The sequence below is a fragment of the Ipomoea nil genome, unplaced genomic scaffold (genome assembly GCF_001879475.1).
Source record: "Ipomoea nil cultivar Tokyo-kokei standard unplaced genomic scaffold, Asagao_1.1 scaffold2845, whole genome shotgun sequence".
Taxonomy (NCBI): Eukaryota; Viridiplantae; Streptophyta; class Magnoliopsida; order Solanales; family Convolvulaceae; genus Ipomoea; species Ipomoea nil.
Genome location: NW_017619273.1, coordinates 4,476,329 through 4,547,054, shown reverse-complemented (window position 1 = coordinate 4,547,054; position 70,726 = coordinate 4,476,329). Strand labels below are relative to the sequence as shown.

General features: G+C 36.2%; 6 protein-coding genes and 1 long non-coding RNA gene across 10 annotated transcripts; 3 read left to right on the top strand and 4 right to left on the bottom strand.

Annotated features, from left to right (window-relative positions):
- The first annotated feature begins 6,614 nt into the window (after positions 1-6,614).
- LOC109159675 (elongation factor P) lies at positions 6,615-10,426 on the top strand. Of its 2 annotated transcripts, XM_019307753.1 has the most exons (11): positions 6,615-6,955; positions 7,346-7,376; positions 7,482-7,495; positions 7,613-7,663; positions 7,759-7,828; positions 8,189-8,261; positions 8,396-8,463; positions 9,336-9,459; positions 9,561-9,600; positions 9,979-10,046; positions 10,160-10,426. In XM_019307753.1, the coding sequence occupies exons 1-11, from the start codon at positions 6,710-6,712 to the stop codon at positions 10,164-10,166; spliced, it is 792 nt and encodes a 263-aa protein (XP_019163298.1). In that variant the 5' UTR covers positions 6,615-6,709; the 3' UTR covers positions 10,167-10,426. The 2 variants fall into 2 exon arrangements, with proteins under 2 accessions (XP_019163298.1, XP_019163300.1); XM_019307755.1 differs by lacking the exon at positions 10,160-10,426 and having other exon boundaries at positions 9,979-10,050.
- A 1,116-nt stretch (positions 10,427-11,542) lies between these two features.
- On the bottom strand, positions 11,543-15,229 carry LOC109159684 (mitochondrial dicarboxylate/tricarboxylate transporter DTC-like). The gene is made up of 6 exons (XM_019307769.1): positions 14,964-15,229; positions 13,991-14,074; positions 12,894-12,955; positions 12,291-12,652; positions 11,849-12,063; positions 11,543-11,750 (listed from the first exon to the last, which is right to left on the bottom strand). Exons 1-6 carry the CDS (start codon positions 15,081-15,083, stop codon positions 11,694-11,696), a joined length of 900 nt encoding a protein of 299 aa, XP_019163314.1. The 5' UTR covers positions 15,084-15,229; the 3' UTR covers positions 11,543-11,693.
- Positions 15,230-25,134: 9,905 nt separating this feature from the next.
- On the top strand, positions 25,135-41,561 carry LOC109160154. The gene is made up of 3 exons (XR_002050694.1): positions 25,135-25,145; positions 32,882-32,885; positions 41,417-41,561. It is a non-coding gene; the product is annotated as an uncharacterized LOC109160154 (long non-coding RNA).
- Positions 25,441-38,156, top strand: LOC109160152 (tubulin alpha-3 chain). Of its 2 annotated transcripts, XM_019308351.1 has the most exons (6): positions 25,441-25,448; positions 34,702-34,831; positions 35,414-35,628; positions 35,732-35,931; positions 36,399-36,907; positions 37,590-38,120. In XM_019308351.1, exons 2-6 carry the CDS (start codon positions 34,719-34,721, stop codon positions 37,900-37,902), a joined length of 1,350 nt encoding a protein of 449 aa, XP_019163896.1. In that variant the 5' UTR covers positions 25,441-25,448; positions 34,702-34,718; the 3' UTR covers positions 37,903-38,120. The 2 variants fall into 2 exon arrangements, with proteins under 2 accessions (XP_019163896.1, XP_019163895.1); XM_019308350.1 differs by lacking the exon at positions 25,441-25,448 and having other exon boundaries at positions 34,592-34,831; positions 37,590-38,156.
- On the bottom strand, positions 40,652-47,579 carry LOC109160153. 2 transcript variants are annotated; one of them, XM_019308353.1, is made up of 8 exons: positions 47,300-47,579; positions 46,094-46,266; positions 43,963-44,068; positions 42,968-43,150; positions 42,102-42,569; positions 41,747-41,815; positions 41,592-41,667; positions 40,652-41,037 (listed from the first exon to the last, which is right to left on the bottom strand). In XM_019308353.1, exons 2-7 carry the CDS (start codon positions 46,139-46,141, stop codon positions 41,603-41,605), a joined length of 939 nt encoding a protein of 312 aa, XP_019163898.1. In that variant the 5' UTR covers positions 46,142-46,266; positions 47,300-47,579; the 3' UTR covers positions 40,652-41,037; positions 41,592-41,602. The 2 variants fall into 2 exon arrangements, with proteins under 2 accessions (XP_019163898.1, XP_019163899.1); XM_019308354.1 differs by having other exon boundaries at positions 47,497-47,544.
- A 4,225-nt stretch (positions 47,580-51,804) lies between these two features.
- Positions 51,805-52,857, bottom strand: LOC109160009 (ethylene-responsive transcription factor RAP2-11-like). The gene has a single exon (XM_019308125.1). It carries the CDS (start codon positions 52,790-52,792, stop codon positions 52,082-52,084), a length of 711 nt encoding a protein of 236 aa, XP_019163670.1. The 5' UTR covers positions 52,793-52,857; the 3' UTR covers positions 51,805-52,081.
- Positions 52,858-55,142: 2,285 nt separating this feature from the next.
- On the bottom strand, positions 55,143-64,962 carry LOC109160183 (importin-5-like). The gene is made up of 20 exons (XM_019308397.1): positions 63,589-64,962; positions 63,156-63,359; positions 61,830-61,934; positions 61,678-61,743; positions 61,436-61,600; positions 61,139-61,213; positions 60,841-60,995; positions 60,147-60,282; positions 59,993-60,062; positions 59,772-59,899; positions 59,622-59,678; positions 58,832-59,017; positions 58,610-58,702; positions 58,361-58,446; positions 58,217-58,283; positions 58,060-58,126; positions 57,807-57,943; positions 57,041-57,132; positions 56,281-56,347; positions 55,143-55,739 (listed from the first exon to the last, which is right to left on the bottom strand). Exons 1-20 carry the CDS (start codon positions 64,816-64,818, stop codon positions 55,575-55,577), a joined length of 3,351 nt encoding a protein of 1,116 aa, XP_019163942.1. The 5' UTR covers positions 64,819-64,962; the 3' UTR covers positions 55,143-55,574.
- Between the last annotated feature and the right edge of the window lie 5,764 nt (positions 64,963-70,726).

Genomic DNA, 70,726 nt, shown 5'->3' with positions numbered 1-70,726 from the left:
TAAAAAGAACGAGGTGCTCGGAATTCCAAGTCCCCTCGATTAGCCGACCAGCTGTTGTCTCTAATCGGTATGTACCCGGCCGTATGACAGCGTTGATGATGTACGGCCCTTCCCAGTTCTGAGCTAGCTTTCCACCCTCTAAAGGCTGACTGGCCTCCCTTCGTCGTAGAACGTAATCTCCGACTTGAAAATAACGAGGGTTGACCCGAACGTCTTTCGAACTCTTGACACGTTTTTGGTACTCGGCCATACGCCGAGCGGCTAGCTCTCGTTTTTCCTCGACCCCATCAAGGTCCACGGCCATCGCGTGTTCGTTCTCTTCCGCATTATAGGTTCTCTCTCGATCGGTCGGAATCCAGGCCTCGATCGGAAGTCGGGCCTCAGCTCCGTAAACCAGGGCGAAAGGGGTCTCCAAAGTAGCTTCCCTCGGGGTCGTCCGATAAGTCCATAAGACATATGGCAACTCATCGGCCCAACTACGACCGGCCGAGTGTAACTTCTTTTTCAGACCTTCCAATATCGTCCGGTTAGCATTCTCCACTAGTCCATTTCCCTGTGGGTAAGCGACCGACGACCAGACGTGAGTCGTCCCGATCGTGGCCAAGAAATTCTGGAAGTATTGGCTCACAAACTGGCGGCCGTTGTCGCTAATGAGATGCACGGGTGCGCCAAAACGGGAAATGACATTGCGCCAAAGGAAGCGAGCACACTGCTGAGATGTGATCGTGGCTAAGGGCTCGGCTTCTATCCACTTGGAGAAGTAATCTATGGCGACGATCACGAACTTTCTCCGACCGGAGAGCTGAGGGAAGGGGCCCAAGATGTCTACCCCCCACCTAGCGAAAGGAATTGCGGTCGTGACTGGCTGGTAGAACGTTGCCGGTCGTCCAGGCATCCGGGCGTACAGTTGGCACGTCTCACATTCCCGAGCTAACTTTTCACAGTCTAGCTGGAGGGACGGCCAATAGTACCCGATCAACATGATACGACGGGCCAGGGATCGACCTCCCTGATGTGAGGAGCAGATTCCCGAGTGCAGCTCCTTCATGACTAACTCGGCCTCGAACGCGGTCAAGCAACGCATAAGAGGGCCTCCATACGATCGCCGATAAAGACGACCATCCAAGACTTGGAACCTCGGGGCTCTCAGCTTGGCTTTTCAAGCACGCTGTGGGTCGTCTGGGAGTCGACCGTGCTCGAGGTATTCCTTCAGATCGGTGATCCAGCTGTCCTCCACCGGTTGGATTGGATTGACCGGCAGGCGATGGATACTGTGTTTGGGGATCACCAAGATCCGAGCTATCTTCGACATGTGTTCCGGGGCGTCTGGGGCCAGTTTGGATAAGATATCCGCATCGGCGTTATCCAACCGGGGTATGTGTCGGACGGTATACCCCCGGAACTGAGCGAGCTTTTCCATGGCAAGGTCTCGGTACAACTGCAAACGCTCACCATTGACTTCATAGTCCCCGAGAACTTGCCCGACCACGAGCGCAGAATCTGTTTGGGCTCGGATGTATTCAGCCCCCAAGTCCCGAGCGCATTGCAAGCCATTTACAAATGCTTCATACTCGGCTTCGTTGTTGGTCGGGTGGAACTGATACATGAGAACAAAATAGACTTTGAATCCTTCTGGGCTCGTGACTACTACTCCTCCCCCTGCTCCTTTTTTGCTACTTGACCCGTCAGTAGCCAACGACCACCACTCAGCCTCGGGATCCGCAACCTCAGGAGGCCGAGTATCCCGGGCGGTGCACTCAACCAAGAAGTCCGCAAGAGCTTGACCTTTAATAGCCGGTCTTGGTCGGTATTCGATCGCGTACTGGGTCAACATTAACGCCCATTTGACTAGGCGACCTGATGATGAAGCAGTTCGGAGGACTGGACCGATCGGCTGATCGGTCAACACGCGAATTGCTCGACCCTGGAAGTAGGGAGCCAACTTCTTCGCGGCAATGTACAAGGCGTAGACGACCTTCTCTAGCCGGGAGTACCGGAGCTCGGGACCATGTAGCGCGTGGCTTACATAGTACACCGGTCGCTGGACCCCTTCCGGATCGGTTCGGCACAATACTGCGCTTACTGCGCGATCGGACACGGCGAGGTACACGTCTAGCTCTTCCCCGAGCTCAGGCTTTGAGAGCACGATCGGTGACATGAGGTATTGCTTCAGCTCATCAAAAGCCGCTCGACATTCTTCGTCCCAGACGAATCCATTAACCTTCCGCAATACCTTGAAGAAAGGTAAAGCGCGCTCGGCTAGCTTGGAGAGGAACCGGCTGAGGGCTGCCAACTGACCGGTCAATTGCTGGACTTCCCGAACGGTGGAAGGTGGCTGCATGTCCAGAATCACTTTTACTTTGGCCGGGTTGGGCTCGATTCCTCTCTTGGTCATCATATAGCCGAGGAACTTGCCGGTCTGAACCGCGAATGTGCACTTGGTCGGGTTCAGCCGCAACTGGTACTTCCTCATGATCTGGAAGCACTCCCGAAGGTCCCGAGTGTGGTCGGATCGGTCCCGACTCTTGACCAGCATATCATCGATGTAAGCTTCCATCGTTCGGCCCAGCAGATCAGCAAAGAGCATGTTGACCATCCTCTGGTAGGTGGCTCCTGCGTTCCGCAGACCGAACGGCATCACTCGGTAACAATACAGCCCATCCGGGGTCACGAAGGCTGTCTTGCTCTCGTCTTCATGGTGCATCATGATCTGATGGTACCCCTTGAAGGCATCCATGAAGCTCATTAACTCGGCCCCGGCCGTCTCGTCGACCATCTGGTGAATGCTTGGTAGAGGATACGGGTCGAGCGGACAGGCTTTGTTGAGGTCCGTGAAGTCGATACACATCCTCCAGGCTGGGGGCTTCGGGACAAGAACGATATTTGCCACCCACTCGGGATAAATCACCGGACGGATGTGCTCGATTGCCGCCATCTTTTTGACTTCCTCCCTGACAAACTCACGGCGATCGGATGAAAGGTGTCGTGTTTTCTGCACGACCGGCTTTGCTGCGGGATCGACGGCTAACTTGTGACAGATGACCGACCGATCGATCCCGGGCATGTCTTCAGGGCCCCACGCAAAGATATCAGCGTATTCCCGAAGTACGGCCAAAACTTCCGCTCGGAGCTCGGGAGTGAGGGCTCGGCCAATCTTAATCTTCCTGTCAGGGCGGTCCTCGGACAGGGGAACTTCTTCTATCTCTTCGGAAGGCTCGGGCTGCTCCTTCCGTTCCTTAGCCTGCTCTTTGGCTATGGTGTTCACCCGGGAAGATGGACCGGAATCACGTCGATTAACCGCTCGGGTGTAACACTTCCGGGCGGATTGGACATCGCCACGGACCACGCCGACCCCGTTAGGGGTGGGGAATTTCATGCACAGGTGGGGCATAGAAATTATCCCACCGATCTTCATAATGGCGGGTCGGCCCAAGATAATGTTGTGGACGCAATGGAGGTTGACCACAACAAATTCCAGCTCCGTTTGGATCGACTTTGGAGGCGTGCCGATCTCGACCGGGAGCGTTATTTTTCCCTCGGGGTAGATAAGAGCCCTGGTAAATCCTGACAGTGGTACACCGACCGGAGTCAGCTCCTTCCTGTCGAGGCCAAGCTTCTCAAACACGTCCAAGTATAGGACGTTCACACTGCTGCCCGTGTCAACCATAACCCTTTGGACGTCCGTCCCCTTAACGTCGATCGTGACCACGAGCGCCTCCATGCCGTGGTCGCTGCTGCTAGGTTGGTCCTCAAGGGTGAAGGTTATGGGTTCCATCTTCTGTCTCTTCCCAGTTTCCCGAGAATCTACGATCGCGACTGGACAATTCGTCCTCGATCGAGATGCATCTTCCAGCCCGCCGAATATGACATGGATGGTGGGCTTGCCGGATGGGCGGCTACCGGATGGAGGGTCTAGGTCCCGTCGGTCATTGTGACGATCGTCCCTTCGATCGTCTCTTCGGTCCTGACCCGACCGATCAGAGCGGTGATGAGATCGCCTGTGATCCCTCCGATCGGTATTTCTCTTGCTGTCTTCTCTCTTTCCCACACACTTGTCCAATTTTCCCAAATTGAGCAAATCTTCCAATAATTGGCGCAAGTGGGTACACTCCTCAGTGTCATGCCCGGCGCATCGATGGTAAGCACAGTGCTTACTCTTGTCAGGGCCATCTCGATCGGGATGGGGGAGTTTGATGAGGTTGCAGGACTGGGCGTATTGCATGGCCTCCGCTGCGGATCGGTTCAAAGCCGTAAATTCTCCAGGCCTGGTGCGGGATCGGGGGTTGTCATCTCCCGACCTATGTTCCGCCCGGCTGGCCGGTTTACGGGACGAAGAGCCGACCTCCTGCGAACGCTTGACAGCATTCGCCTCACCTGCGTTGGCATAATCAGTGACCCTTCGGAGGGCCTCCTCATAGGTGGTCGGGGGGTGAAGGATAAAATCCTGGTACAGATGCCCCGCCCGGAGGGAGATGTGAAGCATGTGAGTGGCGGTCGCATCATCCATGGGCTCGACCTCCCCGACCGCTGCCTTCCACTTGATGAGGAAGTCGGTCAAGCTTTCCCCTTCGAGCTGCTTGGCCTTTTCGAGGTACATATAAGACTTCCTCACCACTTTAGAAGTAATGAACTTCCGTACAAACTTGATCGCCAGGGTCTCGAATTTGTCGATTGACCCCGGCTGCAGAGTTCGGAACCATTCTGCCGCCCGACCGGTGAGGGTTGAGTAGAAGGCCCTGCACATCACGGCGTCTGAAACGCCCTTCAGCATCATATTGCTGAAAAAATCATTCACGTGAGCCTCAGGATCTGTCTGACCGTCGTAACTCTTCTCTCCCGAGACCTTTAAGTCGAGCGGGTAAGGCTGAGCCATTACCGCTGCTGTGAAAGGCGTCTGGTGTAGGGTCGATCGGTCGGCCGGGGGTGCTGTAGGATACGCACTCCTGAGCTGCGCAACTTCAGCCTGGAGGTTGTAGAGCAATCCTCGGGTTTCGTTGAGCTCGGCGGCTTGAGCGGCTTGGGCTGTATCCCGAGCGCGTCGCCGTCGGTGAGATCTCGACCCGCTATACCCGGATGAAGCCTCGTGGCTAGCTTCCTGCATTTGTACGTCCTCTTGCCCGCGATTCGGGTCTTGGGGTCCCAAACGCTGGCGCATCTCTGGTCGGAGACGATCAAAAGCTACCGCTCGGGCAACTTCTTCAGGGTCCTCCGCTTGAACGGCCTGAGCTGGTGCCTCCATCGCATCAGCACCCCCGACCCCAACCGCGAATGAGCCGAGCGTCGAGCCCGGGATGTGGACTGACGCTGCGGCTCTACTTGTGCGGTCGGTTGTACTGGAGGGGCGGCGGCTGGAGCTGTATAGGCAGGCGTATATGGTGGATAACCAACCGGGGAAGTGTAGCACATCGGTTGTCCTGGCCAATACCCATATGGTGGAGGTGGGACCGGGTACGGATACTGGGCGGGATACATCATGGGCTGCTGCTGGTATGGCAGACCGGGTGTTGGGTATCCTGGTTGTATGTAATTCACCGGCTGCTGGGCGGCCGGGTATGTATTTGACGGATGCGGTGGTGAGAGGTTGAGGTTGAGGTCCATCGTCTGACCCTGCTGTTGGGTAGCATAGTGGTCGGAGGAGCTTGCCGCATCCGCCTGGTCGTCGGCAAAGTTGTTGTGTGCCCACGGATACATGTCGATATAGAGACCGGGTGCTCGTCAAGACGTTGGTTTCTCGTACGATTCCCCACGGACGGCGCCAAAATGATACTGCTAATTATATGTAAGCAATATAAAATAACACGAGACCAATTCAAGCAAGTAAAATCTTTATTGATCACGGTAAAGGCCCTAAGTACAATCTACTTGGTTGCTCTGAGTACCGACTGAGTGCGGTCGGGATTCTCTAACAACAACCTATCGATCGTCCAAAAGTCCTCTACACTGTAGCTACTGTGGGCATTTATAGCCGCTGTGCCGGGGACAAGATTCCGGCTGCTCGGCATGTCTTCCACGTAGCCACCACGTGTCATCTTCCCGGGTGCCCTGTCTGTCGCCATGAAGAGCCGCCACGCGTCCTTTCGCGTCCTTGTGCCAGCTCTTTCGTCGAAGGGCTACCGCTTCGGTGGTCGACACCAGCGTTCGGGCAACTTCCGGCCGTTCCCGACCGGGATCTCTATGAAAAAAGCCCGACCTGCTACCTGCAAGGATCAAAAAAAGAAAGACAAAGGCAAGTCGGTCGTGGCGGAGCTTATGTCGGTCGGGATATTCCCTACCAAGCTATCAGCTAACAGCCATTTTACCAAACAGGGCCTAAGTATTTGATTAATTAGCTTTTTGTACTAAAAAATGCTAAAATTAAAAAAACTACTTAAAATAACTTTTTCAATTAACTTTTTGAGAAAAGAAATTACACCAAACAATTATCAGCTAATAGCTAATTTACCAAACACCGTTCTATAATCAGCTAATGTTATCAACTAGTTATACCCTAATTAACCAAATCAACTAACAATCATTTCCCAAACATGGTTAGTCACTATTTAATTTACTTTGGGGGTCAATTTGATTTTTTTTTTTTTTTTTTTTTTTTTTAAATATGTATGCAAATGTACAAAAACTATACACCAGCCGACGCCGCCGAGATCTCTAGAAAGTTGAAACCCCGTTTCGCCGCTGCCTCTGTATGGTTTCATAGCCGTGTCGAGAAAAAATGCGACTTCTTACCACCCGACTCCGCCAAGCTCTCTACTCCTCCGCCGCCGCCGCCGCCGCTTCTTACCTTCCAACTTCATTCGCTCCTCGTGGTGGTATCTCCAGAGCTCTAACCACTTGTATTCATTCCTCGCCATCTGTTCACTCCCTTAATAATTCCGAATCTCTTCTTAAACCCTACCGCTTCCTCGCATTTCCGTGGTCCGCCACACAACTCCGCGGCGTTAAATTGCGCGGTGCTGATGTAAGTTCCACTTCCGGTGTTTAATAGATGTAGCTGTTTAGTGGTGGCTTTGGAAAGCACTGATTGTCATTTGATGATATTGCGATCAATTTATTGGTTTACAGTGCTTCGATGGTAAAGTTAAAGTTTCGACCTCTTTAAGTGGAGGTTCGGTATGTTAATCACTTAATCTAAATGAGTAATGAAGATATATCTTTGAATCCATGGAATTACTCCTATAAGATTCTGGAATTTAGATAGATATATCTTTTGGTGTTGTGATGTTTGGTGCAAAAGAGCAACAGAATGATGTTGAAACTCTATTGTATGCTTTTATGTTCTTTCATATTTGCTTAATTGAATGGGAAAAGATATTTCCAAGTTTAATGATTTTATGTTGCTTTGGTGTAGGTGAAGCCGGGGAATGTGATCGAGAGAAAAGGTTAGGTATTTTTTGAGAGACTAATATATTTTGGACACCAATTATGCACAAGACTAACATGTTGCTTAAATGTGGTTGCAAAATCAAACTTTTTTTGTACTTAAGGAAAGATTTATCAGGTACAAAGTTGCTTCAAAAGTGTTTTTTTTCCCTAATATAAAACTTTGTTGTTGTTTTATAAGCTTGAATCACAAACTTAAATTGCAAATTGCTTATGAAAATGGAAAATTCCATAGGTGGTGAAGACACAACATACTACGCAAGGAAGAGGAGGAGCTATTATACAGGTAATTTTGTGATCTTTATTTGCTTCAAAAAGCTCAGTTTCATTCTATAATTACTATAATATTAACCAACATTTTGTCTCCATGAGATATCCTAGGTAGAGCTCCGGGATGTTGATAGTGGAAACAAAGTGAATGAAAGATTTCGTACAGATGAGGCAGTTGAGAGTACGGCTTCTGGCATCTTGATCTTTGTCCTATTTTCCTACACTGGATAATTATTTTTAATACTCAACTACATTCAACTAAGTTCATTACCAATCTAATTGAGATCAACTACAGGAGTTCCATTTCTTCATGCCTTATTGATTTATGAAGTGACTATGCATATTTCAGAGGATATTCACATGCTTTTTTGATATACTTTTAAGATATTTGGCATCTTAAAATTTGGCTCATTCTATAAGGAGCTCGTAAGTGCTCTTGAGCATGTTAATAAAGGCAAACCCTAACTCACTTGCAGTGGCCTATTTCCCAAACATTTTTCTGACCATTCCATCTTGATATTAACAGTCTTTACATGTACAGGGGTATTTGCTGAAGAAAAACCTTTTACATACCTTTATACTGATGATGAAACTGGAAATATTGTTCTAATGGAGTGAGTATTCTTGGTTATTTAATGATTTTTACATGATTTTCTTTTTTGCTCATCTACTGTGATTAGGTCAGTCTGTCAGTGTACAATTGAATCGGTTTCTATATATCTAATTTTCATTTTATCATCTTGACTAGGCCTAATACATATGCACAGCTGGATGTACCAAAGCACATGTTCGGTGATTCTTATGTTTTCCTTCAAGGTATTGAAATTAGGTTAAAGATTGTTTATTTGGGGCACTATTCATTTTAAAATTCTTCCATATAACATTTTCTTACTTAAATCTGATGAGCAAAGATTCATCAAGAACATCTCATTATGTGATTTTGAGAAAGAAAGCAGCTTAGCAGAGAAAAGAGTCATATAAATATAAATTGCATATCTGTTATATAATAGAGTATTTTGTTTAGAATATACACTGCAAATCTCAGAGAACAAGTGGTCCTCAAGAAGTCTACCAACAGGTGAGAAACTGAGATCTAACTACCCAAAGCCTGCCAATTTCTATTAATGTAAAAAATCAGATACCCTCAAAAGATGTCTACTACTAGATTGCCCAGAGATGCCAAAAGAGAACTTTCTCATGGAGGAGGTCAATTGCTACAGTTTTTCACAATGATTCTATCATTATCTTTCAACCAAATTGAAGAAGTCACAGCAAAACTTGCCCACTAGCTGTCCGTGAAATCGAGTCTTAGTTTGTTTTTTTGTCTTTCCTTAAGTGAGTTTTGTTTAGGCAGGATAAATGGATTGTTGAATTTGAGATAGGACAAATTCTGCCCTCATTTTTTCATAGTTGGGGGACAGGTGACCAAAATGGAATTCCTTCTATAGTTGAGTGGCCAAGAGAGAAATTAATTATATGTTCCACAGTACTATGGAATTTCATTGTCTTGGAGATTGGTTGTGATTAATGTTTTTCTTGGTTTTCAGTAGCATCTATGATATTGTAGGTTGAGTTTCATGTACTGTAGTTATAATATAATCCCATCATTACATGATACAACCTGAGTTATTGTATATTGGTTATGGATGAAATTAATCCTCACATTTCCATAAACCTGTGGTAAACAGATGATATGAGAGTCTGTGTGCAGTTGTATGATGAAAAGCCGATGTCAGCATCAATTCCTACACGAGTAACATGTACTGTTGCCGAAACTCCAATTCAAGTGAAGGGTGCTTCAGTTACTCCACAGTATGTTACTACCTTGTTTCCCAAATGTAGGACTGCGTGCTCCATAACTGAAACTGATAAGAAAACTAACCCTTTCAAATTATTTCACTTTCTTCTCCCAGATACAAGAAGGCTGTTTTGGACAACGGTGTCACTGTCCAGGTGAGTTTAAGTAAAGAATATTTTCTTTCTGATTGACCTTAGTTTTAACGTTAGGCATGTGGAAACCACTCCAGACAACAATTTCTTTCATTGCTACTTGGCAGCTATTGAATATTTTCTTTTGGTCAAGCCATGAGGTGCCCTGAGCAGGCCCCAACTGTAGGAGGCACATTTAAGCCTGTATCACACTCAGACTAATCCCCATTCGCACCGGGCCGGCCCAATTAAGGGGCAAAGTGCTGGCCAGATTGGTTTTTCCATACGATAGGGGGTTTGAACTCCCGACCTCTCTTAAGGGATGAGAACAGCTATTGAATATTTACACATCAAGTTTTAAACTGTAGCCTTATTTCTACTTTGGCATATGTTCATTTCTAGGTACCTGGGCACATCTTACCCGGGGACAAGATAATTATCAATACTACTGACAACTCTTACATGAGCAAGTAAGTGCACATGTGCTCTCTATATTCTGCTTGCAAACTGTGATAAGATATGCTAAGAGTCAAACCACTTGCTTACTGAAACATAATAACACCTGTTGCTATTCATTATTCAGGGCTTAGAGATCAGAGTGGTTTAACATGATTCATTATCAATCAACTGCACTCTCATTGTTGGCAAACATTCTTTGTTGACATTGCAGCTCGATAGATGTAACAAGCATTCTAATAATTCAACTGCATTTTTAATAATGTTATCTTTAGTTTTACATGGTGAATTTTTGTTGGATGTTAAATAGTAAGATTAGAACAGTGGCTTGGAGAGTGTTTTAATTTTGTTTTTTTTTAATGGCAGATTTTTAGACATTGAGTTCTCTAGTGTTGATCTTGGACCTTAGAGAAAATAAGAAGTGTAGTATTGTAATCTTGAATTATATTGATTATGAGAATTAGTAGTGATTATATGCCAGTAATGTAGCATCAACACATCAACGTGGTTAAATTTTTAATGATTATACATGTTCACATTAAATAATGGAGACAGAGTGAAAATGGTCAAATAGATCTTCAAACTATGACCTTTTTGGTAACATAGTTAGCTTATCTAATTTTGGCTTATTTGACAACTATTAGCTGTTTGATTTGATTAAACAATCAATTTTAAGTGGTTGATTAATTATTTTTTGTAACAATTTATTATTCCAAAATTTTAAAATTCAAAAAGATGTTCAAAGTAGATTTTTTGACCTGCTCTTTGAGAAAGTTATTTTGCTGTAATCAGCTAACGATTAATTTATTAAACACTTTTCTACAATCAGTTAATTCTATTAATTACTCAAACTCACTAACCCACTCAGCTAACAATTAATTTATCAAACACTTTTTTACAATCAGTTAATTCTATTAATTAGTCAAACTCACTAACTCACTCAGCTAACAACTACGGAGTATTTACTAAACACCCCAATGACTTGTCCGCTGCCATGGTAACCAAAGATTTTTTTTTAAAATTTTTTTAAGACACTTTGATATGTTATTTTATTCTATTTTTATTGTTTTTACAGATTAGGTTACTGGTAAAGAAAAGTTTAATTACACAATTTTTGAGTGTGTAAATGATTTTTTTTTTTTTTAAATTCAAGAGCCCAATTGTTGTTTCACCAATAAATAAAGGGCTTATTTTTCCAATAAACTCATGCATAATATTCAATTTAATTTAGAAATTGATTAATTATTCAATTTCTATTTTTTTTTTTTAAACTTACCACACACTAAAATACAACTCTTAAAATTATTCCTTGAATGAACGAAATAGAAATTCTATTTTATAAGTGCCAAGGATTTATTAAGTAACCAGACTACTATACATCCGGAGGGAAAGTACAAGAATTACTTTGGTTAATGATTTTCTTTGGAATTTTTAAAGAAATAAATCACCAAAAAAAAAATAAAATCGAAATCCCTGCCCTAAAATATCTAGAATCAGTCAAGATAATAACCCAAAAGTTAATGAATGAAAATGTGTAACCAGTGATTTTGGTGTAATGGTACGAAATTACAAAAGCATTGCAAGAAGTGCATTATTATTACGTTAGATAAATACAAAAGCTTTAACTCAATCTTCATCTTTAATTTGTTTCTCTCCCCCTCTTACCATCCTGCATTCTTCTCAATCTTCTGGATTTGGTTGAGGAATATCCATGTCAACTGCACAAGAACGATCCGGCAGGCAGGCGTTTAGATAAGGAGAAAGGAGATGATTTTGGCGTCAAACATACATATGAGAGGATGATGGAGTGACTTACCATGACATGAGGCGCAATTCTAACGCAATATACTGGAAATCCGGTGTAGAATTTGAGAGGCCCTCCCGCCTTGAGTGTCTTCATGGCGCAATCCAAAGAACCCGTGTAGGGATATTTCCCTTCAGCATCCGGTTGCATCTTCTGTATTTGCGTTTTCACGTAATCAAACGGTAAACTGCAAGCAGAAGCAAAGAATCCCGAGACGCTGCTAGCCCCTAGACGAACATAAACACTTTATTTAACTAAAACGAGACGAGTATTTGACACTAAGGGGAGCAAAAGTTCATTAGAAGTCATACAGAATCCATCTGGTGGAGCTTATAATGATTCTTTACAATGCAGTATCTGTTCTATAGGTTCGATCCTCTGACCAGTGACCACCCATTTGGAATGGTAACAGATGCAGAAGACAATTAACGAGACTAAAGGAAAATAGTCTTACCTAACACAGTGGCGGCTTCTCCCATACCGAGATTATCCTTGAAGAACTCCACGCTTTGATCATAAGAAGCGAGCATCCCCATGTTTAGCGCCATTGCCCTCACCACAGTCGGCCCAGCCCCCTTCCAGAGGGCTAGAACCCCTTCATCAGCAGCAATGCGGTAAAGCGCATGAAAGGCATTCGTGTAGTTACGCCGTTGGGCAGCAGGCAACGTCGCATCCGCCTGCATACGGATGAGTGCTAAATCGGCTGGATTGCCAACGCACGCTCCAATTGCTCCCGCTGTCAGTCCACACAACGCCTTCTGATACAAAGGCAAGGGCTTCCCATCGTTGGCTTCAACGGCCTTGTTCGTTAGAATTCTATGACGACAAAGTTAGCAAATAAGCATAGAGATCAATATCACTTATTCACCAGCCTTCCTTGTTAAAAGCTCGGTTTGGCAAAGGCAGCAAGTAGGCATAAAGATGAATATCGTTCAATTAAAAAAATCTAGACGGTCTTATGTTGTTTAAACACATGCCATAAACCGAAAAATAGTACAGATCGAGTAACATATACTCAAGACTACAATGCAAAGGTGAAAATCACATAAGAATTCACCTGAATGATCCAAGTCGTGCAGTAGTATAAGTAGCTTGTCTAAGCAACCCTGCAGACAACCCCTGCTCAAGATGATAATATAATCAACATTAAAAAGAGGCAATAAATAAATATGATCACACAAGATTTCCAGTTCGTGCATTATTATGTTATTAAATAAGTTACTTTAATTGCAGAAATTAAAAATTGCAGCTAATAAGAATAAAACTAGTCTAAAAGTTAGATGGCCGGAGGGAGTATCATGGAACCCTCCTTGGCAATTCAACTCCAAAAGATTGTGCAACAACATATACGACACGCCATGCAAGCATATGACGAATATTACTGTTTGACACTGCCCGAGATGGTATTGGAATAACCAATTCAGTACTATTGGAATAACCAATTCAGTATTATTAGGATCAAACGCTTACCACTATGTCAAAAACTATTGCTCATAGTGAATTCAGTACTATTGGAATAACCAGATGGTATTGGAAAAACCAATTCAGTATGGTTAGGATCAAGCGCTTACCACTACGCCAAAAACTATAACTCTATGACTCGAACTACCTGGCTCTGATACCACTTGTTAGGATCAAGCGCTTACCACTACCGCCAAAAGCTATAGCTCGTAATGAAGACTCAATCTTATTTTCTTATACCGCCACACATTTTCGAGAGCTAGGGTGCTGGACTGGCCCTTTATTGGCCTTTGCCCAACAATTCCTTAAACTACATGGTGCTAGACTTGGCCCTTTGTAGGCCTTTGCCCAACAATCCCCCTAGCCACATGGTACTGGACTTGGCCCTTACCGGCCTCCGCCAAACAAGTATTTCAGTTCCTTGGTCTTGCTAAGTAAATACAAAACCGGAATGTAGTATGGAGTTGCCAAACTCCAAGCTTCTTGTTCAAGCAGGGGAATTCATGGTCCTCTATCTAAACCTAATATTCAAAATGATGGACTAACCTAACCTGGGACAATTAAAGCAGAAGGATAGAATGCCTATCATCATCACACTTGTGTGACTTAGAATTAGATTACCTAATGGAGTATTATTGATGTTCAAATGCTAAACTAATTCAAAGAATCAAATGCTGTAGAGTGTAGACAAACCTTGTATAAGGCACCAAACCCCTCATTTTTAATCATGTTCTTGGTCACCTCTCCAGCTGATCCCTGACCCAATTGTATTCTTACCTGCCATCAATGTAAGAAAAAAGTCAAAAACTTCAGACCCATCAAAGTTATGTCTTTCACAATTACTACCACCACATCAAATGCAGATTCCCTAAAAGATGAAAATGGTTCCATGATAAGCCTTATTATTATTATTATTATTATTATTATGGGTTGTTTGGTTGGATGTAGTTACAATTCATTTACAACATAATTCTTTGACATCCTAAATTACGGTGTTTGGTTGGAGGGAATTGCAATTCCATTCCATTTGAGGAATTGAAATTCATAGACTCCTCCGGGGAATTCCAATTCGGTGGTAGCTTGGAAAGGGAAAAACAAGAAAATGACAAAATTGCCCTTGATTATTATTATTACTAAACAAGGGCATTTTAGTCTTTATAGCACTTCTTCGTTTCTCACTCTTTATAATTCTATTCATCCCTACCAAACAATATAATTTGAATTCCTATTTTATTCATACCTCATTCTTTTCACACCGAATTACAATTCATTTCCTTCCTAAATCCTCTTCCCAACCAAATGCTTTGTTATTTTCTTCTTTTATATATTAGATTTCGCAACTTAAGCCAGACTAATTCTAAGACCTAAGGACCCTTGTCCAAGGGTCATTGGGAGATAAGTTGTGAAACGTTCAAACAACCTCCCAGTCAGTCTTATCTTTGACTCTGCACACAAGAAATCTATCATTACACTTCCGCCAACTCGGAGAGCCCAAGTAGTAGCTTCCAATGTAGTAAAAGGCAGGCTAAGCTAATAGCCTGATACTGGCCACATAATCTCAAAACCATTCAAATTTTAGACACTAGTGATAAACATTTTGGGAAAACACCTAAAAGACACACACACACCAAGAAAATGGAAGTGTAGAAAGACAGAAGCAGGTTACCTTGACCATATCAATGGGCTGGACGGCGCAGGTGGCTAGCATACCAGAGCAACCGCCATTAACGAAAGGCTTGACGGCGGACCAAACGCCGGCGGTGGGCTTGGGCTTCTCCTGTGCCATTTTCTTGATTTCCCGGTGAAGATGGAAGTGAAAAATGAGCAGGGGATGGGGGGTTAGCGAATGTATAGAGAGATAGAGAGAGCCACAAAGCTGAAAGCAGTAATGTTTGAGAGGAGCCACAAAAGCAGCATGGAATCAGTGCTTGCTGCCACAAAACGAAGCACCAACTTGGCCCTTTGCTTTTCAAATATTTACGCTCACTACCACAAATTTTATTTGGCCTAATGATCAATTTAGCCCTCTTATTTTGCAAAACCTGTCAATTCGATTCCTATGTTTTAATTTGCTCTTTTTTTTTTTTTTTTTTTTTTTGAAAATTTTAACAAATAGAACTAATTTAAACGGAACCATAGAAAGTCTATTGTGTTCGTTTAGAAAACTCTTAGGAGCGTTTGGTTCAGGTTATATAACATAACCAAGGGAATGCGACATTTCAAAGCTCACATCCCGGTGTTTGGTTCATATTATCTTAGGAAATCTAACATTCCCAAGGAATGTCACATTCACTCCACATAGGATTTTGAAGGGAATGTGATTCCCTTCAAAATCTTAGGTAATGTAAGATAACCTTGGTTATCTATTTATCTTAAGGATATTATAGTGTGTATAAAAGGTAACCCTAAACCAAACATGATTATATTACATACCCCAATTTTAACCAAACACATGAATCTAACATTCCCAGTAATCTAGCATTCCCAGCAATCTAACATTCCCTAAGGTAATCTGACATTCCGTAATCCAAACGACCCCTTAGGGAATGTTTGGTTCATGGAAAATGTTTTTCAAAAGAAAGTTTTTTCCTTAAAGTGGAGGAAAATATTGTTTTATGGTGTTTGGTTTATGAAATTCTTCCTCAAATTTGAGGAAAACAAAATTCTTGGTTGGACCAAGGATTTTGTTTTCCATAAGAGATGGGAAGAAAAAGTGGGATGGACTACCAATTTTACCCTTGTTTTTTTAAAAAAAAAAAATTATATTACTCTTATTAATTTGTAGGGGCATATAGGTCTTTATACTCATTATTCCTTACAATTCCAAATCTAACCAAACAATAGAATTAGTATTCTTAGTAATTGTTTTTCCACCAACCAAACAATGAAATTCATCTTCCTAGTAATTATTTTTCCATGGAATTTCAATTGCAGTTTTTTGCCTCCTTAATGCCAATTGCCTCCGCCATCTTGGAGTGATAGAATCCCTCCCAGTTCCTCTCCATGGTAGCAACGAATTGGCCATTTAGTCTCGCAATATGAAACCAAAACCACCCCTAACATAATAATATAATACATAATACACATAAAAAAAAAAAAAAAAAAACTATAACAAGTATGGACGAACAGAACGGTGTCCGTTGCGTCAACTCCCCCAACTTATAGAAACAGCATCGTTTTGGATCAAGACACACAATGCATTGTGGGCCTTGGTGCACGATATAATTTCACTGTTTTCCAGACCTGCTGGTTCCTTGCAGCCCAAATTCTACAACACGTAGTTAAGAGCAGCTCAATATATAGATAATACATTTTAAAATTTACGAAGTACCAATTAGTCCAACAAGATGGATGAAAAGTTCTAACAATAAATTAAGTGACAACTCTTTTAACTCAAATGGGTTATGGGTTTACAATAAATTTTAATCTCACGTTTAAAAAATTTAAACACATTAGAGCATCCACATCAGTGGATATTATGGAGATAATGTCAGATGAATTATTTCGAATGGGGATAATAACAAGTGTGGGGTGGAGTTATTGGTGGAGATATTTCTCCTGCAAATTCAAGGAGAATGCAGAAAAAGAAGAAAAAGAAAGAGAAGAAAAAGGAGGTCTTTTTTTTTTTTTAATTTTTTTTTTGTTTTTTAATTTTTAATTTTGATTTTTTTGTTTTTTTTTTCCTTCCCTTCCCACATTCTCTCTCTTAATCACTCTTACATTATCCCCCAATTCTCCCCAACCATTGTGGATGCTCTTATATGTCATTAGAATTTAGAAATGCTCAATCCACGGAATGACATTTTTTTTTTATATAAGAGAAACTTGGTGTCACTATTATGTATGACAAGTGTCGAACTTAATTTGTACTCCCTCTGTCCCATTTTATGTGTCTTACTTTCCTTTTTAGTCTGTCCCAAAATGTTGTCCACTTTCTAAAATTGAACATCACCATCATTCTACTTTTTTCAAATTACCCTTCTAGCTTTTGCTTTCTTTATTGTTTTTATTTTCAAAAGTGAAAAAGTGAGGGGCATAATTGGAAAGTGCATAACATTTACTTTAATTCATTAAAAAGCGTGCAAAAAGTAAATGAGACATCCAATTCGGGACGGAGGGAGTAATTTTTAAGTGAAATAATGATGATCTATCTAATCGATCACTCTTTTTGAAATACGCAACACCATTTTTTAAATAGTGAGTTGGTGACTAGGTGAATGTAAATTATTCTGTGGACTCGGGTCCATCTTGCAAGGTGAATCCGAGTTCAAATGTTCACAATTTACCTATTAAATCACAATTTATCCTTTTAAAAATTTACAATTTGTACACTACGAACACATAATGTTAACATATATGTAATTGATTACCTTGTGTTGTATTCACAAGTTCCTTTCAAATACTGCAGTCACACAATATTAATAAATTAGGAGTTGATGACCCTGTATTGTATTCACAAATTCCCTTCTACAACTGTTATGTATTTTTTATTTAAAAACACAATTTATATTTTAAAAACTCACAATTCTAATACTAAAAATATATAATTTATACGTCTTTTAAGACCAGAATCCACTGCAAGGTGAACCTGGTCCATGCCTCCATGGTATAACAACTCCTAGGTGAAGGGTTCACTCGAGAGTCGAGACGGACTGGAGGCCCATCTCGTCTGCATGGCTGTCTATTTTCCTCCTTAATGTTGTCATTGTCGTCCACCCCTTTCTTCCTATCAAAATCATTTGCACTGCGTTATCCACAATCGCTTGTGATCTTCGCCATATATTTTCATATATAAATGGTGTATGTTGGACTCACATTTGTGGGACCCCGTCTCACAGATTTTAATTCGTGAAATGCGTCGAATCTGAGATAGTTGTTTATTATTTAAGATAGAAATCATACTACTTATTACAAAAAATTTAATATTAATTTGAAATAAATAAACAGTTACAGATATTATAATATTTATATGTAAAATTGTGATATTATTTAGGATATATAAAATGACATTCACTAATGATAAATATTATAATACTTGTAATTGAAATTGTGATACTTACAAAATATAATTCTAATGTAAATATCGTAATATTTATATATGAAATGTTACTTATGAAAGAAATTGTAATACGTATATATTGTAAAAAATTTAATACTAATTTTAATTTAAAATAAATTGTTACTTATGCTAGATATTAGTTGTAATACTTATATGTGATTTGTAATGCTATTTAGGATAAAATTGATTGTTAGTAATGATAAATTTTGTAATACTTATAATTGAAATTGTGACACTTGCAAAGTATATATACATCCATTAGCATTTCACATAGTTGTCTACAACTCCACCTGTCTCACATAGTCAACAACAAAATATGAGTTTCTATTTATTAAATCTATTCATTTAAATAAGGGAAAATTGTAAAAAATGCCTCTCTATAATATGTCAATTATCAATGTCACCCCTGAATTATGAGTGGTGTAAATGTTACCCCTCAATTATCAAAACGGTGTACATATAACCCATCCCGTAACGGACCTGTGGTTCCCCACCACTGTCCATCACTGGTAATTCGAATCAAGGGAGGGAAAATACAACTAAATTACATATTTACTTCGACTTAACGATGTCGTACACTAAGGGGGAACCACATGTCCGTTACGGGAGGGGCTATATGTGCACCGTTATGATAATTGATGGGCAACATTTACACCACTAATAATTCAGGGGTGACATTGATAATTGGCATATTATAGAGGGACATTTTTTACAATTTTCCCTTTAAATAATAAATTGTTATTATTATTAAATATAAGAAAATTTGATTGTTTTGTTAATACTTGGTAATTTAATTTAGTGCGACAAAAACATTGAGTAAATCAGAGGACAGCAAAACGGAGTGTTGTGTTGTACTCTGGGCGACTATGTGCACTCATGCACAACATAGTTTGCACTGTAGACTATCGTCAAAATTGTGAGCACACTTTTATATTGCCTTATGCACACAGCACACTTATACATTGCACTAGACACACTCTTAATATTACACTGTGCACACGTTCGCATTAACATGCACACATACACATCATGCACCACTATCAGTAGCAATGGAAACAAGGATAAAAACCCAATTGATTCACATATCTGACTAGTGCATAAACACATCATTAGATGCGTACAACACTAGAAACAAATGCACACACACCACACTTAATACATTACGTACACTATACACACTCGATCTAAATTTGCATTGTACACACGTTGATGTTGAAATGCACACATCCACATCATACACCACTACAACTATCAAGAAAACAAGGATAAAAAATCCCATATGATTCACATACCTGACTAATGCATAAACATATCATTAGATGCAAACCATAATGCACACGCATATGTATTATATAGTGCACACATGCCAAGTTTGCACACACTTCACGCGGACACAAAGTGCACACTAGGCCATGACGAGGTGCATACATACGACAAAAACCCAACAACGAGGATGTCAGTGCAAATGCACACCAGTACCTTGCTCATGAAAATTACACTTAAATTAATCACAAATATAGACAATATTATACTCAAATGATAAACAATTAAACTTTAGTCCATGCTTGAATAAAAGAAAGGTAAAAGAAGAAAAATTATATTCAAAGAAAGATGGCGTAAATACACCATATTACCCCTCCAAAAAAATACCGAAATTAAAGAACAAAAGAAAAACCAAAAGCATTACAGTCACATACATCTACTAATATATACAGGGGGACGCTCTAATGAGAATAAGTGCCCATAAAAGAAATAAGAATCATTTATCGCTGTTTATGTCTCCAGATTAACGAATCAGAAGTAATTTTAAAAACAATGACGTTGCGACATCACTACTGGAAATTATGGAATTTCTGACCACCTAAAAGTGATCTTAAATCAAGTTGATACCAAAAAGTGGTCGGAAATAGCAACAAATATTTTTTCAGATACCAAAAGTGGTCAGAACAAGGCTTTCGACTTGATTTAAGATCACTTTCAGGTGGTCGGAAATTTCATAATTTTCAGTAGTGCATTTTCGTAAATAATTCGAACTTTGGTAAGGGATAATGGGGCCAAAGGGGGCAGGGGGGCAGCTGCCCCCCTCACCCCACCCCATATGTAATCTTTGTATGTATATATATGTATATATAGTACAAGTTTTAGTATTAGTATAAAAAAACTATTAAATGTTAACAAGAAATGAGTTAGATTAGTTGGCAGATTATATGTTTGGCAATAGTAAAGGTCAAGGGTTTGAATCTTTTTGCATCAACGTAGTTTGTAATTGATAATGTATTTTCTATTCAAATATTTTTATAAAATTTCGATGTGTTTTATTTTTCGCCCATATCCAACAATATTTACAACTATATTTTTTAGGTAATTTTTTTTAAAAATGATCTCTTTTGTTTTAATGTTTCGCCTTTACTGATAAATTTTTCTGAATCCGTCCCTACTTCTTCGCCCCCCTCAACCGAATTTCTGGCTCCGTCCCTGACTTTGGTGCAAGTAAATGTGTTATAAGTGTAAGTAACTAGTACATCTTTGCAAGTAAAAAAGTGCAAGTACAATCACTTACAAATACAAGTATTTTCACTTACAAGTGCAAGTAATTTACATTGTTAACATTCGTGCACCTAGGTGCAACTAATTATAACGTTAATTAGGTGTACCTAGTTATAATAATAGGTTCACTTAGTATTTATATCAGTGTAAATTTTACTTGCACCTGTAATACATTTTACATGCACTTGTAATAGATTTTACATGCACTTATGTACACTATATGAAACTGCTATTTGCACTTGTAATATATTTTACTTGCACTTTGATATTCAATTATTTATGAAAATGTCATCGCGTTTTTAAAAAAAAAAATCAGTGTTTCTCATCTGTTAGATCTGGACACGTGGACAGATGTCATGTGTTCTGAGTTCTCTTCTGGGCGCATCGTTCTCATTTGAACGCGATCATATATATATATGGGATGATTCACGTGCGATGCTTCTCCAGGTGATAAATGGAGTGAGATTTGAGTCATTGATCTAATGTAGACCAACGGCTCAAACTGAAGGAAAATTTAAAAAAGAAACGCGCTTCATGATAACATTGATGCAAATGATCAAGTGTTTCAAACTGACGCACCTTAAGCTTCGAACTTATGTACCTTAAGCTGGAAAATAATGCACCTTAAGCTTTAAACATATGCATCTTATGAGTTAAACTGATGCACCTTGAACTTGAAAGTGACGCACCTTAAGATTTAAACGTACACACCTTAAGCTATAAACTTATGCACCTTAAGCTATAAACTTACACACCTTAAGCTTTAAATTTAAGCACATTAAGCTTTAAACTTAAGCACCTTAAGCTTTAAACGTAGGCACCTAAAGCTATAAACTTACGCACCTTAAGCTTTAAACATAGACACCTAAAGCTATAAACTTATGCACCTTAAGCTTCGAACTTATGCACCTTAAGCTGGAAAATAATGCATATTAAACTTTAAGCATACCCACCTTAAGAGTTAAACTGATGCACCTTAAGCTTTAAACATACACACATTAAGCTGTAAACTTACGCATCTTAAGCTATAAACTTACGCACCTTAAGTTTTAGATTAAGCACCTTAACTTTTAGATTTGAGCACATTAAGTTTTAGATTTAAGAACCTTAATCTTTAAACTTAGGCACCAAACGATATAAACTTACGCACCTTAACCTATAAACTTAATTACACACCTTAAACTTTAAACTTACGTACCTTAAGCTGTGACCTTACGCAAAATAACCATAATGCTACCGTATTTTTCTATTGTTCTTCATTCTAGGTTTTTGATTTTGATGACAAGATTAAAGACTGTGATTAATTTGCACGTTTAACTTGTGAAAAGCTCCACTGTCAATATATGTAATGTCTCTTCATCAATGACAGGTTCACCATTAATATAAAATTATATATATAACATTCAAAGGCTATTTTTAGGCTAGCACAAAGCATTTACACATTTGTACCACTGAAATCTATGTGTGTACTGTTTCCCCTCTACTTTCGCAGCAACAACCAAAGCTTTAAATGCAACTATTAATTTAATTTGAGCAAATCTGATCATGGAAAAACACCAGATAAAGATCTATATAAATACAAGTTGGACCTAACATTACTGCACGTACATACCTACTTAATTATATAGATACATACAGAGAGAAACAAACAATAATTATTAAAGACAGATATCATCTGCGAATTGAAATAATTAAATTAAACAAAATAGTTTTCAAGATCAGACGGCCATATATCACCTTTGACAATAATGGCGAACGTAAGAGGCGATTGTTTGCTGGCCTGTTTGTGACGCCGGCGGAGAGAAAATAGATACCGGCCTTGAGATGGCGTTAGTGTTTCCTTGCGACCGTGTCAACGACAAAAACTGCCGGCCGCCGAAACCCAAAACGGAGTCTATAACCGAGGTTGCAGCTCCATTACTCGATGCCGTGGAGCTGTCACATGACCTCAAATTTTAGAACGCCCAATATTTAATTTTTACTTAATTAGTTAAGTCATTAAAAAAATAAAATTGCAATTAATTTTAAAAGATTATAGAAAAATAGTAGAAATGTATTTTTATAAGATTTTATTTGGAGGTCTAGGTTCAAACCCTATCTGCTCCAACTTTGCACACATCTTTTATTTTTTTATCATTTTTTTTAGCACAGAAACATTTACCACCTCCTCCTTCTTCTTCTTCTTCTTATTGTTACTATTGTTATGATTGTTACTATTATTATTATTATTATTATTATTATTATTATTATTATTATTATTATTATTATTATTATTATTATTAAAATTACGGTATTAATTTTAAAGATTGCGCATTTAGTAGGGTCTCATTTAGAACGGGATCATAAAAATTTAAAAACCAATCATGGCGACCGCATGCTTCTATAGCGGATAACCCGGAGAAGAAGGCAACCAACCTAGCTAGTTTCTCCTATTTGGGAACCATGCATAAAAGTTGTCTTTATTATATTAAAAATGGGGAACCATGCATAAAAGTTGTCTTTATTATATTATTTTTTAAAATTTTTTGTACATTGATATATGATCAATGTAAGTACGTGCAAGTATTAATTTCAATATAAGTTTTATTAACCTAAGACCAATCTCATTAGTCTAGATTTTATTGCTGCCAAATAGAAAAGAGAATGAGGGGAAGAGGAAAAATAGAATAAAAAAAAAAACTGACACTACAAAGTAGAAATAAAAAAAATTGTAAGTTGTTTACGGCGCGTGGAGTGCACGCGTTCGGTTGGACGCTTTTATGTGCCTGACACGCACTAGAACGACTGCTTTTTAATTTTTTTTTTTATATTTTAATGGGTCAACAAAAAAATCAATATAATGCCTCTGGTCTCTTTCACATCATGCTTGGCTCCACAAAAAATCACTTAAAAACTACTTATAGGGATGCTCTAAGTAAATTAGGATAGTTGGCAAATGGATTAGCAAGGTCTAAGTAAATTAGGATAGTTGGCAAATGGATTAGCAAGGTCAGTGAATCTAATCATCTAGATAAATAGATAATTTTGATCCATTGTTTTTTATGCATAGGTTTTTTTTTTTTTTTTTTTTTTTTTTTTTTTTTTTTTTGGTATATTCAGGGTTTTCACTGTCGGACACAGTTTGACACTTCGGGTGGGACAATTGGCTGCTTCATTACCAAAGCCAAAAATCAAACCTTTGACCTTTGATTAAGGATGGATGAGTTCTTCCACTCAATTACACTCTTCAGGTTCTTTTTCATGCATAGGTGGACAACGACAAGTCTATTTTTACCAAAAATAAAATTTCTGTCTACTAGGCATGTACTCACATTATAATAAATATAAACTCCAAACTCGAACTCCAAATATAAATATAAACTCCAAACTAAAAATAAGAAGAAGACAAAAGAGAGCCACAAGCTCCACTTTGTAAATAATGTTGGATCTTTTTTATCCCACATTGAAAATGTTTGGACCGCATCCGTACATCTATCTAGACATTAGCTATTAATTTGAGCAATTATTTGCACGAATTCAAGCAATGATAACATCAAAATATATAAACGATTCAAATAATATCTTTAAGTCCACTATATAATATTTGATGTTCTAATATAAATAATTATATATCGATTCAAATATTCTTAATATATTACAACAAATTCATTCCGTGCATCGCACGGGTGCAAATACTAGTTATAATAAATATAAACTCCAAACTTGAGCTGACTAAATCACACTATAATAAGATTATGATATGAAATCCTATCAAAATACTAGTTATAATAAATATAAACTCCAAACTTGAGCTGACTAAATCACACTATAATAAGATTATGATATGAAATCCTATCAAAATATCCATTCGTACTTTGTAGCGCACTACATAGGACAATTTAATTTCCTCCACGCATTACTCATCATGAGCCAATCTTCCCGGGCCACTTAATTGATCCATTTCCTTTCACTAAGCTCAAAGTTCACTAAAGCCTCAGCTCCTTGGATTAGGTTCACAGTCAGCCTAGCTAGTAGCTAATACCTTACTCACTCATCTTTTATCCTTATAGCAATCCTATGAGAGGTTTTTTGCAAAGTTTTTATCAAATTTTTACAATATATAGAGAAAGTAGGAGAGAGGAGAGAATGGTTCTTGCAAAAAAGAGATTTTTTTTAGACCGCTCACAATATTAAAAAAAAAAATCAGAAATAAATCAACAGCGATCTCATTTTTTCCCTTCGCCCTCCTTCATCTCTTTCCTTGTTGGATATGAAAAAACCTAAGCAAAAACTTAAGCTATTGAACTTGCTTAGAAGTTAGTACTCCGTATATATTAAGGCAACCCATTAGTAGAGTTTTCTTAAAAGATTTTTCTTTTTTTGGATCCTTTGCCAAGTTGGAAAGCATACACCTCCCGCTAGGTGCTGTGCGTGCCTCGAATGCATATATATATATATATATATATATATATATATATATTTTGAATACTACTGATTCTATTATAATGTAGTATATGTTCATACATATTTTCTCAATCTGTGATTTTCCATTTGAGAGAGATAGAGGTATCATTGATGAGCTACAAGTTACTTGGCGCCTCAAATGCATCTTTAGTTCAATTTTTTGGGGGTGTGTATTTTGCATTATAGGGTGACCATAATTATTAATTTTAAGATTATTGTTGTTAGTTAGCTAGCATGGGTGATTTTGGGTAGTATCATTTCATATATTTAAAGATTTTCACCCGCTTTCTTGGTTTATTTAATTGTTTATTTGATAATTTGACTACTTTGTGGTGCTAAACTACTAATAGATTTATTGATAACTTTTTTGTGATGAGTTATGTCTTATTTGCATTTTGTGTAATTAGTATGATAATAGTATGTGTATATATATATATATATATATATATATATATATATATATATATATAGACGAGGGTTCCTATAAGAACACCTATTTAGATGAGATTGTCAGACTAAATCTTGTGCATCAATCTAATAAATTTTAATGGTCTAGATCAATCGCGTTCGCACACACTTAATCACGTTCGCACACATTTAATCTCATTCGCACACACTTAATCTAGATCAATCTAGACCATTAAATTTATTAAATTGACGCACAAGATTTGATCTCACAATCTCACCTAGATCAATCGCATTTGCACACACTTAATTGCGTTCGCACACACTTAATCTAGACCATTAAAATTAATTAGATTGATGCACAAAGTTTGATATCACAATCTTACCTAAACAAGTGTTCTAGTATGATCCTCTCTCTCTCTCTATATATATATATATATATATATATATATATATATATATATATATATATATATATATATATATATATATATATATATATATATATATAGATAAAGTAGGGTTCCAATGAGAACACTTGCTTAATTAGATGAGAACATGAGAACAAATCGTGTGCATTCATCTAATATTTTTTAATGGTCTAGATTAGATTAAGTGTGTGCGAACGCGAATTAAATGCGTGCAGACACACTTAATTGCGTTTGCACATATTTAATTCGCGTTCGCACACACTTAATCTAATCTAGACCATTAAAAAATATTAGATGGATACACACGATTTGTTCTCACGCATATGTGTGTGTGTGTGTGTGAGGTTGTTCAGGTGAGAACGGGTTGCCCAAGAAAGAACTAAGAACCACTCACAGACGTCTACGTGTCCAGATCTAACGGATTAGAAATACTGATTTTTTTTTAAAAAAAATACAGTGACATTTTTGTAAATAATTGGACATTGAAGTGTAAGTAAATTGTGTTAAAAGTGCAAGTAACAGTTTCATATAGTGCACATAAATGCAAGTACAATGTATTAAAAGTGCAACAAATAATGTACACTGGGCATCAATATTAAGTGCACCTAACGTTATCATTAGTTGCACCAAACGTTATCATTAAGTGCACCAATGTGAAAGACATTATCATTAGGTGCACTAATGTTAACAAGGTAAATTACTTGCACTATTTAGTGAAGATGGTTGTATTTGTAAGTGATTTTACTTGCAAACTTGCATCAGTTACTTGCACTTTTAACACATTTTACTTGCACCAAAGTTTGAGTTATTTACGAAAATGCCACCGAATCGTTTTTTTAAATTACATCTGATTTGTTAAATCTGGACACATGGACGGCTACAATTGATTTTTAACTCTTTCCTGGACAGCCGTTCTCACTTGAGCGTGCCTCTATATATATAGAAACATGACCTCATATGATCCTTTGTCTCTCTATATATAATTGCATTCAAATTAATTTAGAAGAACTTACCTTGAAAATATTTAATTAAATAAAAAAGCATCTGTGAATAACATGTAGCAACAGAGGCTCGACCTCATGACCTCCTACATGGCCGGGAGAGGTCACTGCTACATGCCATCTGAGCAAAAAGTGTTTAACTAGCAACAGTGATATTGTGTGACAATATATACAATCAAGTCATTGTCGAACTCAAAATTATATTTACTCGCTCCGAAAGTGGTAGTCGAGTGAATAGAGTATGATTCCCACACCTTAAAAGATCACGAGTCCCTCTTAATTGAGCTAGCTAGTAACATAAAGTCTTTCTAATGTGATTTTTTTTATTTTTAATTTACCAACTATCATACTTGATTGAGCGAATAACATATTCTTAGTTGTCAATAACATAATCACTCGAGTTATTTAATTGATAGAATCCTTCACTGCTGCAGAGTATATATGTTAATAGTCAACATCAAAACAAACTCCAAATGACATGCAAATTAATGAGTTCAACTAGAAGCCGTTGGTGAAGTATATGTGTGTGTGTGTACACATACATCCATGTGATGGATGCATGCAATAATGCATTAACAAATTTAATTTAATGGAACATATTATTGCCTAACATATAGTAGAGCAATTAATTTGATGCCAACTATAAAGGTATATGTACACGTGAAATTGAAGTCTAGAGGACCCACTTTGCGTTGCGCTGTGTAACCAGACATCTCATTATATTTTAATGAAAATTATTAGTTATACATACATTATAGTTGTTCTCAGATTATATACAACAACTTTAGATGTCAAGTAGCTTGTAACTCAAAAACACCTTTATGACTCTCCTAAATGATAAGTCATAGGTTCAAATTTCAGTGAAAATATTGAATCTTTGTGCTTCAATAAGTCTCAATACGTAGTATGTATTTAAAAAAAAAAAAAAAAAAGAGAAGAACAACTCTAGATTATTATATAATTTATTTAATCCTTATATTAAACTTTTGCCAATTTCACCCATGAATCTTAAAAATCAATCCGTGTGTGTTCAAATGCGAACATAGGGTGAGATGAGAGCCATTGATCTTGCCAAGATCAACATCGAGGATTAATAAGGATTTAAAAAAGTGCGGTGACAATTTAGATTAGCTTTTTGCATCTATTTAGGTCAAATTTAAGGTGCGTGATTTTTGGACTGTGTGCTTAAGGTGCGTCAATTGTTGAAACTTAAGTGCGTCGGTCTAAAGCTTTAGGTGCGAGATTTTTCTTTTTAAGGTGCGTGATTTTCCTTCTTAAGGTGCGTCAGTTGTTGAAACTTAAGGTACGTCGGTCCAAAGTTTTAGGTACGTAATTTTTCTCTTTAAGGTGCGCCATTTTTTACAATTTGTTTCTTTAATTGAGGGCGCATTTTTTTTTTGCAGTCCCAAAACACAACCACTATCATTTTTCAATCATGTTCTCATATAATTTATCATATATATATATATATATATATATATATATATATATATATATATAAACTTTGGTTAACTGTTCAATTAATCGACAATTTTGAACTGAATTAACTGATAACTGAAATTATGTAAAATCCATAACAATTAACCGAACCGAATTATATGGGTTAAAAAATGGTTAACTGAAGTTTTTACGTTTCTATCGGTTAATCGATCTTCTATCAAAATTTGCTCACCCTACACATTTGGTTGAAAGGAATCAAAATTCACTTGACTTAAAAGTATTGTATTTTTTTCACTTTATTACTAGACTTTTCTTAACTTCCCTTAATCATTTTGAAAACATTTAGCTTTAGATTTTTTTTTTTGTTTGTTAAGGAGTACTTAAATGAATTTACAGAGAAAACAAAGTTACTGCATGATAGCTTTGACTTAAAATTAATTTTTTTTTTTTACTTATTTGGTGCATGCTTTGGGAGGAACCTGATGAATTCACATATTTACTCTTTCATTATCGTTAATCTGAACAACTATTTAAGCTGGGAGACTAAAATAATCTCCAAATAAACAATTTAGAGACTAAATATGATTATATATATATATGTGTGTGTGTGTGTGTGTGTGTGTGTGTGTGTGTGTGTGTGTGTGTGTGCGTGTGTGTGTGCGTAGAATTAAGTTCCAGTGCATTTAAGTGTTTCCCGTGCAGTTGTGCGGTTTTAACGTGCGTCAGTTTTGTACTTCAAGTGCGTGCGTTTGTGCTTAATGTAAGTTGTTAAAAACTTAAGTGAGTGAGTTTTGTGTTTAAGTGCGTGAGTTTTGTGCTTAACATGCGTGAGTTTTGAGCTTAATGTGTGTGAGTTTGTGCTTAATGTGAGTAATTGTTGAAACTTAAAAGGTGCATGAGTTCTGTGTTTAAGGTGCGTGCGGCTTGTGCTTAACATGCGTGGTTTTGTGCTTAATGTGCGTGAGTTAGTGTTCTGAAGGTGTTTTGTTTGTGTGTTTAATGTGCATGTGTTGTGTACTTAAAGTGCGTCAGTTAATGTTTAATGTGTGTGTGTGTGTGTAAAATTAAGGGACTGAATTAGCTATTTTAGTATAAATAATGGATTAAAATTTCTCCCTATTAAAAAAAGTTGAGATATCAATAATCATACTCACACTCACATGACAAACTAGATTGAGTTGAAATTAACTAGTTTGGAAAAAATGGCAGCTGGGTAATGACATCTCAATGATCCACAAAGCATGTCGTGTAACAAAGAGTTGACAAAAAGAAATAATACCATGCCTATACTTTTATTCTTTTAGAAAGTATTTGATTTTGGCAAGTCTAGTTACACACGAATTAAACTTTGTTTTTTCTTTTCACTTAACATCAATAAATAGTAAATTAAAATATGATTACTAAATTACTAAAATGAGATAAAGAGGGTATAAAAGAAACCGCAAATAAATGTAGTTTTTACTTTTTAAAAGGGTTAATTCCACCAAAGGTTCCTTGTCTTTGGTGGCAATTTCAAATTTAGTCACAGACTATCGTTTTTGCCATTTAAGATCCCAGACTATTACTTTTTGGACACTTTTAGTCCTTCTCATGATTTTTTCTATTTTTAGTAAGGGCATTTTAGTCTCTTCATACTTTTCTTTTGTTATTTTTTCGGTTTCAACCGGTTTAATTGGTTTAGAACTTTAGGTAATCTCTGATTTTTAGTAATCATATTTTTAACCGGTTTTTAGTAAAGTCCTAAACCAATTAAACCGGTTGAAATCGAAAAAATAACAAAAGAAAAATATGAAGAGACTAAAATGCCCTTACTAAAAATAGAAAAAATCATAAGGACTAAAAGTGTCCAAAAAGTAATAGTTGGGATGTTAAATGGCAAAAACGATAGTCTGAGACTAAATTTAAAATTGCCACTAAAGACAATGGACCTCTAGTGGAATTAACTCTTTTGAAAATATTTATAAGGAAAAATTATAATTTTACTCAAACAACTATTGTGACTGACATATTATTTATTTATTTATTTATTTATTTTTTGGTAATGGTGAAACTTGTAGCCACTATTCAATAGTGTGCACAGAATAAACCACATTTATATTTAATAGTTCGAAACTACAAAAAAAAAAAATTGTACTAAGAAGACTGGGTGTGACATGCTCAACCGATAAAATGTTGGTAATAATCAAAATCGTGATCTTTTAATACAATAATAATGTCCCCACTTAGGCACCCATTTCAGTGCCAGTGACACATTTATTTTTGACTTTTAATTTGACCATGTTTAGTTCAACAACTTCATTAACATTATCACATTTGATAATTTATTACAATTTTTATTAAATTAATTCTCATTTTAAAGAAAATTCAATAATTTTATAATATTAGTTTTAGTTCTTATTGAAAAATGTTTATAAATGATATACTAAATAGTAATTTAATAGACATTTTTATGAAAACTAGTAATTTACCTGCGCGATGCACGGGAAAAAATTATGTCATTATAAATATAAATAAAAAATAGAAAAAATAAAAATATTTCAAATTGTTTAATATAATAATATTTTTGAGCTTCCATTGGTCAAGTATTTATTATTTTTATAGAATATAAAATTATAGTTAAAATTTTGTATGGTTAATATAATCTCTATTCTCTAATTATGTACATATTCAAATAAACTTATAGAGAGAATTTACATAATATAATTACATTGATTTATTCTTAATTGTATTTCATCTATATTATAATTTTCACAATACGAATAATAACTAAGATAATTACATTTAGAAAGCAAATTTCAAATTTTGTATGAGTAAATTTAAACTCTAATTGAACACATTTTTTTTATATGGTTATATGATATATTCTTTATGCACATGGCATTCCATAAACTCAAATGTAATTTTATAAGTCCAATACCACTTTTTGTGGAGATAATTCAAATATTTTTTTTTCTTTTAAAAGTACTAAGTTTAGACATCCTGAAAAACATTAAAGACCCCTACGATATATACATTTATATATATTTAAATTTTTATTTATGGCTTAAATGATTTTTTTTATTCTGAAGTCCAATAATTGACCCACGGTCCGCAACATTTGCTTTCTCCATCCCTTCTCGCTTCTGCCATTTCTTTGAAGCATTTAAGATGGAGAAAAATTATATGTAGAGGCTTGCATAATTGCACTGTTTCAGATATCGAATAGGCTTTCATCAAAAATTTAATTAATATTGTAATCTCAAGAACCGCCATAAATAACAAAAGCATATCAAATAGACTTTCATTGTAAAGTCAGAGATTTAATTAATATTGCATCGTTTCATATTTTCTATTAATCGGGAATCGAAATCCTAAATCCTAATATCATAAGGCTATCCTTATACCAAAAATTTCTCTCACTTTCTAAAATGGGTCCCACTTCTACATTATCAATTTTGTATATAATAAAATAATATTAAAAGAAATAATAAAAATAAAAAAGACATAAAAAGTTATGCAGTTGTCCTTTTGCAGCTTTTTCTTTCATTAGCAAATTCTCTCTCCTATTTCTATTTTAGCAATTCTCTCTCCAATTTCAATACACATCAGCATCAAAAAAGAATAAAAAATGTATTCTCTCTCTTCCATGTCATTTAGAAAGGGGTAAAATTTCTGGGATGGGGTTAGCCTAACATTTAATAACTCCATTAATTCAATAAATGTAATCCTTTGTTATGGGCGAGAAAAAAAATAGCTATTTTATTTTTCAAATGTTGTGTTTTTTTTTTTTTTAATAGTAAAAGATGTTGTGGCTAATTTAATTTATAGCTAGTAATAATAATAATGTTGGTAATTAATTGTAAAATTAATTACTTCCCAACCATATAGCTTTATTATATGTAAGATTAGTTTTTTTTTTAAAATGATATATCATTTATTAGAGCATCTCCAACAAATAAGTTTTTGAAGTGATTTTTGCCCCACCACATAAGAGGGAGAGGGGGAGAAAAAAGTGGGAAAAAAAAAAGGGAAAAGGACTCTCATAAAAAAATATTATTAATGCACACCTAGGCTCGCTTGGTGTGACGCACACGCACCAGACGAGATTAATCTTCATTTTTTTTAAAAAATTGTGGACCCCACAAAAAATCAACGTGTTATTGAGCATCGACATCTGTGGATTATTCATGGTTTTTAACAAGGAGAGTTCCAACATGGAGGAGAGAGAGGTAAGAGAGAGAAGCTTGGATATCATTATGCAAGGTTGTGGTTTTTTCAGAGATGTGGGACCCACAGCAAAACTACTCCAACGGTGACAGTCACGTGTAGCTGTCACACATGCACCCACTGGACGCGTTACATGCGCTGACACTTACCTTTAAAAAAAATCAGCTTTGTTTTATTTATTTATTTTCTCTTTCTTTTTTCTTCCCTTTCATATTCTCTTTCCTACCACCCAAAAAAAAAAAACTACACTATTATGAATGCTCTTACAATTCTTTTTCTCTTTTATCTCTTATACCCCTTCAAATCATCTTCTCTCTCCTCCAATTGTGAAAAAAAAAATAATAATAAAAAACTTTGGTGAGGATGCTCTTAGGTCATTTAGACAATAAAAGAACATTAAAATTTTGAAATTGCCATATTGTCTAAAACATTCAAGTCAATTTGATAAAAATTCTAACATAGAATCAGATATGGCAAATTAAGCAAAATTGTAGAACTACATGTGACAATACCATGATAGTTGTATGAACTAAAAGTGAAATTTATGTTTTTGCCAACACTATCTTGGTCAAATCTATTATATAGGTATTTTCTAGTATGGTTTATCGCTTTTGTGTGGTTAGCGGGCCATTATACGAAAACAAAATTTATCCAGTATATTGTATACGCTCTTAAACAGTGGTCGAAAGTTTCTCTTACCACTCAAAAAAATGAAATTTGTTCTATTTAAAAATTACTCCCTCTATTCTATTTATCTTATTTGATTAAAGAGACTTGACTAAAGTTATTTACAATTTAATTTTTCATAATACTAAATTTCAAATTAATATATAAAATTTATATATCTAGAAACTACAATAAAAGTAATATTAAATACAAAAATAAAAATAAAATTTAAAACCCATAAGAAAATAATAATGAAATTAAGCAATAAAGAAATAGTTTGTTTGATCAATAAATAGCAAACATGATAGGCAAAATGTAATAGAGAGAGTCCATAAAAAGCAATGTTGATAAAATTCTAATAAGAATAACAAAAATTGTTAACGTAATAAATTGCATTGGTACTTCTTAGTGTGTTTTACCTCTTTTGTATGATTTGTGAACTATTATACAGGAACATGATTTATCTAGGGTGCGCTCTCGAGTAATAATTACGAGTCTCCCTTATCACTCATAAAAATTGAGATTTATTCTATCCAAAAATTACCGAGTATATAAAAAGCAATGTTAGTAATAAGATCCTAATAAGAAATAAAAATAATGTTAACGTAATCAATTACAAAATGTATTTATTTTTACACTTCTCTTTCCAATTCTACCTTTATTCTTCTTTTTTCTCCTATTTAAATTATTAACACCATTAACTTATATACTACACTTCTTGCTTTCTTATATATTTAAAAATTATTTTAAATTTATATTTTTTATTCATGTAATAATAATAATTTCTTTTATTCTTATATCCATTTTATAATTTTACTACTCCGTAATTTATTTATTTATTTTTTGGATTCACTAAACATCTTTTAATGGGGTAAAGTCAAAAGTGTGATATTTTTTTTTGAAATTACAAAAGTGTGATATTTAAGTAATTTATTTAAAAGAAAAAAAGGGAAAACAAAGGGCAAAAAGGTCCCATCGACATCGAGTAGGGCGAAACGACAAGGGAAAGGGGCCCAGCGAAAGGCTGGCGCCAAATGGCGGGCCTGTTTTCGGACTCCACACAATTATCAACTCCATTTTTTAACTTCCTCATTCCTCATCAAATTATAAGCACGCCAATCTGATTTTCCTAAAAATACATTCAACAAATTCCTCAATTTCTTCTATTCTCAGAGAGGAAAACCAATAAAGATTCAACCTTGAAAGAGAGAGAGAGAGAGAGGATGAGGGAGGTTATCAGCATACACATAGGGCAAGCTGGGATTCAGGTGGGCAATTCCTGTTGGGAGCTTTATTGCCTTGAGCATGGCATCCAGCCCGATGGCATGATGCCCAGGTATCAATCTTTATCAAGAATATATGGATATATATGATCTTTTCAAATTTCAATTATTTGTTTTTGGGATGTGGGTCGTTTCGGTGTAGATTCACCTTTTGTGTGATTTTATTTGCGGGTTTCTCGTTTTGTTGGATTCTTGGTATGTCGGATTCACGCGATCCATTCTGTATGTTCACATTTTTGCTTTTGAGATTTGAGATTTGTTTAGATTTCCTTTTTCCTGCCTTGTGGAATTTTTGGATTTTTTTTTCTTGTTAATGTTGGAGATGGGAATGTTTTGGCTAATAATAGAGTCTTAATGAATTCCAATTTTCTTTCGAAAATTTCTATTTTCTGTAAATTGGCACTTGGGAATGACGAAAACTAAAAAGGAAAAAAATGTGTCGGTTAATGGTTCTCTTGTTGCTCTATGTTATTAGCATTTAGGTCAATTATGATAATAAGGGATCGGTGGGGGTGTTGGAAGAATTGGTTAACAATGTTATGCCTTTAGCTTTGAGTTTGATGAATGGAAAGAAATTGTTATATTGGAGAGAGATTTGATGGGATTCTAATTTAGTATTTTGTGATGTATTGCAGTGATTCCTCTGTTGGTGTTGCACATGATGCTTTCAACACCTTCTTTAGCGAGACCGGTGCTGGGAAACATGTCCCAAGGGCTGTATTTGTTGATCTTGAGCCTACTGTCATTGATGAAGTCAGAACAGGGACATATCGCCAGCTTTTCCACCCGGAGCAGCTTATCTCGGGGAAAGAAGATGCTGCCAATAATTTTGCCAGAGGGCATTATACAGGTCGGAATTAAATTGTCCAAATTTACAGAGTTAAAGCTACGGATCTCGTTTAGTTTCTGTTGCTATTCTGTTTATTTAAAGTGACACTGGTTTCTGCTTGCAGTGGGGAAAGAAATTGTTGATCTATGTCTTGATCGTGTCCGGAAGTTGGCTGATAACTGCACGGGTTTGCAGGGGTTCTTGGTCTTCAGTGCCGTTGGTGGTGGTACTGGTTCTGGGTTGGGATCCCTGCTATTAGAGCGCCTGTCTGTAGAATATGGAAAAAAGTCAAAGCTTGGATTCACCATCTATCCTTCTCCCCAGGTGAGTAGCATGATCTTGTGTATTGAGATTGTCTGCAGTGTGTCATAATTTACTTTTTATAACTATGTAAATGGAGAATTCTTAAAAAAAAAAACTACAGTGCTTTCATTTTAACTTGTTCATTGTTAATAAGGTTCTAAGAAACCAACTAGGTTGGCGTGTGTGGCCATGCACTCTTGTCCCTTAGGAGAGGCCAGGAGTTCAAATCCCCTCTCGTATGGAAAAACCAATATGGCCAGCACTTTGCCCTTAATTGGGTCGGCCCGGTGCGAACGGGGATAAGTTTGAGTATGGTACGGGCTTAAAGGTGCCTCCTACAGTTAGGGTCTGCTCAGGACACCTCGTGGTCTGACCCAAAAAAATAAGGTTCTAAGTTGCTCAATGAGCAGGTAAATAACACTATGAAACATGCCCAGTGATTATTGCTTTATTATTAACTTACCTTTGTTGTTTTATGTTAATTGTAGGTATCAACTGCTGTTGTGGAGCCTTATAATAGTGTTCTTTCAACGCATTCCCTTCTTGAGCACACTGATGTTGCTGTGTTATTGGATAATGAAGCCATCTATGACATCTGTAGGAGGTCCCTAGATGTTGAGAGGCCAACCTATACTAATTTGAACAGGCTAATTTCTCAAATCATATCATCCCTGACCACCTCATTAAGGTTTGATGGAGCCATAAATGTGGACATGACAGAGTTCCAAACCAACCTTGTACCCTATCCCCGTATACATTTCATGCTTTCTTCATATGCTCCTGTGATCTCAGCTGCCAAGGCATACCATGAGCAGCTTTCTGTCCCGGAGATTACAAGTGCTGTCTTTGAGCCCTCAAGCATGATGGCAAAATGTGACCCCAGGCACGGGAAATACATGGCTTGCTGCTTGATGTACCGAGGGGATGTTGTTCCTAAGGATGTCAATGCTGCTGTTGCCACTATCAAAACGAAACGCACAGTTCAGTTTGTTGACTGGTAAGGGCACTGTACTGACTAACAAGCTTTAAATAATTGCTAGAGAATGCTTCAAAATATGTTAAATGCAGAGGCATACTATTCTAAAAGATGACCATTATATGATTTTGCATCTTATACACTTCAAAACATGCTTGCCAGAACTCTCTTGTGAATACTTTTCATTATTTCTGTTGATGAACATTATAATTCTGCTTTGGATTATATCATACTCTATTTTTCAGATGGACTTGATATATTATCCTGTTCGTTCTGTGCACTGAATTATTTGGAACACTAATTAGTTCAGACATGATGGCTTGATGAATGATTATATTGTAGAAGGTTTGATACCTCAATTATTTGGTTTGAGTCTGCCTCATTTTGTTTTCTTTATATAGCTCCCACCTGTAACTGGGCCCCACTCATGCATGTGGAGCTGTTGTGAACATGCTTTGATATGGTTTTGGTTGAGCTGGAGGCATATCTTTTTGTTTCACTTGCCCTTTAAGTATAAAGGATATTTCCATTCCCCTTTTTGATTTATTCTGTGAATTGCGTTTTTGACCTGCCCTTTTGTACCTGCAGTGGACAGGTGCTTTTATTCTATTATCTGCATTTTTGGGGTTTTATATTCAGTCTTGTGTTCTCTCTTGAATACAATTCTATTTAATCTAAAAGTGTTCATTTTGGGCATAAACAGGTGCCCAACCGGCTTCAAATGTGGGATTAACTACCAACCCCCAACAGTTGTGCCCGGGGGTGATCTTGCCAAGGTGCAGAGAGCTGTTTGTATGATCAGCAACAACACTGCTGTGGCCGAGGTGTTCTCACGCATCGACCACAAGTTTGATCTCATGTATTCCAAGAGGGCGTTCGTTCACTGGTATGTAGGTGAAGGCATGGAAGAAGGAGAATTTTCTGAAGCCCGTGAGGATCTAGCTGCCCTCGAGAAAGATTACGAAGAAGTTGGTGCTGAAGGTGTCGAAGAAGATGATGAAGGAGAAGACTATTGAAGTGTGGCATCTCGTCTAGGCAGGCTGCTGCCCTGAGCTTCAGCCATTAGCCTGCTGCTATATATTCCGTATCTATTTCTTTCTTGGTATATTGTTAAAGTGTTGTTGTGTGTAAAGCTTTTGGTTGATGTTGAAATCTGTTGTTTTATCAGTGTTGCTTCTAATTCAAGTCTTTAAGAAGTGCCTGCATACAGTGGTTACCAATTTTCATGTAAACTCATTTGATTAAGCATATTTTAGTTTAATTGGTTTAATTTCCCCCAGAGCATATATATGTTAGATAATCATGTTTGACAAATGATACATTATATATGCATGATGAAGATGACCCAAAAGCAGGTGAAATCTGTATATATTGTTTAATTTATGAGTGGTTATTGTAAAACCTGTTTGAGTGAAACTTGAATTGTCATATATGGAAGTAGTTGAAATATCTTCTAATGATCACTCTGTATGATGTGTACAAGTGGTTGTTGCATGTAGGGTTGCTGTCTTAATCTTTGTTTAATGCTGAAGGGCATCTAACATCTTGGATAATATGACATTAGTGGTGGCTAATGTTTTTGAGACATCTCATTAAAAGTGGTTGAGACTGGCTTGGGGTGGGTGGGTGGGCTACAATTATTTTCTTTTAACATATTTCATACTACAACACAATTATTATTATACTCCGTAATTATTATTATTTGAAATGTGTCAAGTTTGTAACAATTGTGTCACTTAATAGGGTAAAAATGGAATTGACCAATGGCCAACTGGCTCTTAGATGACAAATTATATTGTGGACCGTGGTCCACATTGCAATGTGAACCATATTTTTAATATACTGAAGTAACATTACTTGTGTATTAAATGTACCTTCAAGCTTTAGTAGGAATTCTAGACAGTTATACCATATTCTACACGATTGCTTCAAACCATCCTTTGTAGTTTCATGCTATATACATGTTCCGATCATTCCTCAACCTCATCTTGGGGTTTTGAATACATTCGGATATTTTCATGTATATAACAGTGTCTAGTGACCCATATAAATAGACGATCACGACATCCATCAATTACATATCCAAATTTAATTTGACTGTCAATGATATCAAATAACAGAACTAAGTACCATCAATAATAGGAGAATATGTTTGCTCAAAATCAACTCTAGGTCTCTGCGTAAACCCTTGAGCTACTAATCTCCCTTTATATCTAACCACCTCATTATTTTCGTTCCTCTTCCGTAGGAACACCCACTTGGATCCGACTAGGATCACACCTCTCACCCTCTCGGGGTAAGCATGGTGGGACCAAACACTTTCCTTTTATTAAGCGAGTTAAGCTTTGCCTCAATTGCCTCTTTCCATTTTATCCAGTCAGAGCGCTTCTGATACTCTGGTATTGATTTTGGTTATGGATCTAGATTATCACATGATACTTTAGAGGCAATCACGCAGGCAAATGTGTCGTCGTCGTCGACTGTTAAATCTCTGTTATAAGTTTCTCTTGCATCAACAAAGTTTATGATAGTTTCTATATTTACATCAACCAGATCATTGTCATTTCTCACAATATTTCCGCATTCCTAGTGTTAATATAATATAGAGCACGTGCAAGTTCACTGCGTTCTCCGTCTTCAAGACGATTGAAAACTTTCTGGAGTGACTGAGAACTTTTATTAATCCTAGTACTTTTCCACGGATTTATATCTTTTGCACCTACTGGTCTCCCACGCTTCTGGTGATGGGGGATGGGGGTGTCAGTATGTATACTCGGTTCCTTGGGGATTTCTACTCTTGCTGGAGTATTCTCAGCAGGAGTATGAAACGTAGTCACTCTTCTTAAATCAGTAAAATCATCTGACGATTATTTGTGAACCCGCCCCGTCATATGACAAGCTTTGACGGGCCCGCCCTACCGGCCCGTTTCCGACAGCTCTAGGAGAGTAGGTTTACCAAACCACTAGAAATACCATTATACTTATTTATTGTCTTTACATTCATGGCAAATTTTATTATCAAATGCTTACACTTAGAATTAAATGAAGAAGTCATCTAGTAAAAAGAGGTTTCTAACTTCGATGTTGCCTTGTAATATTGGACATAGACGGTATATATATATATATACTACTGACTCAACTTCGATGTTGTCTTGTAATATTTATTTATTTTTAGTACTACTGACTCTATTATACATGTATATGTCTATATATACTTTCTCAACCTATTGAAGCACAAAGAGTTAATGCTCTATAGGGATTCAAACATGTGACCATGTGACCTCCCATTTAAAAAAAGCACAGGAGTTTTATTGAACTACATGGTACTTGACATTGATAGTATATATAAATAGGTGTTCACCTGGTACATTCTTCATTCATAAATACATTTCAACATTCTATAAATCCTATTAAACCATGCTCAAATGAGTAAGTCACAAAATTTTTATTGCCTAATTCACCCACACCCACCCCTTCCCCCCCTTCTCTCTTAGGCTAAAACGAGACTTTCAAAATAATATTTTGAGATATCACTTGTTAAAAGTCTCACATTCAAAACATAAGAGAACATATGAGTTTATAATTAAGGTCATGAGTTAGACTAATTAATTGATTGGATTCAGTCTTTTAATGTGATTTGACCCATATGCATTATAACCAGTTGAGTGACATTCACTCAATCTTAGATTATAAGACTAAAACCAATTACGTATAGGATAACTCATAATATCACTTCTTTACCATATCATGTAACAAATAGTGTAATTTTATTTGATTAAACATCAATCAATTCATAAACCAATGATGTGACATTTATGACAAGCCCACCACAATAATATTTTTGGGCAAGAACTCATACAAAAGATTTTTAGAGCAATAGCAGCATTTAGAAAACCACATGCAGTCATGCCCAATCTATAATTTATGGTAAAAATTTCTACAATATATACATAACAATTTAGCATTAAAAACATACAAAAAGAAAGCAACATTGCTTCTCCATCACAAATATTAAGTGCACTCTCTCATGTCAAGTTGTTCACTGTAAGAACTAACCCAAACCCGAAACCAAGTTACCTTTAATGCAAAACAGGTTATTTATCACAAGAGTTTGCCAGTGAATCTGCAGCATGGAATCAGGAGTCGACCATCTACACAAAACAAATGTATGCGAAATATTAGGAAATATTCCGTTTCACATCAACATAACCTAAAAGGTGTCGATTCTCACTTGCAGTTCGAGTGTTAATGTGAAGCTTTATCTAGTTCAATGGTGCAGTTGAATGTTCCTAAATAGTTCCAAGGCTTATTTGGCCCTTTTCCCGTCATAAATTTTTGTCACATCTAACTTAATTGGGATTAAAGCTTTAGTTATCACATTAACAAGAATGGATCCTTGGCCCCAAGGAGATAAAAACATCAAAGGGTTATGTCTGTCTATAGGTTGTGTCTGTTTATAAATAGGTGTCTGTTTATGAATAAGTGTTTAAATTTTAAATTAACAGTCTTTTAGACATTTTAAATTAACAGTCTTCATCTCTGCTTCCGCCTAACTGGCGGGTGGTTGTTATTCTCCACCCATCAGGCCTTTAAATCTTTCAAATTCAACAAAGACCTTTATAGTATATATGCTATCACAAAAGTTCTACATGGGACCGATGTTTCAAACATTACATTTACTTAAAGACAGACATAGAGAGTTTACCATATGAGAAATCAGTCACTACTAAAACCTTTATATCGCAAGCCGTCTGATGAATTAGCTAACCTCTCAATGTCCCCTGAAGCTCAATAATAAAAGAAGTTAAAAATATGAACGTAATAAATAAATAAAAAGCTAACCACGTTTCCCTCACATACCACTGGGATCAAGCAAGTTCCCTGTATCTGTAGCGAGAAAGGGAGACCTAGAGTAGCTCTCCAGGATATCTGAACATCACGTAAAGGACTGGGATTAGAACAAAATTTTGAAGCACGTAAGTTCTAACTACAGAAACATGAAATTATAAGTGAGAATTATGTGTTTCAAAAGTTTTAGAAAGAAAAAATAAATAAATGCCAAGGACCTTGTGGTCTAGTGGCTCCAAGCTACACTCTCATATGGGAGGTTGTGGGTTCGAGCCTCAGTGGAGGCGGTATAGACTCTTTGTGCTTCAGTAGGTTGAGAAAGTAGTTCTGCGTTGTAACAGAGTCAGTAGTACTCAAAAAAACATACCTGAACTGTTCGAAAAGTCAGCTGTGTAGTCTGCGAGATTGAAATTCTGAGAAATCGGCCCTAAAAATCCAAACGAAGATGTGTCGGCATCGAAGAGAGTTTCGGGGTGTGAATTGGACTCAGCACTACTAAATGATGAAACAGATGCATCACCCAATGCGGGCGGTGATTCAAAGATGTTTCCACGCATACCGAAATTAAAAGTAGGGCTGCTCTCATATACAGACTCGGGTTTGATCATCTTCCCATTCATGGTTTGTGTCATTACCACATTCGAGGCTTGACTTAACCTGCTTGCATTAACATCAACCTTTACTTTCTGAACCGGCATATTAACCGCTGTTTGTATGCGAGGATGAAACGATGAGCTGCAGTTACTATAATTGGTCGGGACAGACTTGTGCATGCCCTCGAGTTTCACAGTAGTTCCACTGTTGTCTGCAGTGTAGCGTGCTGAATTTTGAAGTACTGTCAGGAAAAAATATGAATGGAGTTAAGAGGTATTTAGCATATGCAGTCCAACTATCAGCTTAGGCTTTTAGTTGAGATTGGTTGCCACCCGACAAAAAAAGTAATCGGGCCGCACACGTGAGGGGGCGTATTGAGCATATGCAGTCAACTATCAGCTTAGGCTTTTAGTTGAGATGAAGCACATGGTTCAATTAGAGGTCTAATCTGAAATTCGAAAGGACTATGATGTAATTAGCAAATTATTGTATCTGCAACACGCCCCTCCCAACAACACACAATCTAAGAAAGCGTAAATTTACCATGACTGTTGAGCAAAAGTATGAAAAGGATCAAAGCAAATGCTAATGACATATTAAGTCGGGCAAAACTTTGTCATATAACTTCTTAGCACTTACTTGGTGAAATATGAGATCCATTAGACACGGGTAGTGAGGCAATAGCACTTGGTCCTATCTGATGCATTAGTTTTAAGTGCTCTGCTAACAACTGGTTGAATTTCAATATCTGCTCTTTCACCATCAACTTCAGGAAATATGCCTGGAAAATTTCCTGATTCTCATCTTCAAGCTTTTGCCAAACTGGAAGTGCAGCAGATAGTTAAACTCTAACACAGTATGAGAACAGATTAATATAAGACAGCTTTAAGAAGATACGCCTGGAAAGTTTCCTGATTCTCATCCATTTCATTTGCACTCTTAAAACTTACCAGATATAGGCCCTGTTTGGTAAAATAGTTAGCCTATATGCCGACCACTATTAGTTGTTTGATTTGGTTTAAAAATCAATATAAGTGTTTGGTTAATTAGCTTTTTGTACTTCAAAATGCTAAAATTCAAAAAGCTACTCAAAGCAACTTTTTCAATTAGCTTTTTTTAGAAAAGAAATTATACCAAACAGCTATCAGCTAACAGCTAATTTACCAAACACCTTTCTACAATCAACTAATGTTATCAACTAGTTATACCCTTCAATTAACCCAATCAGCTACCAGCTAACAACTATCAGATAACAGCCATTTACCAAACAGGGCCATAATTGGTAGCTATTTTAACACGGAACACTCTTAATCTATGTTTCGAAGTGAGGAACTAGTGAATTGAAAATGTTAAAAGTATTTCTGGGAACTTCCTTACAGGGTAGAATTAATCACATATCTCTAAAAAGCAATCAAAAGTGTGTTCTAAACAAGCCAAGCCCAAAGTACCATGTATGTAGGGTTTTCCCTAATATAAAAATGTAATGTTTCAAGATAAAGTAAATTAAGGAAACATATGAAATTATAACGAATAAGGATATCTGAAGCCTGCAAGTATAAGACATATTTTTCCTATGTGGCGTTATTGCAAAATATCTGAATAAATGAAGTTGGGGTGAGAAGTATATAACATACCAAGTTCAGTAATGCTAGGCTCTATATTGTCATGCACGAAGAGATTGTTAACAACTTCTTCACGACTCATGTAGAGCTGGAGACACTGCCATATGCGATTTTGCACCTGGAATCAGTGATTCAGTGGTAAATAATCATGATCCTTGAGAATGAACACCGAAAATAACTAAAAAAAGAAACATGACAGACAACCAACCACATGTTATAAACTGACTTCACTTCAAATTTTGCTAGAGATTTTAAGTAGCTACAATTCAATGCAGGGATAGACAATAGTCTTTTATGCTGACACCTTTTTGAAATAGGTATTCAAATTGTTGTGCTTGGGTAGAGCACCGGGGTGAACACAAAGTGGACCGAACAGACTCTGATACCATGTTGGTCAAACCACACTAAAAAACTGAATCCAATTAATTAGTTAGTCTAACCCATGGCCTTATAAACCCATATATTCTCTCTTATATTTTCAATGTTAGACTCTTAACAAGCTAAAAAGCTCTAGTTTCTTATTTTGTTACTTAATGTGACTTCCCACACCATGCCTTAGCAAACCACAGCTAGGTAAGGCCTTGGGAAACCTAAACGGCTAAACCAAGGTTAAATGACCTTCCTCCTTGGTTTCTAAAGGTTCTAGAAGCCAAGGAAGGCCATCATATGAAAATTGTAAGAGATGTCTCATTTCAATAAGAATGTTCACTTTCTTGCATTTCCTGAAGAGATACATCCATTAGTTGAACTAGGAGGCTCATGAGAACTCATTTCTAGAGTTCCTCATCCATCCCTTCACCCAATTTCCCATATTGTATAGAGTTCCTTTGGCAGTTCCTCATTAAAGATTAACGGTTTCCGTTTAACTGCCTTTGCATTTCCTCATTAACCCTCTTACAAAGAGGGTTATTCACAGATAAGCAAAGAGGGTTAATAAACCATGACTTTATCAATGCCAACTAGCAAGATTGGGCCAAGATGATAAATGCTCCTTGATTCTCATACAAGTTGCAGAAAAGCAAATCCACTTTACCATACTCCATTTGAGTTGACCATAAGATGCTAGCCTCTCACACCAGTAACTTTGACAACAAGCTATGGTGAAACAGTACTTGGGAGCAGTCAACATCAAAGATGTCACTAATATTAGGTGAAGGTGAGTGTGAAACCCCACACCACAGAAAAACAAATGGCCCAAGGCCATATGGCCTAGGGGAGCCTAAATCAAGGTTAAAATGGCCTCCCCCCTTGTTTTTAAGGTTCTAAAAGCCAAAGAAAGCCAATATGTGGAGACTAGAAGAGAGACCTCATTTCAAGAAGTGCATTTCATGAAAAAGTCACACCCATTAGTTGAACTATGACACTCTACTCTGAATAAAGGACTCATTTGTAGAATTCTTCATCCATCCTTTCACGTTTCACCCAATTCTCCATACTGCATAGAGTTTCTTCCTACTTGTAATATTTTGATAGTTCCTCAATAAAGTTTCATACTTCCCTTTTAATTGCTTTTGTCTTTCCTTGTTCTCCTTTTACAAAGTATTTTGTTGCATTAAGGTTACTTGAGCCTAGTCTAGTAGATCTTAATTGAGACAATTATTAGTCGCTAAATGGCTCTTTTGAGCCAAAAGTATGAGTACCTGACACTAGGCTATGTTCACCACATCACAAAGCAATATAATAGGTTATGTCCTTAACTTATGACCTGCAAAACAAATTCAGTTCCGTATTTTTTTATTCCTCTTTCTTCCCATGCAACATCTAATTTTATATCACTGGCAGATGAATTATTTTCTCAGCCAAGGCCCCAAATATATTTGGAGGATAGTTTCCTAATTCTAAACAATTTGTGATTCCTTTCGAGCTATTCTGACAAAATTTCCCTGAAGTTAAGATCATTTTTTGTATCTCAATTATGTGATTTGATCAGTCTCATACGTTTTTCGTTTAGTATTGCTCCAAGCTTCTTCAAAAGTTAGTATAACAGAAAGACTTTTCAAGAAAAAAAAAAAAAAAAAAAAATATATATATATATATATATATATATATATATATATATATATATATATATATTATACTAGCATGTTTGAACAGATCTTGACTAAAGTCAAGTTATATATAAAAATAAAAAATAAAACCTTACCATTTGTAGATCTTCACATGAAACTTTTCTCACATCACTACCAGACATTTCTGCGTCCAAACTTATGAAAGATTGCCACTAAGATTCCAGGGAATATGTTAACCAAATCTTTACCAAATGCTAAATTGAACTGTCAGGCTGTAAGCTACTAGAGTTTCAAAAGCACAAGCCACCTGATGCCATTTTTTTAAGAGAAACAACAATGCAACAGTAAGTATGCAGCAGTCAATGATTGAAAAAGAAAAACGAAACAAAAACACACACACCCCAACCAACCAATGCTGTATTCCATCCAAAATAAGAAAAAAAATCAAAGTGCTCGCCTATATATATGCTCATCAAATGCAGGTGGATGAGTCTCCAACTATATTATTGCTATTCCCATCATATTTGAATCCCATACTTACATTTTTTCCTCCATTTCTTCCATTATTTTCAGTTGAAGTCATATGCTAACAGAATAGGATGCATATAATAAAGAAAATGTTTCCCAAAACTTTAAAGAGAGAAGATGAAAACTAAATGATTGCACTTCAATACTTAAAACTACTTACACTGTAGCTCTCCTTTTTAAAGATTATAATTGAAAAGATGGAGAAACGTTCTAGGAAAGAAGACAAACATGCCCTCAATTTGGCAAAAATGATTTCTTTGATAGAGCATAATGGTGTTGCAGCAATCATTTAGGAGACCCCACTTAGTAGGAAAAGTAAAGGCTCAGGTTTGGGTTCTGTAACAAAAATGAAAAGGGAAAACCAATAGAAAACAAAACCACAATAGCACATAATTCTGACATATATTTTCTTTATTCCCACTGTATAATATCAAACAAAGTTCTCATTACAATAATATAGCATCACCCCCCCCCCCCCCCCCCCCCCCCCAAAAGAAAAAAAAAAAAACAAAATCGACTGTTTAGCTTTAGCTTGTAAAGATTTCCCGATAGAAAGTAAAGTAGTGCTTAAGCAATAAAAACCTGCACAATTTATAGAAGACAATTAACAAGGACAGAAAAGTACTAACAAGATCATAGACAAAAAGGGTGCATCAATGATTGGCAGCCAAAATTCCAAGAAAGCAAAAACCCACATTACTTCTGGCATATAACTCAAAAAATTAACAAAATTTTGCATAATTAGTTAGTCCCAGTAACCAAATTCAATTTTACAAATAGAAAATGGAAGTAAGAAGGAAAATCATACCCACCTATTGACAAAAGAGCAGTAAATACTTGAGGTGGGAAGAGTTTGGGGTTGAGAGTGTTGAGAGCGAGTTTGAGTTGAAAGTTGAAAGAGAGAATTGCAGTGTCGAGAAGAAGGTTTGAGAAGAAGGGTGGTATGGGATTCAAATTCTGCTTCATTTTATTTAAGAAAAGGAAAGGGAAAGGTAACAGCTGACGCAACCTTTATGTGTACTGTGTGGTTTCCTCCTTGGAATTCTGCTTTCCACTTCTTCTCAACATTCACTTCTCACTCGATCCCATAAATATTTATATTTGATTTTGAGCATTTCAATGTTGTAATTTTGAGGAGTTTTTACATGTATAATTAAAAAAGAATTAATACCCAAAATAGTTCATTGACTATATCGTAATTACCAATTTGGTTCTCGACTATCATTCTTACCCAATTAAGTCCTCAACTATACAATTTTTATCCAATTTAGTCCTTTGTCAATTTGACTGTTTGTTGACTGTCAAAAGTGGAAATAAAGTTGTAATTTTACAAGTTTTCTCCTTCCTCCTCATTTAGCAGCGCCAAACCATGTAGCAATAAGCTCCGGTTGGGTTCTAAACCTGTCAGTATCGAAGTAGTGGTTATGCATCGGATAGCCCATGAATTTGATTTCCAACGATTTTTTGACGATCGAAATCTGATCGGAGTGTATTGCTGCATGGTTTGGCGCTGCTAAATGGAGAGGAAGGAGAAATCTTGTAAAATTATAATTTTATCCCGACTTTTGACAGTCAACAAACAGTCAAATTAATACAGAGGACTAAATTGGGTAAGAATTGTATAATTGAGGACTAAATTGGGTAAGAATTGTATAGTTGAGGACTTAATTGAGTAAAAGTTACATAGTTGAGGACTTAATTGGGTAAGAATGGTAGTTGAGGACCAAATTGGTAATTATGGCATAGTCGAGGGACCATTTTGGGTATTAACTCATTAAAAAGACAAGATGAGAGGAAAGAGAAAAAGGAGAAAAAAAAAGTTGAAAATAAATTAAAAAATAAAAATAAAAACTAAAAAGCGTCATTAACACGTCGGGCTGAACGTTAGGTTGCACTTCACACAAGCAGGGCACGAAAATGCATAAACCAACTCTGTAAAAAATCAAGTGCTTGCCGAAAAGTTTTTTTTCTCTCTCTTCACCCTCTCTCCTCCATATAAGTTTGCTGACGCGGTGTATTTTCAACGGTGGATGGAAAAGTGTAAACGAGGATGGAATCTCCGAGTGTCGATCTGATATGAACCTAGTCCAAGGTTCAAATAAGTTGGAATATTGTCCCAAGAATGCTCTCAAAACTAAAGATAGAGATGGATCAAAATACCTTAAACCTCACGAGAAAACCCTTTGTCTCGAATCCTCAAAGACTTGGAAGAATCCCATGTAGCTTCAAGTACCTCGATGTTGCAATCTTCAATCAACTAGAGTCGGATCTAGTTTCCTTCGATTCAAGAACGAGTCCACGAACCTAAATCTAAGGTTGAAGAAAGTAAGATTGATTCGAGTCCACGAATCAATTTGCTAGTCGAGTCCACGACTAGCCACTAATTGAGTCCACAATTAGCCATAAGGTTTCTTACACAAGTGTAAAGAAAGACTTGAGAATTTTATTGAATTAAAGCCTGTCTAAAACTGATATGGATGTGCCCTATTTATAGGTATAGGGCAGCATTGTAATCTAAATACAATGGGAAAAAGAGTCCTAAACCTAATCTAGAAAACAAGTAAATAGAGTTTTATTTAGAATAGGATTTAAGGAATCCTTTCTAAATACAACTAGTGTTTTCTCTTTTATGCCAAACAATTTAAATTAATGATGACAAAAAATAATAGGGCTGATTTGGGCCTAATTTAATCACCAAAATCAGCACTTAAACAATTATAAAAAAGCCTTGAGTTATTCTTCATATTTTGCAAATGGGCTTGACTTGGATTTCCACCATCTTTGAACATCACCAATGAAGAGTTGCCTTAATTGTTTGGACTTGGGCCTTGTGATTGGCCCAATTAGTATTCTTAATGGATCTTCATATGTTGGGCCGCATCATCCTCCCCTTCTTGAAAATGATTCGACCTTGAATCTTGTAAGCATTGTCTTCGATCCATGATATCACTTGAAATTGGCCACTATAATATTTTCCTCTATCGAATGGACTTATTATTGGTCTTTGTTGTTTCTTCCACCAATGATGTTTTAAGGTCGTCGTTATGGGCCTTGTGATGAGCTCACTATTTACCCTTTCTGGATTCCATGTGTACTGGTTCCTATTATTCTCCCATTCTTGAAAAGGATTCGTCTTCGAATCCAAATCTTCAGTGAAAGACAAAGTAGCAAGCTCACTTTCTGTTTTATCACGCTCATGGAACTTTTTCTTGGGATGCTTGACATGAGTCGCTCCAATCATCATCCTACAATCAACAAGTAATGCAATTAAGTCTAATGACACATCAGGGAATTTAAACATTCTGGATGGTAATAATTCAACAAAATGAGACATATTAAATTTATGCATCTTGTTTGAATTGTCAATAAGCACAAAATCTTTCCGCCTAGAGCTTAAGGCTAAACCAAACACAAAATCCATGAAAATATCAAGTAATGATTTAGATGCATTGTGGTGGTAAGTAGCACAATTATGAACATAAGATTCTACATCTTTTTTCTTCTTTGGCCAATGAAAATATCCATGCAAAACATCATCACTCTTTGGAAAATCAAATTGTCCCTTATGTGAATCAATAATTAAATCATTGCTCAAATCCAAGCAAAAAGTGCCAATCCCATTGACTTTGAACGAAAACCCCTTGAGCGAGTAGTATTTCACATAAGAAGTTTCAAATGTGCATTATAACTTCCCAGTGATTCCTTATCTCTATCAAATAAAGTTTTAGTAAAATCAAAATTAAGGAATCTCGGATGTATGGGCGCAAACAAATTTCTAACACATCTAGCAAGGAGCTCATTAATAGAAACATGACAAACAAATCTAGAGAATTTTAATGCATGCTTTTGAAATAAAAATGAGTAAATAGTTACTCCCCTTCTTTTCTCTTGCTTAATATCCTTTGTAGTTACCAAGAGAGGTTGCACTTTGACACCTTGGGCTGGTCCTTTCCACTGTATCACTGATTGTGGACCCTTTGTTTGGCTACAAACCGAAATAGAAGATTGGAGTGGTGATTGCAATTCCAAACATGGAGGTTCCACTTTTTTCTCTTTGATTTCTTTCTTTGATGCTGGTTTGAGAGCTTGCATCAATGTCAATTGAATTTCTTCTACTTGTTTAAGATACAAACGAGGCAAGACATATGTAACTCCATTCATGTGAAACAAATAAGTGTTCCTCATTCCATCATAACTTATTTTTCTGTCAAATTGCCATGGTCTACCTAACAAGATATGAGCATCCTGCATTGGGATATTATCACACAAGATTTCATCAGAGTAACTGTTTTCGGCCATCAGAGAGGTATGTTATTAGAGCAATAGTTGGGGTGACCGGAAATCGGCATGTCTTAAATGGTATGTTATTAGAGGTATGTCATCGGAAATCGGCATGTCTTAAACGATGGGGTGACCGGCGTGATGAATTTTGGCACTAAAACAATAGTTGTGGATGGAAATTGGTACTAAAACAATAGTCGTGGATGAAAATTGGTAGGAATTAAACATGTGGACCAAAACTGTCATTTTGTAATAGTCATGGAATCAAAATTGGTATTTGTTCATTTTTTTTCTCTACTTTCTTTTTATTTTTCCTTTTTCCCCCTCTCTCCTCCGCTCCCTCTTGGCCTCTTGGCCCAAAAAAAAAAAAAAAAAAAGAACTGACAAAATAATTGAATTGTTGGGTTGCTCTAATAACATACCTCTCATAAGGTAAAGAAAACGGAGGAAGTCCAAGGATGTTGGATGATCTGGATTAGATCTTCATGCACACATGAAGACTAAGATCTAACCGGGGCAAATTATACCGTGCACAAGGACGCACAGTGCATTGTGCGCCTTGGCCGAAAACGACGTCGTTTTGACCTTTTCGCGTGTTTGTTGTTAAAAAAAATCATGTTCCGAATGTACAGAATTGTATAATAGAAAACACAAAATTTTATACCTGAAAACACATAATTTTATACCTAAAAATACATAATTTTTATAACTGAAAATCCCCATGTTTCGAATATACGGAATTATATAATAGAAAACACATAATTTTATACCTGAAAACACATAATCTTTTTTAAAAAGACAAAAACCCGTTGTTTCGCATGTACAGAATTTTATACCTGAAAACACATAATTTTATAGCAGAATACAAAAAGACGTCGTTTTGGGAAGCGCGGGGCGCACATTGCTATGTGCGCCCTGGTGCTCGGTATAACGATTGAGGGGAGGGGGGGGGGGGGGGGGGGGGGGGCGGTGTGGAAGTCAATTCTTGTACCAAATTCTGATTTATTATTGTCAATGATTTCCACCCTTTGGAATTTTTGTGTTGCATTACACAAAAAATGCAAACCACCCAATAAAAAGTCATACTAGAAATCCATAGTTTGACATCAAAAGTCGTATTCCAAAATAATTAGAAAATTTAAAGAACTGAAATTGATGCAAATTTGTCAAAGAAGAAACTTGATTTTCAAGATTACACCTCCATGATGTTCCAAGACTTCACAGAGAGCTTCAAATCTAATGGCTAAAAATTCATGATTTTGGATCAACTCAATATTCCAGCCTCCCTACTATACTACTACAACTACTAAAATTTAAGTTGAGCAGAACATTTGGCATAACATTGGCAGATCCAAGAAAGCATGATCACTACTACAATCATATTCATGCACATTCTCCCAATACTCATTAACTCCATTCATGGCATACATTGATGCTGAGATTTCCCTCTCCACTTTCATGTGCTCAAACTCTGAAATCTCATCTTCATGATTCCCTTTAAGAACCTCATCTGATTGGGCCAAAAGAAACCTATCAAAATCCACCATAAGTGATGAATGATCATGTCCTAATCCCCCTGCAGAGAAGCTAAAGCCAGGCTTATATGCATTATCAAGAACTGGAACATCTGGGGCAGTAACACTAACAAAGCTCTTACTATCATCACTAGCAGGAGGGGTTTGGGAAGGGGAAATCATGGGGGTTTTTTTGAGGTTTTTCTTCTTCTGGGTAAGGAGGTTTCTGATTTTGAGTGAGAGGGCAGGATTGGGAGGGGCATGGTTGATGAAGTTGGTTCGAGTATTGGAGCCACGGAGAAGACAGGCGGCTTCATCATAGGCCATGGCAGCTTCTTCTGCTGTGTCGAAAGTCCCCAGCCACATTCTGATCTTCTGACTTGTGTTCTTGATCTCTGCCACCCATTTCCCAGAGGGCCTTTGCCTCACCCCTACAAACTTCCTTCTCTTGTTGGCGGCCGCCTCCCTAACGCCGCCTTCTTTTTGGTGGTTTTGGAAGTGAAGTTCCATGGCCTAGAGGATAGAGAATAAGAAAAAAGAGTTGAAAGAGGGGGAATTATATGAGTTTTTTACTTGGAGAATAGGGAGACAATTTAGGGCTGTATTTATAGTCCTAAAGAGTTCATGGAAGGCTTGTCTTGGCTTACTTGTTGGATTGTAATGTTTGAATGTTTGGTTTTTGTAATCTTGTTCATAGTTGACTTATTTACTTAGTGATTATATTATCAAAGTGATTCTATTTGCCATTACCATTTAGATATTACTTATATGATTAGTAGTAAAGATGAAAATTTTACAAGACTTCTGAGCGTTAACCCTAAATCTAATATATTCGTGTTAGGGTTATGTTAATATAACTGAGTGAATTATCAATACGTTTTATGTAACTGTTTTATAAACTACGAAGTATAATAAGAAAATGAAATATAATATATGAAATATATATTGTTGTTTATATGGTGTGTGTTTGTTGTTAAGGGGTGCATTTCTTGAGGGCATGATTAATGACTCCCTTGACTCCATAACCACGTTCTTTGCCTTTTGGTTAAGCTGTGGGGAAAACTAGGCCTAATTTGTGGCCCTATATCATAATGGAATTACGTACTTCATGAACCTCAAAAGGTAGTTTTTGTCATTTAATAGGGCTTTTGGTGCCTGCAAAACAACAGCATCTTTTAACTATACTAGTTTTGACAATGGTTGGTCTAATCTAAATTATTTGCTTAAAAAATCATACTTTTTTATCCGTCAAATTATTTTTAAATTAAAAATAGGTGCCAAGAGCTGAATCCCAACAAGGGTGGAAATTGTGAAAGTATACTTCAATAAGAAATGATATCCCACCTAGCGAGGGCAACATAGGGTAATTACTCTTAATAGCACCTATAGGAGAAGCTAAAATAGTCAACTTTCCCCATCCACATACATCAATCCCCACTTCCCATCCATTTTGCTATGAGTTCTCCTACATGTACTCCCTCAATTTTCCTCCCTAATGTGGCGGGCTCTTGATAAGCTATTCTTTTTCATGTGAGTCTCGATATAAGTGTCTACATCAAGATTTTGTGTAAAAGTAAAAACTGAAAATATAAAGTGAGAGGACACATAGTATTTTCCTTTTGCTCTCACTCCTTGACTCCTTGATATGACATCAAAGATTAACCACAAAATAGTTACCCCTATCACTATCTAGCCAGCATATTAAATGAGAATTCTTGTCTAACGGGTCAACTAGGAGTAACTCTTAATGCTTAAAGAAACATAAGATTCTCATATCTAATCCCATATATTATTCTATTTTTGAACTCCAATAGTTCTATGATAAGCTAAACTAAGCCTAATAATTGACAAACATGGGAGCCCAGTACCCACTCTTAAAACAAAGAGATTGACACAAACATCCAATTACCACAAAACAAAAGTCAAATCTAGTACAGTTCAAGATTATGACTAGGCATGGGTGCATGACATTTGTACAACCCTCACTTGGTCAACTATAAAAACTAGGTACTTGCAACCATCAAGGCCAGCCTTCAATTTTTTCTCTTTGTATCTGTTGAGCATATATATATATAATATATATAAACATAAATGTACAATCCAACTATCAGCTTAGATTTTTAGTTGGGATGAAACACATGCTTCAATTGTATCTCTAAAAAGAATTATATATAAAATATATAATATATATAGGAAAATACTTCAGTTTCGCAATCTTTAGTCTCTATCATAAATGAAAAATAATAATAATAATATTTTGATTATACCAAATGGTTGTAAACAAAAGGAAAATAGGTGTTTTCTTCTAAAATTACCCCTTATTTCCTTTTTTAGACACAACGACACCTAAGTGTTTCCCCTCTCTCTCTATATATACATACATATATATATATATATATATACACACACACACTATCATGGTGCTCCACAACTCTGCCACCTGGAGGTACCAGGCCTTAATTAGCTAAACTAAAAATAAATTATATTTAAAAAAAGAATAATTTTATTTGGCAGCAACTATACATTAGGTGCAAGAGAATCTTATTGAAGCATGCTTTTCTCAAGCCACCAAAACTATATCATCATCAATCACCAAGTAAAATATTCAAAAAAAGAATTTTAAAACACCATACCTTACGAGAAGGGTAGCTTTCACTTCATTGGTATTGGCACTGCAATTGGAGAGATATCTGAACCTGAAAGATGCAATCAGAAGTAAATATATAAATCAAATACTATATATGTTCCAAGTCAAATGATCCACCATTCCTGCAATACATTACATGTAGTATCTCACAGTAGTAACGTAAATAGAACTCGGAAATTTCATCTGATTCACAATAATTGGAGCTTTCAGAAAGATAACAAACAAAGAATATCACCATTTCTATAATTTAATCATTGTTTTCACAATCATCATCAATGATATAAAGGACAATGAGACATGACCAAAACTGTGACAAGAATTGCCTCCCTGACAACCCTTGAGCCTCGCACTTGCTAAAATAATATAAATAAACAATACCACAAAATCACAATTTTCAATCCTCATCCTTGCTAAGCAAAAGTAACTTTTGATATACACATTCTACAAACGAAAAAAAGGTTTCCACCTTCGCTTCCATATTTTCAAGATCAAACCAACACCAGGATGTTGCAATATGCAGAAATGAATGATGTTTATGAGAAAGAATTTTTGTATCAAATGTAATGATTCACACGAGGGCTGTGGGCACAGCAACTTCATCGCCATGAGGAAGAGCCGTCATCTTTTTGAATTCGAGCCACAAATCTATGATGATAGAATGGATTGCAGTGCAATTTGTTGTTGAGGCTGCAAGGTTGACCATGTTGCAGCGAGAGTGGCTGGTGGTAGTGTCTGCTGGAGCTGCCTCAACAGATTAATCATCCGACTCGCAGTTTGCTCTGTAGCAAGATCTTTACCGGCACATAAAATCTACAGAAGAAACAATGTTCTATCAATAAATGGCTTATGGCAGTAAAAAAAAAATATTACTGCATACTTTATAAGGTTCCCTAACTATGAAGTTGTGAATAATTCACAAGGTTTTGTGGCTCTCTGACAGGCCACTTCAGAATGGCCAATCATTATTGTATGGACCATATTTTGTCTACTGTAAAATAGTGTACATTCAGTACAAAAATAATGTACACTGTATTCAGAGGATGTACACTATTTTTGTTCTGAGTCTACATTATATTGTATAACGTACATTCAGTACAAAAATAATGTACATTTAGTATATTAAAAATGTACTTTTTGTTATGGTCCACATAACATGGTCCACACAATAATTTGCCCAGAACGGCCCCATGGGTAACTCTCTGATGGACACTTTCAAGCCCACTCATCCCCACACCCCAGGGCACAGGAACAGTGATTTTGCAATTTATGGTCCCAAATTGTGAGTTTAAAATTAGTAAATTTAAAAGCTTATAATAATTACTTGCATAAATCTGAGAGGTATAGAACAAACCTCAGCAAAAACTGAAATAATTTTAGGAAGATACTGATTGTTAGGGCCCAAAAGCTCCCCATCTGACCTGCAAGCCAGAGAAGAATTTTGTTAGGAGAAAGATAAAGAGGTGGGGAGAATGTGTTGTATCAAGACCACAATAAAAACATGATATACAAGTTTTATTTATGTTCATACAAGTCACAGTGCTATACTAAAGAGCTAAAACAGAAATGATGCAGTTGGCTAAACATCACAAGAAAGTTCATGCAGATAGCAATTGAAATAGCAAGTGAATTCTATTTATCTTTGAGTGTAATTAATCTTTTACTTAGAAAAAAAAAAATATATATATATATATATATATATATATATATATAGACTCATGATCAAATGAGTCCACCCGTATCCCATGAGTCCGTGTGGACAGATCTGGGCCATTGAATGCTTGAGATCAATGGCTTAGATTTTACCAATTTTGCATCGTGAACTGTGCAAGTGAAGTGCTCAGTTGCACAGCTGCCGTGCACAATTGGCAAAATCTAAGCCATTGATCTCAAGCATTCAATGGCCCAGATCTGTCCACACGGACTCATGGGAAGGCGAGGGGTGGACTCACCTGAACAATGGCCTATATATATATATATATATATATATAATCTGACCATTTCGCATACCCCAAAATCCCTTCATATAACACCACATACAATGAACATCTATATGTAATGACCCACACAATGAAGACAATCAGGACTTGAGCAACCTATAGATATATTCTTACCTTTCAACCATTGAACAAAGTTGGTCATGCACAACCTTGGCTTCAATCAAGTCACCTTTTATAGGCAAACAGTTCAACCAAGCAGGAACAACCTGGCAAAAGAAATTGCAATACAATATCAAGAGAGTATAAGATTACAATGTCTCAGGGCATGGGTCAACTAAAGGAAAAAGAGCTATATGTCCAGAAAAAGGATCTCTCAAAATAGGAAGCAGTGTGGAGCTGTGGAGGCTTGAATATAAAAGATGTTAACTAAGAGTGTGCATCATTACAGTTCTTTTCATCCAATGGATTGACCATAAACAAACAAGAGATCAAACAAATTATAGGAAGAGTATCATGGCAAACATTCATGTAGTACTAGATTAGCAGTTGGATATAAAAGGAAACAAACATCTATATACTAAATCTTTAACTCAAATGTAAAGATGATGACAACATGCTCTAGTTATATATTTACCGAGGCAAAAGAATAATAAACCATTGACAAAAAAAAAAAACAGCTCTGTAGCTACAACTTCCAAGTTCCAAGAGTTTCATGTTTTGACTTCAAAATTCAAACAACATGCTCTAATGTTCATTGCATTTAAAGTAAATGTTCATTTGAATTTTCTCAGAAGTAAATAGTCATAAAAGTTATAAATAACATTCATAACAGGAAGAGGGTGACGGCTCTGAGGTTCATAGCATATCAACTGCAAAGTATAGTCGTATAGATTCAGCTGACTAATGGTTTTTTGAGACTATACAATCAAAAGTGACTCACCTGTGCTGAGTCAATATTGTCACGATGAAACTGACATATCTTCCCTAGTGCAGAGACAGCATTATCATATGCCATTAAGTTCGCAGGTTGAAGAGCATTTGGATGTCCTATGATAACATTAAGCCTTGATAGGGCCTCTGCATAAGAGAGATGAGGTCGATTAAAGAATGACACATGTATCACAATGAGCCAGACCCCCCACCATAAAACAAAAAAATGGAATTCCAGAAATCATATTTTAATTATAGTATACCTCCAACAAGAGGTTTGAATGCAGAACCACCAAACTCAGCACAGACACCAAGTCCATAAACTGCAGCCTGGACAGAATTATTGGGTGTTTGAGAAGCCAAAATTCAGAATGAACTTTTAAAGGTATTGTAACTTGTAAGAAAATTGTCCATGTTAACCTGTCTAACATCTGGGCTCTCGTCATTGCAAGCTTCAAGTAGGAAAGGAAGGTATGTATCATAGTATCTGCATGAACAAAGAAACTTTTATATTTGGATGTCCCGCAGCATATCAACCAAAGTAAAGACAGTTTAAGTAAATACTTTAAAGCAGCTTCATGACACTGCTCTGCAATATCATCAAAGATGCAAATTGCTATCCTTCTCTCTTCAGCTGTTTTATCTTTGCCCTGCATTGGGAGTAACCAAACAAACAACAAGATGAAAGGAAATTCCATGCTTTGACACCTAGATTTGATTACAGCTAAATGCCAAACACAGATTCAACCCCAATACTTTATACTCTATAAATCAATAGAATACTAACACACTTCATCTTGAGTTGAAACTTACCCACATAGGCATTATATATGAAGAAAGCTCGTCAAAGAATGGTAAGAAAGCAACCTTGAATGTCTTGATCAATGTACCCAAGATTTCACCAATCTAGAACACCAAAATAATAATAATAATAATAATAATAATAATGTAAAAAAATTAAAATAAATAAAATAACTGTCATATGTAATGCACCTATTGATCCAATATATCTGAAAATTAAATCTTATTACATACTTGGTCAAAAACTTCTTCTTCTAGCTCATTTTCCTCTTTTAGCAAGTCATTCTCCTCTGCATCAAAATCTTCAGCTTTTGCTCTCTCTGACCTTTCTGCTCTCCTACTTGAACTGGCAGTAATTACCTGTTTAATCTCATCCACAATGCTTCGGACCTGGGCTTCATCTAGGAGAGGTCCAGTGATCTGCAAGAGTGAAAAGAAACAAAAGGGGTTAACGTACAGAGGGAAACCACAACAGTGAATACAGAACTTGTCATGAACTACACAACCTATCACAAATTCTTCTATGTACAATCAGGGAAAATAAAGAATATAAACTTAATCCAGTGAGAATCAACATCTGCAAATAAGTTGAAAATCAAAATACTTTCTTCCCAATAAACCACAAAGAAGGGGGAACAAGAGGGAAGATAATAGACTAACTAAAGTCCTTTCCCAACTGAGAAAGTCGTAAGGATAAGGCCCAATTAAACTACTATTAAATTATTAATTAAAATAAATTTATTTAAAAAACAAAAAAAAAAAAACAAAAAACAAAACCAACGTGAAGAGTTATGCCTAAGCATCAGAAACATTTAAAAATAAAAACTTTAGTTTTGAACCAGAGGCTCTGGTATATGAGTATATGACAGACATTGGACTAGAAGTCCAAATCCAAATAAATCCATCACATTTATATGATAAAAAAAGAGCAATTAAAGATATACAAGGAACAAATATCTTATTAAAAAAACAGTTATCATATATGAGCTAAAAATGAGTTTATCATCTAAGACAGTAGACCAACCTGCAGACATTCATTCAATGCCTCCAACATATTGGCACATATTTCTGTATCAGGCTCCTGGTTGCAATTACAATTACAAGTAAAATATTATTTATCCAGAATAATAAGCAAAAATTAAAAAAATCTGTGCAATCTACAGTTGAAGAAAACCTTATGCACAGCTTCCACCAGAGCTGGTATAATGTAGTCTGACAGCTGTTTGACATAAGCCTCGTTACGCCCTTGCGCAAGACCTTTCTCTACAGCTAATTTTGCAGAAAGTAACAAATCCGGCATAGCTGAAAATAGGCTCATAGGCATTCACAATAATTTATCAGTATATTCAAAACAAACAAAAAAAGAAATTTTTCTACAAAGATGGCAAATCCCACCTGCAACAGCAGCTTTCCTTACTTCCTCATGGAAATAGAATTTCAGAAGTGGAACTAAAGTTGGAGCAACCTATTCCATTTTTTCAAAAGAGTGTGTTTAAGTTGATCGCTAGTGTCCAGAAGAAATTTTAGCACTTGATGGACCAATACCAACCTGATCAATCCACGGGTAAAAACCTTCCTTCAATTCATCAACATAGCAGCATAGCATATTACAAGCTGTAGCCTTTTCCTCAAGGACACTCGTTTTTATTCCTATTCTTTTATCCCCAAGGGTGATTGTCTCCATGCTGCAAACAGAGAAGTCCCTTAGCATGAATAAAGGAACATTTGCAAAATTGAACTTTTAAGGTAGATCTAGTATGAGAAAAGCGGGAGAGGAGGGGGGACAGTATTAGCAACATAAATAAGAATTCCAAAAGGCTAGTATATTGTGCAGCATAAATAAATATCACAATTTGCAGCAATCAATCAAGACTGACTTTCACATCTTTGTACTGGCACTCAAGTTTCATTATTAAATCTTGAAGGAAGAAATATCAAGAAAAACTTTTCTCACTTCTTCCAAGGACGACATTCACACTGAGAACCCAAAATTTGTTTTGAACCTACTTTACTCCTAGATTCCATGTAAATATTTAGCGAAGTCCACAGGCAAAAACTTAATAAATTCAAACAATCATAACTTTGCATAAGAATAACAGAATCGTAACTTAAGCTAGAATTTTCAGAATACTGTTCTTATGTTGCCTTTATATTACATGAAGAAAATATTGCTGAGTTCAAAAGAACATCAGATGCATTTAATGAACATGGGCACAGGACAACAAAGAAAAATTTAAGCTGACCTTTCATCATCTGAATCATCAATTTCATTGTCTGAATCGGCAGATGTTATGGTCACATCAGGTTTCAGCTGAGCAGACTGAAGTAATGGAGGCATGACTACACTCATATATGGAAGGAAGTCCTGCCCTAGGCACTTGCAAAGTCTGGCCCATGCCTAAACATTATTCAAGAAAAAGTAAGTTAAGGTGACCAATTACACCAAAAAAAAAAAAAAAAAAAAACAAACGAAAAACAATAACAACAATTTTAAGGCATCCCCCAGAAAACCTAGGACTAGAATGAGAGGTAAAGACATACTTGTAGCATGTAACTAGTAGTAGGATCATCATTCTCCATTTGTGATCCTTGTAATGACATGAGCACCTCCATAACCTTAAAGAAGACACAAATTCAGACACTAAGGTAAATATAGGAAAAATAATGTGTATTACAATTAGTTTGTCACCAGCACTAAGTAAGATAAAAGGAGATAAAAAGGAATACTAATTTGAAGTGAAATAAGGTAGTAGCAAGTCAAACAGAAGAAACTACATGCCCAACGTGCAAGTAGTCCATACAAAAGATGTATTGGTAAAGATAGGATCCATCTTATACCTGCTTAGCATCATCCCTAAACTTCTCTTTTCCAACCGCCATTCCAACCAAGCTAATGCACTCCATGGCTTTGGCCCGAAGCATACGGTTAGATTTATCATTTGCATTGACAAGGATGGTTTTAAGGTAAGGCATAACAGCATCATAATACTTTTGGAAGTGTTCCTGTAGAAATGTTGTTTATTAACACACTATAATCTAAAGCACAGTTACAAACATAATGAGGAATAAGCAAAATATACCTGCGAAGAATCAGCAACCGAAGCCAAAGCAGTTAAGGCTCCTTCTTGCACCATTTGTTTTCCATTCTGTATTTCAAACAAATTCGAGACAGTTTAGATATAAGAACAGTTCGCATCCTATAACCAGTTAAATGGAACCTCTAAATTAATACCTGAAGAAGTACAAGCAGTTTGCTGACAATTCCATCTAAATAAGGTGCCAAAATTTCCGGTGTGCAGTTCTCACTGAAGTTTAGAACAGCTGATGCAGCATGTGCCTGTAAATATCAGGTGAGTCAAGTGAGCAGGTAAATTAAGTCGACTAACTGCAAACAAAAGTTAGAAGAACAAGGAAACCAAACAGTATGTAAGTTTGATGTGGTTCTTAACCTCATTTTTTGTGAAACTTTTGACTACATGACGGAAAAAAATTATTTATGCACACTAAATAGTTAAATGCAGAATTGTTACTCATATCCCATCAGAGAAAGGACAAAAAGTGGGGGAAACAAAGCTTTAGCAGTTTTTAACAGGTTACTGCATGGAAAAGCCACCAATAAAACCATAGGGCCAACAAAAGAAGTTAGTAGCAGGACCCCACAAGACAAAGCTAATATCTGCAACTGCCACAAAAGGGAAAAAAAAAAACGCAATAAAAAGATTTAAGTAGCACACTTGATATTTACACAAAGATCATGAAACTCGAGTAGTAGGAGCAAGCCACAAGAGAGAGAAAACAGGCAATAAAAAGATCTAAGTAACACAAAGATCAGGAAACTTAAGTAGTAAGAGCAATAATGGAGGAAAGAGTGTAAAGGCAGCAACTTCTCAAACAGTTGTTATACAGTTAATAAAAACTGTAAAAGTCCCCTTGAAAATCTAAATGCATTGCTATCATAGATCATAACAGGAAAAAACACTAAGTTTCAAACAAAAATACCATTTAACAAGATTAAGTAAGACCTTTAGGTTCTGCTTGGTATGCTGGGAATCCAACACTGGAATATAATGGAAAAGGGCATTGATATTATTTCATCAAAGTTAGAAAGTATATATTTTTGTTCCACCCTCTATAGAGACCAAAATTCTTTCCTATAGTGAAGGACAAATGATATGAGATTGAAATCATTGAATAATAATAATTCCTAAAAAATTAGGATTCCTATGGGATGACCATAGTACCAAACAACAAAGGAATTAAAGGTTGGAATAATGGAATCACAAATTTGCAATATTTTCAACTTTCTTTTAGTCTGAAGGGTGGTGGAATCAAACCTATGCCACTCAACCACACCGATTTTGGCTGAAGTTATTCGAGTCTATATTTGTTTAGTATCAATTGTCTAACGAACTAAAATTTTTTATCTAATATCTAAAATCTAGAATCTTCATAAGACTTGGAGTAGAGATTCTAATGTACACCTTAACATTAAAAATACATTGTGTAGTATACTATTGGACTATACTAATGGAAAAGAAAGGATAACATAAGGGCAAACCTGTATTCTTGGATTCTGGAAGTCATCCATAGCTGCAGCGAGTGCAGGCAATAAACGGCTATGAAACTGAACTTGCAAATCTGGACCCAAGTCAGTAGACAACTGACCAATTGCATTGATAGCCGCCCACCTAACTCGAGGGTGAGGATCTTGGAATGAATTCAAAACCATGTTCACAACTTGCTCTAAATTCTTGACCATGACCTATTTCAGAAAAGCAGCATCAATACATAGATAGTTAGATGGCTAGTTCATAAAAATCAAAATCATGTTAGGAACTCATATGATATAGCTTACATCAGGCTCAAAATGCAAGTATATAAAACCTAATTAAATTCTCCAAAACATTGATAAATGATAATAGAGTATGATAATAGAGTAATTAAGTTGCATATATACAGAGAGAATAAGGTAAAGCATTTATCTTTATTACCTTTGAGCATCCTTCAGCAATCTGAGCAAGGGCAATGAGAGCTGAATGGTGCTTCTCCCATTCTGTGGCAGCCAAATAGACTGGCAGCTGCTCTGAAGCAACAGGAACAATGGTATTACCACCTAATGCAATGGCCAACCTATCCAAACACTCCTGTCCAAAGCTGTAGTTACTAGTCTCCCCAGCATCCTCCTCTTCAACCACAGCCGAATGCCAGGCAGGCTCGTCATCTATAGACAGTAACATCTTCATTAGGATTGCAAATAGCCTGCTAATGAACTGAGGCAACTTCCTCATCATTCCAGGAGCCCTCTCCCTTGCCTCAGCCAATGTAATCACAAACTCAATTGCTAGATGCCTTGTGCCTTCCTCCAAACTATCCGCCTCGGCTATCCGTAGCATTGCATCCACAACATCAACTAATTGCCTCCTCAAAAACCTCGGCTCAGTCCCAGCCAATTCAATAAGCAACTCCAACGCCTCTTGAGCCGTAGCCTCCTGCCCGCAATTCAACGCCTCAGTCAAAGTCTTCATCATCGCAGGCAAAAGATCCTGAAACCTGTCCCGATCAGTCGAGCTCGATAAGCACTGGATGAAATTGATAACAGCGTTCAAAGCCGCAATCCGAACATCCGAACTGGGAGAGTTATTCAGTGTCTGCAAGAAAACCGAGTGCAAATCCTTGATATGAGGCACCAGGATCTCGCCTACGTACTGTGCCAATTGAGCAAAAATCAAGAAGGCGGACTCCTGTAGCTTCAGCGAATCAGAAGTAACGCACTGGAACATGAACGGCAGGATTTCCGGCCATTGATTCTCCGGCAAAATCGAGGAGGCAAGCTCTGAAATCGTGTCACAGAGCTTCTTGATTATCGTCTTCACCTCCTCGCGCTGGATACACGTTAACAGCACGGATTTGATATCCGACTGAGTGGAAGCAGCAAGCCGGGGCCAGATATAGGAATCGTCACGGGTCAACAGCTTGCGCAGGAGGATAGCACACATAGCACGCGCCTCCACGTGAACCGATGAAGTGAGAACCTGGGCGAGCTTGAGTGCAAGCGAATTGGGATCGTTCTGCTTAAGGAGGTTGAAGATGGCCTCAGCCTGGGAGCGCTGCTCATTGGCGGAGGACATGAGGTGGGAGATTAGGGTTTCGAATGGCGCCGGGTCTGAACCCATAATCGCAGCGAGTTGAGCCTGGTTCAACTGAGCCGACTCGCCCGCCATGATAATTCTTCAAAGAAGATGTGTGAGAGAGAAAGAGAGAGCAGAACAGAGCAGAGAGAGACACTGTGATGATGGCTCTGAGTTTCGGCCTTTTTCTCTCTCACACAAAACACACTGAGATGTGTGTGTTTCGTTATGAATATATAGTGAGAAACTGAATTGGAGGGTTTAGGATTGTGATAGACATTTCAAAAGATATTCTCTGTTACGTATTCTCTATTCATACATTATTTACCAAAAACGCCTCTAAAATTTGTGAAAAACTCTCATTATGCTCTTAAGTTTATAGAAATTCAAATAATTACCAACAATTTTTAGTGTAATGTTTGGTTTGCTTGATAATTGAAAGGGACCAAAAGGTCAATTTGTAAAAGATTATGTAGGATTATTAAGGAGGGATAATTTGATCTCACATTTCAAATTATTTACACATATAATAAAATTGTAATTTCGTGGAATTGTAATTTATTCCTATCCAATTGTGAAATTTTTTATTTTTTATTTTTTGAACTAAGTGGGATGAAATTGCAATTCCCCTTTACTATGTTAACGTAGCATTTAAATACTGTTTTAGACGGACTTTCAAGTTCTTAGCAGGAATTTATTTAGGTGGTTTAGGATTAGTTCGCATTCTGGGTATAGGTTATATTCCAATTTGACGGTTTGGTTTATTTGAATTAGTTCGCATTCTCAGTTTAGGTTATATCCCAATTTGATTGTTTGGTTCCCGAAATAAATTTGAAGGGAATATGAATGTTATTATTCTTTAAGGAATGAAATAGGTAAGGAATATTTTTATTTTTTTTGAAAAATAGGTAAGGAATTAGGAATATAATAGGAATGGTATTCTATTGTTTGGTTCGCTGAAAGAAAATAAACTTTAGAAATTGTATTCCAATTGGTTAAAGAATAAAAATAGAACATATGTTTAAAAGACATAAATGCACTTGTACAAAATATATTATTATTATTTATTATTATTATTATTATTATTATTATTATTATTATATAGCAATAGCCATTAGGGCCGTCAAAACCCCAAACCCTAGCCTCCAACTCCTTTGACTGACTGACCCTCGCCTCTCTCACTCTGGTAGCCCAGGCTAACAGACGAACCAAAGGCCATTGCCGCCGGCGATCGAAGTGAACCAGGGAACCAGATCACCGCCTCTATCATGTCCACCGTGAACCAGCGATCGAAGCTAGTTTTTATAGACATTTATACTAGTTATTGATTAATTAATTCAGTTTCCTTTTTTGCTTTCAAAATAAAATAATATGTAGTAATAAATACTTGTGGTTGGGTGGGTGAATTCTCATTGCATCCAACATAACATAAGTGTTTGATACATTTGTATTTTTCACATAAATATTTTTAATGTTCATTTATCATTGTCATCTCAACCTCCAACTATTTTCTATACACACAAATCTCATTGCCTCAATTTCATAGCTCTTCCAAATAAAGTCATATATATTTTTTCTACACCAAATATATCCAAGGAGTTATATATATCTATATGGTTATATCATTGAACGGTGGAGATTGAGCCAAATAATACGAGATGTACATTGTGTTTAATATAATGTATATAATTTACAAGTTTGTCTTTGAAAACTTGTAATGTAATTTAGATTGATTGTTAATTATGTTTGTTTTTTATTTCAGCGCCCTCCTTGAGTAACTTTAATGCCATTTAGATTGTTTATAAATTTTATTTAATTTTTTGTTGTTGTTAATACGTATAATAAGTTAATTAATTAAAGTTTTAAAATGCATATAATACATTAGTTAGTCAAGACTTTAAAATTGTATTATTATTGATACTTAATACTCGTAATAAAGTTTTGAAGACTGTAAGTTAGTTGATAATATAAATCTCTTTTAATTTATCTTTTTCACCTGACTCCAAAGGTAGGAGTGTTAAAGACTTGAGAGGCCTTTAAATTTTTAGCTCAAACTTATATAATAATTATAAGTTTTTTTTGTGAATAATTAAGTATTAAGTACAGGTTAGTTGCAGCATTACAACAACCATGAACTACAACATTGATGTGAGCATTTGTCTTTCTTCTCCTCTATCAACTGAAGTTCTAAGCTTTTGAGTTTTTTCATCTCCAGCTCCTTCAATTGCCAAGCTATATTGGCTTTGTTTTCCTTGAAACTTAATTTATGTGCAATTCTAAAAAATTGCTCATAAAAATTGCAGACTAATTTTCACTTTTTCTGTCTTTATTAATAGAAATATCATTGGTTATGATTTTTTATTTTAACTAGTAATTCCTTGTCTGTTTTTTTTTTTTTTTTTTTTTTGCCATTTTAATATTATGTAGGCTTATTCAAAATTTTAGGATGTTTTAAATTTTAAATTATCAGTTTTTTTCACTTGCATTGCCCGTGTGATAATACTCAATGTTCATTTTTTAAAGGAAAAATGACACTTTTGGCCCCTCAATTATTTTACTTTTAAAAATTTAACCCCTGTCAATTGATTTGAACAAATTTAACCCTTTAATTGTTCATAATGTGGTATATTTGGTCCCTCATATTATATAATTAGAATTGTTTTTAATAATTTATATAATTTATTTATTCAAAATTTAAAAATATTTTTTATTATAAATAAATACATAAATTTAAATTTAAAAAAAAAAAAAAAAAACAGCCACCAGCTGTCCTCACTGGATAGCCGATGACTGTCTTCTTCACGGAGACGGCGATGACCGTCTTCCTTCATCGGCCATGGCCGTCTTCCTTAGACGGCTGTCCGTGAAGAAGACAGCCACCGGCTGTCCGGCGCGAACAACTGGTGGCTGGTTTTTTTTTTTTATATAAATAAAGAATTGTTTATATTATGTATTTATTTATAATAAAAAAATATTTTTAATTTTGAATAAATAAATTATATAAATTAATAAAAACAATTCTAATTATATAACATGAGGGACCAAATGTGCTACATTATGAACAATTAAAGGGTTAGGTTTGCTCAAATCAATTGACATGGGCTACATTTCCAAAAGTAAAACAATTGAGGGGGCAAAATCGCCGTTTTCCCTTTTTTAAATAAGTAGTTCAAATTTTTAAAGTATATCAATGCAAGATAATATAGGAGAGATACGGATTGATTATAATTGTCACTAAAATAAATATTTGCAACTTTGTAAAAACGCTAGTATAAATACTTAATCTAAAAACAATAGTCTAAATAAATACTACTATTGGTTTGAACTTTTCTAAGTCTTCTTAATTCTCTTTTGGGTAGCATTGTCATTGTCTTCATCTTCAGTACTTGCCTTCTTCTTTTTTATTAGTAGTGTGTCATGTGCAATTGGGTTACTGGTGGTAGCATATAGGACAACGTCATGCAATGAGATTATGGTGTATGAAGCTGTGGATTTGCCTTGTTGTGTATATATTGGGATCTTAGTTGTACTATGAACTCTTGATCTTGCAAGTGTCTATTGTTATTTGATAGTTGTAGTTTTTTCTCCTACATGTTTCATGTGTTGTGAGATGTGTGTCGTAGATTCTCATATGAAAGTATTAAACAAAATATTACGGAGTAATATTTATTATATTTTTAGAAGGTTTACCCTCTTGTTCTAAATTTGTTTACTTGATAGTAACAACAATGACTTTGTAGGTAGTCCAACTATTGATGTCGCAATGTGTCCAGTTTCATCAACAATTTTCACATCCATTTTGCACCTATTCATTTTGAAGTTCATATTTTTAAAATTAGTATGAATGAGTGTAACACTTGATTTTGTTTGTGTGCGTGTGTGTCTTTTGTAAAAAAAAATAAATTGTTGAATTGATACTAACCTTGGAGTACCCACTGCTGCATTTTCACCACAATGCATGCAGTTAAATAGTTTGCCACTTTGTGTACAAATCTTTTTTAAACAGTTGATACATCATATATACCAAGTATTTTTGATGTCAAGGTTGATGTTGTTTTTGCCTTTAATCCAAGCAAGTTGAGTCTATAAAATGAAATGAATTATAAATTTATATTAGTTCTAATATATTTAAAGGGTGCACAATAAGTATTTTACATACAAGATCAATGAATGCTACAACGGTGGCTATTTTTGAAATTTCTTCATTTTCTAAATTTGCAAGATTGATTGCAGCATTGTTGTAGTCTCGGCATCTTTTCAATGTGCCAAGTGTGTCACGATGTTCTATTGACTATTGCCCTATATTGACATTTTTAATAATGAGTTTTAAATGTAGCTACGTAAGATAATTATCTAATTACTATTTACATATTATTATCAGTATAAAAACATACCAGTCCTTTAGGTATTCTACTCGATGTACTTTTAATTTGGTTCAACCATTATTGTTGAATGAGTTCTTGTGGATATAGAAATTCCTAGTTTATTTAAGGAATAAGATTAGATAAAGTAGTAAAAATTTATACATTTTAAATCATATTTATAAGTAAATACGATTTACCTTTAAAGTGAACAACTGTGATGTAATCCAGAGATATTACAAGGTAGTTTCCCACTTCAATTTCTTTGGTTATTTGAATACTCTCTTTGTCAACAAATCCTCCCCAAGTAGTTAATATGATTGACTTCAAACTGTTTTTATTTTTTCCATGATATTAATAAAATACTTGGTAAATAAATACATAAAATTATTTTGTATTGTAACTTCGATATTTAATTACAAGATAGTGTAAAGAAAAAAGACAATGGACATTGTAGTAAATACAATTAATTAATGAATTTGAAAGTAAGGAATCGTTGCATTGTAGACTTGTAGGATTTTAGAATTTAAACGATTTGCTCAAGTAGACTGAAAGGTCACTTTAACGTTTCGTAAAGAATAAATAGCGGAAATTTGTTAACCCTTTTTAAGTGGTTTGCATGTATTTTGTCATTTTAAAATGTTAAGAATTAATCATTTGAATATGAAAGATAAGAGTAAAGTAAAGATAGAGGAGAAATAGAGGTTTTTATAGTGGTTCGAATAAATCAAACATATTCCACTCTTCTCCTTAAATCTCCTAAGGAGTTTGCACTAATTCCCTTTAGTACAAAGAATAGCGTCCAAGCCTTGAACACCTAGCAGGCCTTGGACTTCTTAGAATTTTCAACTCAACACGAGTTTACTCCACATCTTTCTACTTCTACCAAGTAGAGTTGCAAATTGTTTGAAGATAAACTTCTTCAATCTCCAACTAGAAGTCTTGGCTTTGAAAGATAATCTTGATCTTCAAGTTTGAGCAACCCAAGCTTCTAAGATCTAGATCTTTCTTTTTTCGCTTTTGATCTCTCTCTCTCTATCTCTCTCTCTCTCTCTCACTGGTCACGAAATATGGAAGTTAGATCTTTGAACACTTGATAATTTTCGCTTAGTTGACCAACACCTTCATTTATCTTGAATGAAGGTATTTATAGGCGTTTTTAAAAATAAAAAAAAAATGATCCGTTTGAGGGAAACACATTTCAAAAGTCAATTGGCCCAATGAGTAAAGAACTAAAGACCAACGGATTTTCTGGAAAGTGACTTTTGCATGTTAGACTTTTCAGTCGTTAGACTACTTAATTTGGGCTGGACATATATGTTCTGCACAAATGTCTAGGCTTTTCGATGAAAAATCTCCATTGGGATGTGTACCTAGGACTCGCTTTGCCTGGGTCACATTTTACCATAAAGTATTAGTGTTTTAAGGTTTTGAACTGTTGGCTCAAAGAATGTCTCGAGCAGTTAACTAGCACTATTCGAGTTAATGCTTCAAACCTTTACACTTTGCTACCTCTCGGTTACGAATGGTTATCCTTACCATTCGTTCATTTCCTTCATACTTCGATCTTCACTTCGAAAGGTAGACCCTTTCACCATTCGGCCTTTTGCAACCTTTCGATATTGTAGTCTTGAATTCTT

Excerpts from the sequence above, each read along its gene's own strand:
- LOC109160153 (XM_019308353.1), bottom strand. The coding sequence starts at position 46,141 with ATGTCTGGTAGTGATGTGAGAAAAGTTTCATGTGAAGATCTACAAATG. Across the intron at positions 44,069-46,093 it reads CATGTGAAGATCTACAAATG|GTGCAAAATCGCATATGGCA; the intron begins GTAAGGTTTTAT and ends CACTGATTCCAG. Across the intron at positions 41,816-42,101 it reads TGACTTTTCGAACAGTTCAG|ATATCCTGGAGAGCTACTCT; the intron begins GTATGTTTTTTT and ends CGTGATGTTCAG.
- LOC109159684 (XM_019307769.1), bottom strand. The coding sequence starts at position 15,083 with ATGGCACAGGAGAAGCCCAAGCCCACCGCCGGCGTTTGGTCCGCCGTC. Across the intron at positions 12,956-13,990 it reads GGTTTGGTGCCTTATACAAG|GGGTTGTCTGCAGGGTTGCT; the intron begins GTTTGTCTACAC and ends CATCTTGAGCAG. Across the intron at positions 11,751-11,848 it reads GAATTGCGCCTCATGTCATG|TTGACATGGATATTCCTCAA; the intron begins GTAAGTCACTCC and ends GTTCTTGTGCAG.
- LOC109160183 (XM_019308397.1), bottom strand. The coding sequence starts at position 64,818 with ATGGCGGGCGAGTCGGCTCAGTTGAACCAGGCTCAACTCGCTGCGATT. Across the intron at positions 59,018-59,621 it reads CATTGAATGAATGTCTGCAG|ATCACTGGACCTCTCCTAGA; the intron begins GTTGGTCTACTG and ends TCACTCTTGCAG. Across the intron at positions 58,284-58,360 it reads TGTCATGAAGCTGCTTTAAA|ATACTATGATACATACCTTC; the intron begins GTATTTACTTAA and ends TTGTTCATGCAG.
- LOC109160152 (XM_019308350.1), top strand. The coding sequence starts at position 34,719 with ATGAGGGAGGTTATCAGCATACACATAGGGCAAGCTGGGATTCAGGTG. Across the intron at positions 35,932-36,398 it reads CCATCTATCCTTCTCCCCAG|GTATCAACTGCTGTTGTGGA; the intron begins GTGAGTAGCATG and ends TGTTAATTGTAG. Across the intron at positions 36,908-37,589 it reads ACAGTTCAGTTTGTTGACTG|GTGCCCAACCGGCTTCAAAT; the intron begins GTAAGGGCACTG and ends GGGCATAAACAG.
- LOC109159675 (XM_019307753.1), top strand. The coding sequence starts at position 6,710 with ATGCGACTTCTTACCACCCGACTCCGCCAAGCTCTCTACTCCTCCGCC. Across the intron at positions 6,956-7,345 it reads TTAAATTGCGCGGTGCTGAT|GTGAAGCCGGGGAATGTGAT; the intron begins GTAAGTTCCACT and ends GCTTTGGTGTAG. Across the intron at positions 8,464-9,335 it reads TTCTTATGTTTTCCTTCAAG|ATGATATGAGAGTCTGTGTG; the intron begins GTATTGAAATTA and ends TGTGGTAAACAG.
- LOC109160009 (XM_019308125.1), bottom strand. The coding sequence starts at position 52,792 with ATGGAACTTCACTTCCAAAACCACCAAAAAGAAGGCGGCGTTAGGGAG.